Source organism: Amborella trichopoda, chromosome 7, assembly GCF_054954075.1.
Source record: "Amborella trichopoda isolate Santa Cruz 75 chromosome 7, AtrichopodaSantaCruz75HAP2 v2.0, whole genome shotgun sequence".
Taxonomy (NCBI): Eukaryota; Viridiplantae; Streptophyta; class Magnoliopsida; order Amborellales; family Amborellaceae; genus Amborella; species Amborella trichopoda.
This window is the reverse complement of record NC_142342.1, coordinates 2,556,442-2,628,530: the sequence shown is the minus strand read 5'-3', so window position 1 is coordinate 2,628,530 and position 72,089 is coordinate 2,556,442. Positions and strand designations below refer to the sequence as shown.

The following is a 72,089-nucleotide window of genomic DNA, read 5'->3' as shown; positions in this document are numbered from 1 at the left end:
GACTGTTGTTTTCAGACTGCAGTGTCCAATGATTTGGGTTTCTAGAGCCAGGAAAAAGCTTTAGAGAAAAACCCAAATCTCTATCTTTTTGGTGATTGATTTCAGATAAACCTGAATATCTACCAGTTTGAGTAGCATGATTATCTGAGCCCTCTTCTCCAAAAATTTCAATGCTATAACACTTACTTGATACCCTTGAAACTTCAACAATCTCTCCTTCTCCAGATCCATGCATGTAATCAACACTCGAGACAGCACTTGAGATTGATTCATTCCGGCTATGGTCGGTAGATTGTTCTGGAGAATGAGAATCCTTAGAAGCCACCTTATCCAATGTCACCTGATGGCAGGTGCCTTGAAGGACAGTTTTATCTTCAAACTTGACATCGATCTCCCCAAAGCTTCTTAGTAAAGCATCAACTGCCTGTTTCCTGGACCCAGTGTCAACTTCATGAGAGTGCTTTGAAGCCAAATCTCTAAGAGAAAAACCATCAAAGCCTCCAACAAGAGAAATTTTCTCAAGACCCACAAATTCATTTGATTCAGGCATGTGCCCATTTATTTTGTTATTGGTGTAACCTGGGAATCGACAATCTTTGACCTTGGAGCTTGGCGATACTGAATAAGCTAAGGCCTTGTCAGAAATAATGGGTTTTATGGGATCTTGCAGCCTTTTATTGTTTACCTCACACCAGTTGGAAATCAGGGCTTTGACTGTATAATTTGGAATAAGATTGGTATGGTTAAGAGTTTGGCGAGTTTTGGGACAGATGTCCATTCCCTCATCAAGCCACTTTTGGATGAAGGCTCTCTCAAATGTTTGACCAGATGCCACAATTACGGGGTCCGACATAAGCTCAAGAGACAAAGGGCAGCAAAAATATGAAGGGGGCATACCATCTTCGTTCTCTGATTGTTTGATATTGAATAGGCACTCTCTCATATGAGCAAGCAAAATGATAATTTGATTGATAAAATCCTCAGCGCCTTTCTTTTTCCCAGACTCAATCTTCATTCTTTCCCTTTCCAAGGCTACACTCTCAATCAGGAGCTCCTGATTTGATGTTAAATTTAATGACTCCATGATATTTACAAGACATTCTGAATGAGGTATGAGATTCTCCTTTTGATCTCTAAGAGCTGCTTCAATGGCTTCGGTTCTTCTCTCATATTCCAGGCACTTGAGCTCCTGCCTACAGTGCTGAAACAATGGATGTCAAAATTAGCTTACATACCCCCAAGACCAGGATAAATGAGAAACCAAAACATCCAATGGCTGCTAGTGAGAAGTGAGAAACCAAATCAAACAATGGCAAGAAATGAAGCACTCATGAATAAATATTATTAAATTTTGGTTCAACATTTGAGGATTTAGAGCGGTTCCTAAAGAGGTATCAGATTGAAACTCGGACTGAATATCACAACATAAAAATCATAGTAATTACTTGGAAAACAGGATAATACTCAACTTTTGCCAAGTATGGACCAAATTCCAACAGAAAAATGACATATTTATCATTTTAGGGGAAAAAAACACATGTTTCTGATATCATCCGGTTTCTAGTCAAGTTGGTGGAATAGATGCAATATGGCTGTCCATTCTTACACCTATTTCAGAGTCCAATATAAGCCAAACTGTATCCAGAAAGAAATATATAAAAAATTCTACAAAAGCTTCAGATGGTGGCTTTTAGTAAAACAAAAACCAAAAAGGGGAAGGTTCTGGGCACATTTTCATCACCTGAATGTGTGTCATATGCGAAGGAATGAGACATGATTGGAGATATGTTTCCTGCATGTTACATATTTCCAGTGAAGACTTCTGTATTTTCACTAGCATCAGCTCACTTTGTATAACCTAAGGACAGAAATGATTGCATTAGTCATCAGAAGTTGCCATAAGTTGGGGATTTTAAACACCTCAGCTTTGACATATGCTGTGGATTTGTGTCATTTTTCACATTTTCTACTTGAAAAGCACGAAGACAGATGAGAAGGCAATGACTGTTAAAAGAGAAGAAAAAGGCACAGCTCAGAAGAAGATAAACACAAATAAGCATAAACACGTACGATAATTTTGTGGTCAGAAAGTAAGCACCCAAAAAGGAACATAAATGGAAAGTCCCATGATCGGAACAATGATATCATAGAAATCTATCATAAACACAGAAAAGAAATATCTTAATGCATGGGGTTCTATTGATTGATTAACTTACTCTTTCCAGAAATTCTAATGAATTATATTGATCACACCTGATTATGCATGCAAAATATAGAACTGTGGCTCAAAAAATGGTTTATGCCACAATATTACAATGACATGTGCAAATATTTCAATAGCAAAAATATAATGTGCAAATACTTTCTGTTAATTATATGCATCATCATTTCATTTATTTTTTCACAAGTATCGCCATTTTATATTTATTTACACAAAGAAAAAGAAACCATGTGAGATCTCTTCCTTATCTTTTCAATTCAACAATAAAAGAAAGCACAGCTAGGTCATGCCGAAAAAATAAGTTATATACCAATAGACCATGGGGAACCATAGCGCATGGAGGCCATCACCCCATTGCAGTATGGCTTTGAATGGTCCATTTGATAATAATATAAGTTATGTCAGCCAAAAACAGACTAATATCCCAAACTAACTAGATGAAGAAGAAAACTCATAAGAATTTGAACATAAACAGGATTCATATACAAGCAACCAATGCATAAGAAACATACTGTACATAGCTTGCTCTTCTTTGGGTGCCAGCTCTCTAAAAATTCCCTAGCCTCATTAACAAGCACATCCAAGTCCTCCAGTACTCTAAGAAGTGCTTCCTCTGAATGTTTGTCAAAATCAAGAGCTTCATCAAGCACAGTCTTCAAAAGCTTCAATAAATTGGCAATATTTCTGAAGTCCTTCTGAATGGGTTCATATTTCATCGTTTGGCATGCAACTAAGTGAATGAAGCGGGCTATACTATTCAGCAAGGCTCCTAACGTTGTTTCGCAACCCATCATATCTGTTCCACAAGAAACATCATGTGTGTGTATGTGTGTGTGAGAGAGAAAGAGAGAGAGAGAGAGAGAAACGTCCAGATCTAAAAAAAGATGGGGAAAAACAGCATTAGCACTTATGCCTATTTTTAGAAGAGACAAGCACCATAGGCCATTCAAATAGATAAAAATTTTCATTTTCGTTTCCCATAATGACCAAGAGATAATCCATAAATCAGGACGTATATGGAGCCCAAATCGGAATCACAAGTCAATGGTTCTGTATTCCATTATTAAACAACTATCAAAATCACCATCATCAGTTAAGAAATTTTGGAAGATACAAACTTGAATTGGCAATAACCACCAAAGAGAGAACTAAAAGCTCATAAACCAAGTGAAGGGCTAGCAACCCAACATCATTAGATGATTCTCAAATTTACAGATAAAATTCAAATGATACGGTCCACCGACTTGACCAAAAACATAGAACACTTTTGAACACCCAAATCGGATTCTGCAAACTCTTTCCTGAAATGTGTAATTTTAGTGAAATACAAGCCCAAACCTTCTGCTCCACACAAAGACACCAAATTTATTAAAAACATATGAATACACAAGACCCCAGTTTTAAGCAACATAAGTCATTCACAAATATTAATATCAATATAACAGTACTAATTCCTTCTTCTTTTTTTTGTGTGTGAGTTCTTGGGTTTAATCTATCCAAACAAACACATAACAAATAAGTACTCTTCCAAGATCTAGTACATGAAAACCAGAAAACATTATTTTTATCTTCTGATCAATCAACATAAAAAGAAATCCAAAAAGCATGATTAAATGACACCGATTAAGCAACCAAAATCTAATCTTCTTCACTTGCTTAATCAAGAAGAAAAAAATCCTACCTTGCGCTTCTTAACATCCACACAAACACAATAAAAACCACAATAACCCACAGAACCCAACTCCCAACACAACAATTAAGTGACAAGAATCAAAGAAAGGATAAAAAAGGCAAGCCCCAAGGGCCCCAACTTTCATTTCCTTCTTTGTTATCCACACAAACACATAGTAAATGAATAGCAAAAAAAAAAAAAAACCAAGTTTCATGACAGAACAAGATGATCAGAGTTCAGAAGTCTTCATACCTTTTGGTGTATGAAGACTATGAATTTGAGCACCAACAGATAGAGATAAGACCAGTTTACCAGTGCTTTTACAGTGCCAATCATTTGAATTGGCCGCTCAGCACAAGTCAGAGCTTCTTTAAAAACCCCTGAAAACCCTAATTTTGGGTTCTCCTGGTTTTCTCATTCATGGTTCCAAGAGAGAGAAACACACCTATAATAGTAGAGAGAGAGAGAGAGATGGGTAACATATGCATGGAATTAAGAAATAAAGAAATCAGTGACATTCTTGGTTTCTGTATTGCTTTTGGATGGGTCAAAAGGATTAGGAAAAAAAGTGGTTGATCAAACAAACTCAGGCTTTTACATTTATGAAATGAAATGCTGGTTGGTTACAAAAAAAATTATAATTGTATCTCAAATTTCCAGATTACCCCCATAAGAGGATACCATGTAAAGTGCCCCACTAAATAAAGATGCATTTAAGATACCAAAATCTCCTATAATAGACTAAAGAGATATATTTGTCCTTAACTATGTAATTTGAGATTGAAAAACAAGCATTTAATCAACAAATCTATAAATATTTAAAAATCTTGAAGATGGATAATTCAGACAATGTGTTATAGATGCACTATTTTTAGATTTAAAATCGTTTTTTCCCTCATATATTTATGTATTTTGAAGTCGAGATGATCGGTTGGAAGAACAACTATCTTTTTGGAGGTTTTTAAGGTGCACCTCAATTTTGTAGTATAAAAGTAGTATATGCTAAATGGATACGTATTGTATGAACTTTTTTCTCAAATCATTAGTATTGTGCTAACACCCTATTGACCATGGAGAAGTACAGTATGTTGGATTAGCACTGTACAATTGAGAAACTGATGATGATGGAGAGAGATTGGGCCGATCAGGACATCATATGTCCCCATGTCGGTGGGGCATGTTATCTCTCCATCAGTGTGCATTCATTGTTCCTATGGTACTGAACCAAATTACAAAGTTTATGGGGTTAAGATATAATTTTTATATTTACTTGACATGATTTTAAATATAATTTTTATATTTACTTGACATGATTTTAAATGATAAAACTTGGTTATGAGCTTGTTAAGTGTGGATTAAGGAGACTTTAAAAAAATGGAGGAGAATAATAATTTGTCTATATTATCAAAATTAGACAAGAATCGAACTTCACCAAAAATGTGCTCAAAATTATTTCATTCAATCCAATTTTTTGTAATTGTCTTTTCCGATAATGGCTCCATAATTCCCCATATTATGAATAGAAGCAATATAGATGTCAATCCAGAGTTTAAAAACTCGGACTTAGGCTCTGACCTGCCGGCCGCAAGCCCGAGCCATCATTGATTCTGACATTTTAAGAGGATAGTTGTTTTATGTTTGATTTGGCCAATTCTTGACAGGGATCAGGAGACTTGCTAAATTTTTGTGCATCTACCTCTGAAAAAAATTAGGGTTCTAATCCAAACTGACTCTGGTGATTTCCAAATTCAGTTTTTATTTCAGTTTGGTTCTGATCCATATCGACTCTGGTGATTACCAAATTCAATTTTATTCCAATTTAACTATAGTGATTCTCGAATCGAATCGACAAGTTTTTAATCATTGCTTCAATCCACTATGCTTTCATTCTTCAATAAATAAATAAATAAGGCATTGCATTTCAAAGTTCAAACCCAAGCTCCTTTTGCAAAGTGGCCATATCGAGCTACAAGGGCATTTTAGTCATGTCACCAATAAACCATATTTTTTTTTTGGAGGAATCTCTTTAGGAAAAACCAGATCTCCCATGCTTTGAATAGTGATAGTAATAACACAAGGCACCCTTTTGAGAAATATTCGAGAGGCCTTGGTGGAAAGCCCTCTCCCTTCATCTAATGCTTAAAACGACCGACAAATGTGACCATCTTTTGACCCCACGCCCACACACATTACCCATGCTTCCAAATTTCATCAGGATTCTCTCTCTAGAATGCATGTTCCAAAATTTTCAAGATTCTCTCTCTAAAATACATCTCACGTAACGGAAAAAGAAGACCATGCTCTTTTTAAACTAGTGGACGAGATCCTCATGCCGACTCCCCCCTCCCTCTCTAGTGGTGGCAACGGATCTTGGCGGGTCCCGGTCAGACCCGGATTCGGACCCGAAAAGATAATATGGGACTTGGATCTGACTGGACCCGAATTCTCAAACCAAAATTAGGACCCATCAAGTCTAATTTTTGGACCCATATTCAGGTCTGGATTTGAGTCTACCCCTCGGGTCCCAAGTCGGGTCCAGGTCCATTGCCACCCTACGCTCTCGCCCTCTTTCTAAATATGTAAGTGGACTTCACCCAAAATCTCTCTCTTGATTACTTCATTCTCATCAGGTATATGCTGGTTGTCAGTCGGGTCCGATCAACCGGACCTAATAGGTCCACTTAGCATATGTTTGGGTTTGAATTCACTTTTTAGACCTTGTAGGTTGAGTCCAGGTCTATAGGTATAGCCCTTAGAGTTGCGTCGGGTAAGGTTATAACCTTATACTGTATAAATAAGATGGACCTAAAAATTCAGCAAAAAAGAGTGTGCTTGAGTTGGAAAATGTTCAAATTGATTATTTCGACCTCAAGATATATCGTTCTGAAGAAAAGAATTTCAAATTCTTAAAATAGTACATCATGTAACAAGTTATTTGGATCGTTTATTTTCAAGTGTTTATAGATTTGCTCAATCAGCATCATTAAAATTTTATATTTAGGATTAAATATGGATTTTCAAGTTATTATAAAGTTTTTAACATCGAAACTACATTTTTCAATAAAATTTAAAAATATGCCTTACTACTTACAAGGTGGGCACTTTGTACAAAACCTCACCTTCATATATTTTAAATTATTCTATATTATGACCCAGTTGGGTTAGGGTCTAGTCCAACCTAAATAATCCGAGTCGGGACCTTTAGAGTTGTCGGGTCAAGTCTGGATCAAGCCTGTCCTGCTCCTAAACCTCATGCAGGCTCCTAAAAGCTCTCACTCTCATAGTAGCTTTTAAGATCTCCCTCCGGCTTACTCCTAAACACACACATATATACACACACTCTCTCTATCTCTCTCTCTCTCCATAAAGTCAAATTGAGAGAATGTTAGAAGTTATGTCCTGTCCATATATTAAATAGATTGTCGAATTGATGTTCTAAGTTAGCAGTTATGACCCGGAAATGGATAGCAATTGTATAATGCCTGATAAGGCAACATTTTCGTAATTCGTGCCCCCGCCCTCTCTCTTTGAAAAAATTTAGACTCTCTGGATTTGTGTGGCCATATTAATTCTCTTTTGTATCGTTCTAATTTTATCAAGAAAAAACGTTTATATAGAGTCGAGGCTCTAAACAATCAAATTAGAGCCCATATCAAAAATTTCACTAGAAGAGGTTGTTTTGATGCCCAAATATCCTCAAATTGATCATCTCGATATTAAGATGCGTTGACATGAAAAAAAAAAAGGTTTCAAGGTTTGGAAATAGTGCACCTTGTAACGCATTTTTGGACCCTCAATTTTTAAGATTTTCTAAATTTCATAGATTTGTTCAATCTATACTATTTTTGAAACTTTAAATTTTATAATTAAAGTTGAAAATATATTTTAAAGTTATCACAACAATTTCCGATATTGAACCACATTTCTCAGCACTATTTGAAAGTGCGCTTCACTTTGATTGCTTAGAGTCTCGGCTCCATACATTCTGTAAAAATATCGCAAATATATCGGACTAGGCTAAAAAAATCGGAGTGAAAAAAACATGCATGTTTAAAATAAAATTAAGTAGAAATTAAAATAAAATGAAGTAGAAATAAAAAAATAAAATGGTAAGTTGCTGATAAATATACCCTATGAATTTTCTCATTAAATGCTTTAACAAACATCACACATACTTAGTACATAATACAAAAAAAAAAAAAAAAACAATGTGAGATAAGTAGAATTTAGTTGGATATATTCATTTTTCTCTCTGTATGGTGACCGTCCCTTTATAACCATAGTTAAGCAATAGGCAGATGTACACCTTTTTTAGTTAGACGAGCAACAAATGCAGTAGACTAAGAAGAAACACAGAACAAGAAAACGAGCATTACGTAGAGTGCTATAGAAGCAAATACAAAATCTTCCATAAAGAGACACAGAGTGAAAGAGAGAGCACGGTTGACACAAACCCTAATCCAAGATTTCCAGTCATGAATTAAGTTTGGGGATTGAGCTCTAATCTAGGTTGTTTTTTTTTTTTTTAAGCTTTTGTTTGAGGGATTTAAGATGTATAAATTGTGATAACCTGGGTCTTTAAGCCTTATTTTGGATGGATTTTTTGGTGAAATTTTGCCAAGTCAAATTTTGGAGATTTTTTATTCAATGGTTTTTATGGTAATTTATTCTAATTTGATTAAATGGATTTGAACATAAACGCTAAGATAATAATAAACCTTAACAATATACTTGCGGATAAAAAAAAAAAAAAAATTAGGGATTTTTTTTTTTTTTTTTGAAATAATGTACTTTTAGAAATCATGGAAATAACTATTACATAAAACAGGAAAAAAGTTTTCATCTTTTAGAAAAAAAATAATTATAGGCGAAAAAGTCAGTTTTTTTGGACCGATTTTTTCATACATATCAATAAGGCGCATTTTAAACGTTTATGTGAAAAAAAAACGTATTTTTATATATATTTTCAAAAAGTCGTAGTTTTAAATGTTTTTGAAAAAAAACTTTGTATTTTTTAAAAAGTCGTGTTTTAAACGCCTACTTGTTAACTATGAACTTCATAGTAAAAAATTCCGGTGATGGTTTGCAAATTTTTGCAATTGGCTATAAAATCTCAGTTAAAAAAATTGTGTAGATCTGGTGGATCTATGAATAACTTAGTTATACAGTCTAATAAATATAACATAAGACAGTTCATTCTTATTGAATAACATAACATTTTTATATTCACTTCCTCTGTAATTTCCAAACTTTTTGCAAGGTTATATCTTGGTACAAGTCTCTTTCTCTCTCTCTCTAAACGACACCAATCATCTCTATTCTCTCTCTAAACTTTTCTCCAGCTATGTTTAGTCTGTCTGTTTCTGAACTTTTCACCAGCCATATTTAGGTTTTGACACAATCATTTGTGTCTCCAAAAGCAAGAATAAGTGGAGTCAAATGGGTCCACAAATGAAGCCTTTTATCCCTTTCCCCTAAAGCCTCTCTCTCAAGCTACATACCATGTGCTTTATTGTATCAAATGTCTTTTTCAAGATTAGAAGCTCATTTTTCCAAGGATTAAAGCCGTTGAATTTGACCCCAATTTTAGTGGTATATGCAATGCCATTGTAGCGTTTTGTTCTTGATGTATTTGGGTGGGCCTTCCACAATGATCTGTCCTCAACCACTCTCTCTCTCTCTCTCTCTCTCTCTCTCTATTTTTGATAATAAGTTCATAGAAGGGTATACAGTATTTGGTGGTGTTTGCAGGCCAACTAAGCCTTAATCATGGCATAAGCACTGAGAAGATTATTAATGGACTCTCTCTCTCTCTCTCTCTCTCTCTCTCTGGCATAACAAAGGTCCCCCATCTGATGGAATCATTACCATTCTCTCTCTCTCTAAATATATCTTATGGTTTTGCCCTCTCTCTCTCTCTCCTTTGTTACAATACTACGTATAATACGATGTAAAAAATTCTCTTCTCCCCCTATGTTATAAAATACGTACAATATGTTTTGTGTGGCTCTGCATGCGACATGCTTCTCTCTCCTTTGATTTGTATGCTTTATTTATTTTTTTTTTGTCGAATTTTTTATCACATCCCTCCTAGGGGTGGCAATGAACTCAGATCCAACCAAAGGCGTGAGGGGTAGACCCAATCCGAGTCTAGGCATGGGTCTAAAAATTGGATCCGATGGGTCGGATCGGAGTCTAAATCTTGGACATAAATACTATTCGGTTTTGGATCTATCAGGTAATATTTTTAGAGTCCCAATTTATTAAATATATTTAAATATAGTTAAATAATATAACAAAAATATCTCCCATATCGTTTTTCAAGTCCAAGTATCGTTCCGGTTGGACCTGGACCCAACCCGGCCCATTGCCACCCTTAATCCCTCCCATTCACTGTATGTATGCTCTCTCTCTCTCTCTCTCTATCTCTGTGATATGGTTCTGCATTCCATATGTTGTATGTGCATTCCATATGTTTTATGTGATTTGTTTGCTATACGTGTGTTTTGTTTGTGCGCGCATTGTGCTTATGTTTACATAGTAAATATGATACATCTCTTTTTCTTTTTTTTTTCCTTTTTTTTTTTCCGTTTGAAAAAAGCTTATATAAGGTGACAATCTTATTTGTAAAAGTAAAATTGTGACGTTCTATACTATTCACTTGAATTGGATAACGTAGATTTAGCGGTCTTTCAAATATGCTGCCTTATGAAAATTGCACCCATTATGCACTCGGAAAATACCATAAATTTACATATAAAAAATAAGGTGGCTTTCATGATCTTCAAAGTGTTGATATGAACTCTCTAAAAATAGAAGACAAGGATTAGGTCCCAAATCCTTTTTTACCCAAGAAATTTATCAAATTACTCATGGGAGATTAACAATTTAATATTATTTTTATATCTTTTGATTTAAATTCAAAATACCTATAAAATAACACAGTCTTAAGTTGAAATAGTTCCAAAAGGGTAAGTGGTTAAATGGTTCATTTGTTGTAGGTATTTTAATAAATTTTAAATTTTTAATATTCGTGATTGTTGAGGTCACGATGATAGACTTACAGGCTTTTAGATCTTAGTCCATCATCAAGATAAATTTGGGAGGTGAACTAGGGGTGGGATTGGGTCCGGTCGGCCCAACCTTGTCTGGGTCTTGACCCCTACAATGGGCCCAATAGGTCGGGTCTGGGTCAACTTAACCTTAACCCAACCCTGGTCCAGCTTGGATTCTTACATCAGATTGGGTTTGGGCGAGGCCAACCCAACCCAACCCAAATATAATAGCATGAATTACATATAAATAATATTAATTATATAGTATAAAGAATAGAAAAGAATTATATGGATATTATTTTATAGACCCGGACCCAAACCCGACCCAACCCATTCCCACCCCCAGGGAGAACACAATAAATAGGGCGGAGGCCATACCTAAACCCTACCCTATTGTAGGTGGTACTTCTCTCTCTAAAGCTCAGGTGGTACTCTCTCTATCTCTCTAAAGCTCTGCACAATGATCTGTCTTCAACTATGGGGATTTCCTTTCCCTAAGAAATCATGACAGTAAGGAGGTCACTCTTTGGTGGGGGTCATAAAGGGAACAAGACAGCAAAAGCCCAAACCAAGGACCCCAAATTACAGAGTGGATGGAATAATAGCCATGAACATTAATCCAGACCTTACCTGCTTTAGTAGTCAATAACTCTGCAATGTGGTCTCCACTTTCCCTCTCTAGGTGGGGTTCCTGGGATTGTAGTACTACCAATATCTGGACAAAACAAAAATGGAGACTGTATCTTATGCTCCTGTGGGAGCATATACTGTCTACTTACTATCTTTGGGAAAAAAAACTTGTTTGAAGAATTTTTGGATCAGAACCATATAATTATCTTCAAAAAGAAAAAATATATTTAACATTTTTTAAAAATTGGATATGGCCTTCTAAAAAGTTGGATGGTCTATGTCATATTTTCTATGTTTTATTTTTCAAATTTTTTAATTGGCAGATTCTCTCAGCCTAATTGCCAATCTGAATAGGTGATTTACCGATCCAAATTGGTTTCCAGGATGGCTAGTTTACCCCATAGATCTGGGATTTTAAACACCGGTTTACCCTTTTAAAACTATTTTAAAGGCCGTGTATATTTTGACGACTATTTTTAAATTAATTCAAAAGAGATGGGTAAGAAGTTGAATGGTTGATTACTTATATTTATTTTGATAAATTTCCTTCTTTTTTTTTTGATTGATCATTGGGTTGAAGAGAATACACACCAAAAATTGAGGTTCAAAAAACATTTTCGTATCGAGATTTATCCAGGGGAATAAATGGGCAGTATGCTCCTACAATAGAATAAAATCTCGACTCAAAGGTATATGATAGAATGTAAACCTTATTAAAATATATAAGATTGAAACCTTAAATTGAAGAATTAAGGTGCACTTTAAAACTCTATCAGAAAAGGTTATTTTGATAATGGAAAACTATCTAATTGATCATCTCTGTCAATTTTCAAGATTTTCATACGCTCGTAGATCTGCTTGATTTGAACTATTATTCAAATTTAAAATTTTATAATTAAAAATGAAAATAGATTATAGAGCCATCAGGAAAATTTTGGACACCAAAACGGCATCTTATGACCAAGTTAAGTGCATTTTAGGACAAAGTTTAAAGGTATGTTGTACTCTGATAGTTGAAACTGCAAGTTGCAGCCATCTGCAAACCTCTCCATTATGAAACTAGTATTCTGTCTCTTCATATGCCAAACGCACTTCTAGAGAGAGAGAGAGAGAGAGAGAGAGAGGGAGCACCGTCATTTTGCAACTTTCCTTATTTTGATATGTTCCAAAATCCTTGAGAGTCGAACCTTTTGGTGAAAGTGGCTTTTTCATTATACAACGTCCTAACCAGTTAGGTTCACTTTTAGCGTGTCGGTCTACTTCGTATTTGTAGCATACGTGAAAAGCACGAGAAGTGAGTGAAGCAGGCAAGCCTCATATGTCCTTTTTTTAGTGTTAAATTGGTGTCCTTGCTGCCTATGGTGAAATCCTCTGAGCCCTTCATTCAATACAAAATAAATATATCTCCAAAGAGAACTTTTGGGCATCTCACAATACAGCCTCCGCCGCAATGTATCGGGTCGGGTCCGGCAGTCTTGGTTTAAACCCGGTCTTAGTCCTGATTGGGCTGGGCTATAAGGGTTTTGGCCATTGCTCTATCAAGACCGGGACGGACTTTGCCTAGACCCAGCACAGCCCTACCCTTGATCCGTTGTTGCCCGGCCCCGGCCACACTTTATTACCCAAGCCCTAGTTTTTTAGGGCCAAGCCGTACACCGACTCATTGTCACCCCTACCTGAGCCTTTATTACTGAATGGCAAATAAGAGAGAGAGGGAGATTCCCTTTGGCTTTTATTGGGTGGACAACAAACAGGTGTCCCACAAAAACAAGGGCAAAAGACTTTTAGGTATCTCTCTCTCTCTCCCACATTTACAAACACAAGGGGAGTGGAGTGGAGTGGAGTGGAGTGGAGAGAGAATAAAGGGAATGAGAGTGGCAATAACAAGTAGGGAATCCTCTCTTGTAAGAATTGAATAAGAAAAAAAATGATATAAGAGCTTTCGGACATGTCTTACTCTCTCTCCCAAATTCACCATCACGCGTAATATTGTTAGATTCGCTTCGAAATCTTTTTTAGATTTGGTGAAAAAAAAGAAAGAAAGTAAAACAGTTCAATCATTCAGCCGATTTGGAGAAAGTTTTGAAATTTTTCTAAAAAAAGTTAATACAAATAAATTAAATATTTATATATAAAAATATAATAAAAATAATAAAAAAATTTCAAAAAATTTAAAAAATACAAAATACTTTTATATAGATATTTTTTTTGTTTAAAAAAAAAAAAAACTGAAACTTCGACCGAATAAGCCCCAAAACATAACAAAATCTAACCGAAGCCATCGGAATATGACTACTTCACTAAGCTTCAATTTGTTCGGCCGAAGCAAAACAAATTTGACAACATTGATCACACACACAAGGGGAGGGGGAGAGAGAGTAGCAATTACACGACGCGAGGGAATACTCCAACCCGTGTTATTAGAATCGGACCAGCCACTAATTGGTGAGAGGTTTATCGTCGAATTCCATCTACTGTCGGTTAAACCGGTTTGGAACACATTATAATCTAAACGCATAATATATATTACAAAAAATTTGCCCAATTGTTTAGCTGGTTTAACTGGCAAAAACCAGTCAGTCCAACCAAACAAAATCGCTCCAATATTAACTTCGACCAATTTTTGCTTTGGACGAGACTCACGAATGCAACGGTCAATGGTTCAATGGCCAGTCCAATCCACAATGTAAAACCATGCTCCAACCCGAAAAAATAATGAAAAGAAGGTAACGTTCCATCAACATAACAAATAACAATTACACAAATCATCAAATAACAAGTATACGAATTAGCAAATCGAGTGGTAACCATTTTCCTTTCGAATGATGGCCAGAAAACAGTTTTGCTCAAAACCAGAAAAATATGAAAAGAATACACTGCTCACAACTATCTCAGCCCACTTAGCAGTAGTTTTTCCCCATGTCTCCCAAGTAATGAAACGAAACCAGTTGACCAGAACCCATGTACATTCGCCACCAAGAACTGATCTGGACCGTGGGTAAAAGAATCCAAAGGCTGTTGAATGATACACATCCCTCTAAAGTTATCAAATCCCACATGAAACTTGATTATATGAGAAAACCCTGATATCCAATAGTAAACAATTAAAACTGATAATAATGAACAGTTCTCCATTTGTTTTATCCATCACCACCTCCAATGCCAACACTATACAGACTCTCTCTCTCACCCTCAAACTATACATATGATGATATGAAACATTCTCTCCTCCGCTCTCTCCTATTCCCATTCGCAAACTTAGACAGCGTAGACCTTCATGACTTGCTCGATCTTAGTTCGACAAACCGGGCAACCCCATCCCTTAGCTTTGATCTCTTTCAAACAATCCATACAACCAGCCATGTGCCCGCAAGGAATGCATGCACCCTCTATTGGAGCATCCCAACAAATAACACACGAACCTGAACCTTCTCCCTCAGAATTTTTATCACCTTTCACTACTCCACTTTGAATCTCCGTAACTGCTGTATCAACTTCTATAGGGCTTGAGTCAATTGACGGGTAGTGTATTGGGCCTTCTAAATTCTCCTCTAGAATTGGCGGAGCTGAAGGGACTGAAGGCTCCAAACAAGAGCTACCCACAATAAGTGAGTTATTGGCCATGATGGGTGGTGCACCACTAGGTTCAGGAGGTGGGCTTGGAGGACACTTAATTGGGGCACTACTTGGACCTGGTTCAGGCCCAGTCCAACCACCATATGAGCCTGAAAAGGGCTTATTGAGCCAGTCACCATGACTGGTATCTGACGGTTGATGAGGGTTGGGAAGTGGAGGTGGCCTTTCTTCCATGGCTGATTGAATAGATGCATTTATGGCCATAGCTATCTGAAGATCCTCTGGTCCAGTAGATGTGGGAGCGGATGGTGGAGGCAAATTTGGCTCGATAGAAGTGGGCTTCACAAAAAAAGAAACAAAAAAAAAAAGGGTCAGAACAAATCAACTATATATATAGTTCATGCAGGTATCATACATGAAAAACTGACCAGCATGTGGATGCAGAAACATGCATGGATCATATGTACAAGCATGAATCACATCCATGTGCACATAAGCTTCATTCTAGTGCATTCAAATTGAGCAATATATTTTTACCTTCTTTAATTGGTCAAAGGAGAGTGCATTCATATGTCAATTTCAAAAGAATGAGATAGGGAATCTACAAAAAAGGATAACAGAATGCTAGATATGAATCATCCGAGGATGCAATATTTGTCCATGAAAACTACTTCGGAAATTATGCCAAATATTCACAAAGCCAATAAATATTGGTGCTTGATCTACGAAACGGATGGTCCCCAACTACATCATCAACTTCAAAAGTGGATGAATAGTGAGGTAAGTGGATAGCTTTCACAAGTAATGGATTGTCCAAAACTACTGATAGGCATGTGTTAATTTAACTAGGTGATTAATTGATACCAAAATTTGTGCAAGAAAACCAGAACAGCCCTCACAATCTACATTCCACTGCTGGTGTTGCAACGCATGAAAATATCCAATACAAATTGTGCTAAGAAACAAACACAGAATATCAATTGAGCTCTTTTATATTATAAATGCACATGCAATGAGGAAGTTCACAAAAATCAAACAACAAGTGACATAAATTTAACTCAGGGAAGGATAAAATAAAAAGCCCGCTAGTCTTTCTAATACCTGGGGAACCCCTAAGCATGCTTCATGGAAGCTCTTTATTTGCTGCTTGTCTCCATCGTTTCCAGATAAGAACTTATACTTGCTTTCTATAAAAAGCAGAAAATCATTACACAGGTGCAATTGCTCTCTTTCTCTCTCTAAATTTTTTGCGACATTTTATTCTGGGGTCTAGGCTTTTTAGGAAACTTACTTGTTGGCCGATCAAATATAACCAGCATTGGATCTGGTAGGTTAAAATTGGGTTCCTCACATTCCGCCTTCCATAGTGAGATAACCGTGCGGGGTCCAAAAGCCTACATGCAAAACATGAAAATTCCACTCAGTAAAAGATAAAGAATTGAAATATTATACAATTTGAGTCCCCAAAATGCAATTTAATCTCGTAACACATTATCCAGATTGTGACAAAAAGGTTTTAATAGAACTCCCGGCAGTCAAGGAAAATTGCAAACAATACATCTTGTAACACATTATCCAGACTGTCTATTTTCAAAATGTCAAAGTGTTAATAGAACTGCTCAATCTACAACATTTTTGGAGCTTTAAATTTGATAATAGGGGTGCAAATAGATTTTTAGGCCAATGTAAGGGTTTCTGGCACCAAAATTGTATCCTTTAGCAAGATTTAGAGGTATAACTTACTTTGAATGTTTAAGGTTGACACTTTATATAAACCGCACCCATAAATAAAAAACAAAGATCAAAAAAGTAATACAAAGATGAGATTAATGACATATTCATTATAGAAATCAACCAGTTTTCTCAATGAAAAGTCAAGATATTTGATTTTTCTTATAATAAAAAAGTTTAAATAGTCAAATCTAATCAATAATGCAATACCTGGAGTCCCGGATAAATGCGAAGCTCAAATTTGCGTGGCCTAGTAGGGTTGCGATAGTCAGAAGGTATTACCACTGCCCATCTGAAGAAAGAGCAGCTCAAGTTAGTCCAGGAAATTACTCTTTTACAAGAAATACCCATTTCAAATATAAATGCATATTATATATATACACCCAACAAAGATGTACAGAGTGACAACCATTATTTTGGTCTTTAAGCCATGATAGAAAGACACAGACACATGTGAGCATCCAACATAGATAAGAGTATAAGATATGCAAACTCCAAAATTAGCCTTTTAGAGATGACACATCCATATATCATTCATAAACAGGGGGTGGAGTGGGATTTTAAGTGAAAGTATTTCAACAAGAAAGGTTAAGACAAATTGTCAAAGTTTCTAAAATGTCATAAACAGTCCTAAGTTTGTTTTCATGTGCCAAAATCCATGAACATACATGTCCAAGTCACGCAATTCAATAAAGATAAAAGATAGCATAAGTGGTTCACTGATACCCAATAGTCCAAGTCACACAGTTCAATAAAGATAAAAGATAGCATAAGTGGTTCATTGATACCCAATACATATACGCACACTTTTTTCGACGCCCATTGGGGTACTAATGCTCCCAAGAACCCAGGTCCAGAAAGCTCCCGAAGCCAACCAGAAAAAAGGCAGATATGAGCCTGAGGAAGTTCAAAGATACCAAGGTAAGCCTAGTTGCACACTTCCAGAGTATATTAGCAGAGTTTCGGCTTCCAAATTATTTCACAGGCTCTACCTCGAAGTTATATAAACAACACAAGGCCCTATAGGTTGCATTAGAGGGACTTAAAAGATGCCAACTCACCTCAATGACACGAACAACGTGAAAGAAACCCTTTTCTCTAGCAATATCAAGAGGGCTCTGGCAATCATCATTCATAACTATAGCATTTGCTGCACAAAAAGAAAAGATAAATTTCATGAAAACAAGTTTATTTTAGCCCAACAAAAGTGTCTTACCATTGACGACCAGTATTTTTAGATTCAACGAGCTGACTTGGGACTCCCATGCACCTGCCTAGGGCTCGGGACCCAAGCGAAACTCGACCCGTGCCCAAGTTTTAAACACTAATGAGGACTCCGCGAAAAAAGGAAATATGCCCAATTTTTTCTGTACTCATTTTTTGGTAGATGTTTATCTTTTAGCAGAATTTTTTAGAAAGGACTGGAAAAAACATTTGTTTGTTTCAAAATTCTGGAACAGGTGACAAACCTCCCCGAGAAAGCAACAACCTAGCAATGCTATGAAGGCCTCTCTTAGCAGCATGATGCAATGGAGTTCCCCCGTGTGACCCTGCAGCATTTGAAGAAACAGAAGTCCAAACATAAGGCTTTGAGATTGACAGCTGCATCTTAAAAAGTTTTAGACAAATTTTTATTCATGAATTGAGTTAAATCCAAATCATCCCATCAGTGTGCCGGAACTCGGCAAGTTACTTCACAGAGTTTGAGGAACTCGGCCGAGTACCATGCACACATAGAAAAGTTAGGGTTGAAACCCAAACCCCCTTGTGTCTAGGAGAGAGAGGTAGGGTTGGGCATGTGGGCAGAGAAGAGAGAGCCTGGGGCAAAATTTTGGCTCTCTTCCCCTTGGGCTGGGCTTTGACACGGCTAGTAGAGGCAACTCTCCCCACGGTTCTTGAAGCACCTGGCTGAAGGCAATAGGAGGCATCAACTCTTCCCCAGGATTTTGAAGGGGCCAGCTGAAGGTGAAAGGAGGTATTGATGCAGAAAATACGATGGAAGGATCGATGCTCTGGGATCCAAAATATGATGAGATAGAGGAATTTCGGGCTGTGCCTTGTTTAGAGAGAGAAGGTATCCCAATATCTGATGAGCGAGGGGAGTAACAAGGCTTTGCTCTCTTTTTTTTTCTTTTTCTTTTTTTTGAGAGAGAGAGAGGGTATCTGATAGGGTACAATGGAAGATTAAAGTACTCGAGAAGACAAAATTTGGCGAGAGATCTGAAGCAAGGGCGTACATGCAAGTAGGGCAAAGATCTTGGGAGAAGGCAAGCTAGTGGTTGAGGATTTAGCCCTGATTTTAGGGAGAGAAGGTGGTGCCCTTTCTCCAACGGTCAGATTCAGAGAAAGAAAGAGAGAAGGGGCCTGATATAGAGAGAGAATAGAGAAAAAGAGAGATTTCTCAGTGTGATATAGGGAGAGAAAGAGAGGAGGGGTCTCATATAGAGAGAGATTACTGTACATGTCCCTGTAAAACAGGGTGGCGTACAAAAAAAATTGGCACATACTCGGGCGAGTCCCTGAACACTGCATGCCATTGATTATTTGAAGAAGGAAATAAACTTGCAAATGACATCATTTCCCTCCTAAGATGCAGAGATACAGGAACAAAGGGCACAACTGGCATTTATTATAATCTAGGAAACAGATAGCATTTATTATAACCTAGGAAACAGATACAGATACAAAAGTTCTATCCAACACAATGATGCATACATGTAATCCTTACACAATGTAAAAATATGTATTAGACACAAACATAAAAGTATATACCGTATCATAATGCATAACTTATATTTAGCTAGTAATATATATTTTATAATTTTATTCTTGTATATTTAATAATTTTATTCTTGTATCTCCAACATATACAACTGCTTGTATCAAGGATTCCCCCCATACAAATGGATGTATTAGGATTATCAGAATAGTATTCGAATTCATAAATAGATAAACCGCGAGCTTCACTAGACACTGTGGGTCTAGAAAGGTTCATGCCCCAATCATTTGATTCACAAATGACTGCATATCTGAGTATGAAGGCTGGCATCTTTTTGCTCCTCAAAAAAGCCATAGTCCTTCACTCATGGGAGCTTATTGTTTGCCTGGCCATATGAGCAATGAGGGATTCTCCAAAATAGGCATATTGACTGTCATTGAGTGAATTCTACTATTCTGGCATTCATCCTTTGAGTGGAAAGTGTATTACATATCAAAAATTTTAGGGAGATCAGCCATGTTGAAAGCTCATACAAGATCCTTTTAGAAGGTCACTTTTTACTCAGAATGGTGATGATCTTCTTGTTTTCTAACAACTAAAGTGCCTTCTGCTAGGCAGAATCATGCAGGATTCTTACACCACATAAGATTTGAATAACCAATACTAGCCAGTAGCAAATAATTGGTGCAAAAGTTAGACTTGTAGAAGGCTTCCTGATGGTGTCGATTGAATCAGCTTGAGCATATACCAAGGCAAATGAACTTATCAAGGAGGTGGGCAAAATTTAATTAGTTTCTATGCATCTATACTCAGTTTACTACATCTTTTGAAGCATCCTCAGACTTCCCAAGAGCTCTACGCATCTTCATACAGGTAAACCACAGCTCTGTTTCAATGAAGCATTTGGATACATTATATGAAGGTAAAAGGGGCCCACTTTTGGATCTTGGGAAAAGTGCCAAGGATTCAACTATTTATTTCGCTAGACACCTCCATTTTATGCTTTGAAGCCCCAATCTAGTCACCTGGGCAACAGTAAATTAGAAGCACAGAATAGTGGACCAAAACAGTTATCAGAGACGGTGTAAATTTTGGTGCATGAAGGGGACTTTGCATTGGAAATAGTTTGGGATACTTGTAAGTGCTCCATTTAATGCTTTACAACCTAGTGTGCAAATATGACGTGTTCATTAGAAAGTCATACCATTCAAGACCACCATGGTTCATCTCCCTTTTTCATCCACATCCATCTAGCATTTCAACATAATGGTAAAAAGCCTGAAACAACTCCAAAGTACTTCTCTACAGAATAAGCAAAATAAGGTGTAACATTATCACTGATTAAGGGGGAGAAATTGTTCAGGACCTAGGGCAAGGCAGGGCTCGGCATAAGTTAAAGGTGGCCAAACGGAGTTGACAAGGGAAATGGTTGCTGAGGTTTGCGGCAAAAGCAATGGTGGTTTATTTAGCAATGAAGAGAAAAAGCAAAAAAAAGAAAAGAAAAGCAAAGGTGATATGTTTGGGGTTTGATTCCATAGATCAATAGTAGGATGTTTCTTCGCAAACTTTCACATCCCAGGAGAAACCAAAGCATTCTGAAGACATCTGCTGGCTATTGTGCAGTATTACAAATTCAACGTAATCAATATAAACAATGTTAGTAGAGCATCTTCATCATCATCATCATCGTCAGAGCCTTTTCCCAACTAATTGGGAATGTTAGTAGAGCATGATGGTAAGTGCATGGGAAGTGACATCACATTGAGATAGACTTACTAGTCAATTAAGATCACATATATTCTAAATCTTCATAAGTATAAAAATATGGTATGTTTGCAAATTAGTTGAAGCACAACATTTCATAGAAACCATCCGTGAAAGAAAATCTAAATAAAAAAGTAAAGGAATATACTCTTGGCTAATAAAGATAGCAGAATAAAAGGCACAATTCTCTAATGGCAGTCTAATCACCAAGTAAGATAAACTAAAGTTTGAATTTCAATGTGGAAGTGTGGAACAATTACACATCCAGTCTGAATGTTATGATAATTATGCATATAAAAAAAGAGCATGGAGCACCTACCAGGACGATAAGCATTAATGTTGGCACCAAGGTCTATCAATGTTTCTGCTACATTCAAGAGATCCCCTCTTGTGCATGCAAAGATCAAAGGAGTTCTTCCATCTTTATCCATCCACTGAATCATAGAGCACATGAAAGTCAATGAAAAGCCCATGTGAAACATATGCACATGTCTCTTTGAATGTACAGCCATGCACCCACATACCATAACTTCACACAAAACCCACATCTGAATCTGTGTAAGTATGGAAGCATGCATGTATGTATCATGTATAAGTGTAAATTAATGTGTTTATAAAATATAAACCACATGAAAGACTGTATTTTTAATCATTAAACATTTCATAGAAAAACTTGCATTAAGCTTCATGTAAAAGGGAGCGGGAAGGGGGGAGGGGGGGGGGGGGGGGGGGGGGGTTACAAATGCTTTCCAGACGTTCATTGAGACAATGACGCCTAAATTATGCTCCTTGCAGCAATACCACAAGTTGGGTCTAGTTTCATTTGGAAGGGAAAAAACGTGCTATGCTCTTGAACTGATGACCATCTACCAATTCCCTTGAAGCCCAAAATTTATTTCTTCTTCTTCTTCTTTAATAACCAATTGATTAACAGTATCTGATCATTATAGTTAAAACTATAAACTCTTTATACAAAAGAGGATCACAAAATACACGAGGTTTTGCCGCTAAAATAATAATTTTAACTTATTAAATCAAATAATCAATACAATAATCTCTGGAAAATTCAATCATGCAGAAATCCTGAATCCAAACCCATCTCTTAAGCACAGGTTTTGGTTTTGAAGCAATGCCTATGTAACCAAGTTATAACCATGGAAACTACAATAACCAGATCATAACCAAATGACTTGGGTTTTCATCCTTCACATCACCTAAATATTCCCTCATAGCTATCTAACAAAACCAAAATTCTAAAAAAAAAAAGAAGGAAATATCAAATTACAATCCCCTTAGCTCTAGGGCTCGAATCCTCCCTTATCAACAACTAATTAAAAAACATAAACTCAAAGTCCATCTTTAACAGGAAATTTAGTACAGTAACCAGACCTACTCATAAGCAATCATACAACAAACCAATCATCAATATTGTATCAGATGCTAAAGTGCCAACATTTCAACAACAAAAATTAAGAAAGACATCAATGTCGGGAAATAAATGGTTTTAAAAATAATAAATGGATATATAAATTCATATAATTAAGTTAAAATAATAGGAAATTGAGCTACCTCAAGGCCAGCCCCTTCTCGACGAAGAGCTTTAATGGCTTCAGCATTTCCATAGGCAACTTGCTGGGAAAGAAGCTCATCTTTTGATTGTTGGGCACCCATAATTGAACCTCAAATTAAAAAATTGAACATGACTAACAAAGAATCTCCAGAACCAGAGCCTTTTTACAGGGAGAATCAAGGTTTGAGATGATTTTTGAATGGGGGCAAAAGCAATAAAAATTATTGGGGTGTAGCAAAAAATTATTGAGGAGGTTTGTAACTAAGAGTCAATGCTTCTCTATGAAGCAAACCCTGTAATTACTTCTCTATCATCCCCTCTCTTTCTCTCTCTATAGGCATGATATTAGGAGGCGTGTTTTTTAATTTTTATTTTCATGACAGCAATGTATCCGGGTAAAAATCTATACCCCTAAGAATACTCGTAATGGCCAACTAAGCTGGGGTGGAGAAAAAAAAATTGAAAGAAAAACGAAAAGAAAAACGGGATATGATACAATGACACCATTTACCTTACAAACAAGCTGGTCACAATTTTTTATTATTATTTGATGTGAAATTTGATAGCGTTGATGTGCCATAAAGTTTGAAATTTTTTTTTTTTTTTGAAATTTAAGTTTGGTCAATGAAATAATTGCAGCCATTTACCATCTTTTATCAAAAATAAATAGTTTCATTCGAAAATATATAAGTTGGCGACCTTATATGGTATAACTAAAATGCATCTCAAAATTAAGTAGAAAGTATATAAGTTTGCAACCTTATATAGTACAACTAAAATGCACCTCAAAATTCAGTAGAAAATAATGCCTTAAAGTTAGAAAACCCTCCAAATTGTCATTTCATCCTCAAAATGTATTTATCTCCACATAAAAAAAAAAAAAATGAAGGGTGCAGGTTCCATAAAGTTGCAATTTTAAACAATCCAATTAAGACGCACATTCAAATTTGATCATAACATATAATTTTGATGTAAAATAGTCATAGGATTGTCTTAAAATCTATTTTTATATCTAATTATAAAATTTTAAACTCCAAAAAAGTTAAAATCAAGTAGATTTATAAACATATGAAAATTTAAAAAATGGACGGTCTAGATAATATGTTGTAAGATACACTATTTTTGAGACTCAAAATCTTTTTTTCTTTCATAGTCATACTCAAAATCATACACTATTTTTGAGACTCAAGTAGAGGGTCTTTCAACATTAAAACCTTTTTCGATCGATTTTTTAGGTGCATCCGTAGTTCTACATTTTAAGCTTGCAACCTTATATAAACTTTTTTCAAAAATGAATTTTAGGTTTTAAAAGTAATGCATCTTATAACAATTATCTTTTTTTTTAAAATTTCAAGTAAGCATGGGTAAAAGAGGTAGATCGTATTAGGTATGCAACAAACGTAAAACTTTGCCAAAACTTTTATCCCAATTAGTTGGAAGAAGGCTTTGACGACGATGTAATATTTCCGACCCTAAAACGACACATGCTGGCAAAATTTAAAGGTGTGCCTACAGTCAAAGGTGAGCAACTTATACAAACCTCACCCAAAAAGTATATATACATTCTCAAAGAATGCAGTTTGTACAACGTTGCAACTTTATATCTAGAAATAAGGCTGTAAAATTCAACGCCAAAATGTTAGTTCAATGGTATAGATTTGACATGTCTCTTAATATAATATTAAACAATAACACGCCATTTAAGATGTCAAATCTACACCATCTAAATAAAATAGACGGTCTTTCTATAAGTAAGATTGCAACTTTATATAAACTTTTTCCAATGACAAATGACAAATTAAAAATTAATTGTGAGTGTATATAATGAGACCATTTACTTTTGATACAAAGATGTTACAATTACTTACAATTATCCCATATGAGATTTGATAGTTTAGGTGTGTCACAAAGTTCGAGAAATTTTTTTTTGAAGTTTGAGTTTGATCGAATAAACGCAGCCACCTAATTTCGCATCCAATAGTCAAGATTAATTCTGACCATCTTGTATCAAAGATAAACGGTCTAATTATATACTTTTCCAAATTAATTATCTCTCAACCGAAAACTGGTTTGTTCTCTCTTCTATTTCACAACTAAAATCTAATTTGATCCCTCTTTTATCAAAAAAGAAAAAAAAAACTAATTTGCTCCTTCACTCTCTCACCAACTAAATGTGACGAATTCAAACCTTATTTAATCAAATGATAAACTAAAACTAATTTGGCCTCTCTCCAAGAGTAACTAATCGTGACCCCTTCTTGAAAAGTGAAATTATTTATTTTCTTTACTTAAAAAATCTTCCTAATAACTCTCATACGTTACTACATAAAACCTCTCTCTCTCTCAACTAAATGTGTGCCTCACAATTGAAATCACTTGCTTTTCCCAGGAAATATCTCTCTAACGACTATCATTCTTTAATCCTTAATATCCTTTTCTCTCTGATTGAAATATTTCATTCGAGAATGACAAGCAGCAAAAATGTCCATATTATTTTCAATCCTCTCTCTCTCTCGCTCAAGTTCTCTTTTGTATTTCAGCCAGGCTTTGAATTAGTATGATTTCATTTGGTACTATGAGATTATTTATTAGATGGTTTGGGATGTGATACAAAGTTTAAAATAATTTTTATTGAAATTTGAGTTTAGTGTGTGACATACTCAACCAACCAATTTAAAATCTAACAATAGGAGTGGGTGTGACTTCGTATTATAAATAAGGAAAAAGTTTATATAAAGATGCTACTTTTTACGTAGCACTACGGATGCCTCTCAAAAATCCATCGGAAAAGGTAGTTTTAATGTTGAAAATCCTTTTAATTGATCACCTCGACATCGAGATGTATGACTATGAAAAATAAAAAGATTTTACGTCTCAAAAATAGTGCATTTTACAATATGTTATCTACACCATCCATTTACAAGATTTTCATATGTTTATATATCTATTTGATTTTAACTATTTTTAAAATTTAAAATTTTATAATTAGATATAAAAATAGATTTTGAGATAATCCTAAAAACATTTCACATCAAAATTATATACCACGATAAAATTTGAAGGTAGACCTTACCTCTACACCTCCCAATGCATTCGGATGCCAACTGCACCCTTAAAATAAAAGGTGGTATACTTTTTCTTTCAAGAATGGAATTATTTTCTTTGAGGTGGTGAAATAAGAAATGATTTTGGTATTACTATTATTTTTTAAGAATTAAGAATACATTAGATAATATCGCAAAAAAGAGGGCTTAAGTTGGAGGCGTGGTAAAGTAGTGGGATCAACTGATACGCGTCTTGGATGAATCAACATGACATGATCCGATGGTTGACATAGACGGCCACGATCTATTGTCTAAAGGACTCAAATGCCAAGGTTACAGGTGTAATATGAATTTATTGGTTTATTACTGGAAAATTTATAAAAAATCCCAATATATCTCCTTATTTAAAAAAAAGAAAAAGCCTATACATGCCTAAAAACTAAGGGGCTTGGAGCCAAATGAAGCCACTCAAAGGAAGAAGATGGGCTTCTTTAAATGATTAAAATACTAAGGCTTTGAGAGAGGGCTTAATATCAATGACCAAAGAAGGGCTCAAGTGGCATATCGTCCAGGAAAATTGTTTCGCTCCGACTGGATCGCATTGGCTACATATGCGGTCAAGAAAGTGTAAAGCATCCATATTAAAAAAAGACCAATTCTTAAAGATGGATGCAAGTAGGTGTTCTATCTAAAAACAATAAAAACTAACGATCTAAAAAAAAAATTATTTGAATTATTATTTTTAGTTTTAAAAATTTAATTATTTTTCATATTATCTCCATGTTAGAGATCGCATGTCCTTAAAAATTAAGTCTTAAAATCCATCTCAAAAATAATATTATTAAGAGGCCCGTATTTCTACATATGCGGGCTTGGCCGCATAGAAACCGGATCCTATAGTCTAAGGGAACTTGGGGCCTTGGGTGGCAACGGGTTGGGTTGGGTCCGGTTATGGATGCCCCGACCAGACCCGAAGTTACCGAACCAAGACCCAAACCCAAAAATATAATGTGCCAACAAACCTAATTTGGACCCAAACTTAAAAATATAATGTGGGCCCAGACCCGACTAGGTTAGAAGTCACTGGACCTGGACACATGACCAAATCCCATAACAAATAATGTGGGACCCGGACCCATCCAATGCTTGACTAGACCCAAAAATCAAGATATCTATATTTAAATATATTTCATAAATTAAGAGCAAAAATATAATATGCGACTCGGACTCAGACCCGGACCCGAATAGTGTTCTTGGACCCGACCAGGTCCGGGTCTATTGCCACCTCCAGGCTTCCCACCTTGGTTAAGGAAAAGATGGTCCTTGAGGACCATAGCAATCCAAATGGATCGTCAAAGAAATAAAATTGTGTTGGAACTACTAAAATAATTTAACAATAACATAGTAGTCCACAATTTGAGTATGCCTATATGACTAGTAGCTTTGAATTTTCATTAGGAATTGGGCTTGGGCATAAGGTTAGCAACTGGGATTTAGCAACGTTACATCTAAGCACAATTCCTACCATTGAACTATTATTCTACAGAGGTATTAATTTTTTTTTGTTGTTTTTTTTTCATATTTGATGATTATCTTTAAACCATCAAATTTGACATCTAATAAATGTGAATGATTGTGAATACAAAAGATAAATATTCTCCTTAAAAACGATCCCTTACTTTTTTTAGTTTTCATGTGCTTTTTTCTATAGCATGTTGCTTGGATCCTACACAACGATCGTCCTTTTATACACAACATTATGATTTGATTGCACCCAGTTGATTGGACCACTGCAGCAACACTATTACCCAAGCAATGAAGATGAAATAATATAGGAAGCTACAACTGAAAGTATTGCATGGTTATAAAAGCTGACAATTCGTTATAAAATTCAAACTTTTATTGGGATACTAATCCTAGGGACATTGCTAACTGCTGATATGCTAAGAAGGAGAGGGAATATAATAACAAATAGTATGTATCTTTTTGTTTTTTACTTGATGATATTGCGTAATGGCTTTATTGTAGGGTTGTAAAATAGTGTCTTGTAATTTTTATTTTTTATTAATAAAAAAATAAAAATAAAGGCTTTCTTCCCCATTGATTTACTAAAAAAAAAAAAAATCATTTTATGCAAAGAGAATGAGGAGTCATCTATTCGTAATTGTCATTCCCTCAAAAGCTATATGGATGTGGGCCTTTTAAAAAATTGCTACATGGATCCCTATATCGGGAGAATTTTCATAGATATTTTTTCTATTAAATTTGCCAATTTGCATGAAACTGAACAAATTTTATGGATATTTATATTTGCCCATTTGCCTTAAACTGGACAATTCTTATGGAAGATTTTGAGCTCTACCTTAACGTCGGAAATGTGGAAGGAGAGGAAGATTTTGAGCTTTGCCTTAATGTCGGAGATGTAGAAGGAGAGGAAGCGGTAAACATTCCATGGGAGCGCCCTAGATGCCAAAAAATTAGGGTAAAATAAGAAAAGATTGGTAAACTAGAGGACTTCAATTAGAAAGGAACTTTTGTAGGTATCACAACGACACATTTTGAGTTTCATTCCTACCACTGAACTACCTAAAAAGCGAAAAAAAAAACTTTGGGGATATTAAGAATTGATTCGATAAACAAGCTTCAAAAAGTACTCAATTTGAGTACCTTGAAAGCACACATACAAGATAGGTAAAGGCCACAATCAAAGGATACTATGAAGCTTAACTTTGATTATAGTTCTCTCGACGAACTTAGGTAGGCGGGAATCGTATGGTTGCTAAGATATTGTGAATTCACATGCTTTAGCTGTATGAGGAATACCATAGTTAATGAAGTAAAGCTCAGATTAGTTTTGCAAGGCTTAAAACTAATGGAAGGTATACAACAAGTTATCATTATTGAAGTAACAAGAAAGCTGATATGTTAGCAAGACAAGGTGCTCTGAATTCTTCTTTATCTGTAATTAAATTTTAGTTCTTTTTTACGCATTTTTCTTTAGCAACCAGAATTTGATATACAATGTTTTCACAAATTAATGAGAAGTTTAAATGTTAACATTAAAAAAAAAAACTTGATTTGGATGTTTATGAAATGGCACCATTGGCACGTTAGATATCCAACTTCTCATTAAAACCAAGTTTCCTATTAATGTCTGATGTAATGAGCATGTTATGTATTTAATTAAATTACAAATAACTCGTTAATTTTTTTAAAAATAATTGATATTACATACATAACGCCCTATATTGCTGCTGGGCGGTCATTACGTGAAATAACGTGCCCGTTGTTATTTACAACATGACAACCGGTAACAGTTGTATGGTATTTAAATCATTAAAAATGTTATCCCGCACCTCAAATCTCACTAGAAATTGCGGTTTTTTGGCTTCAAAAAACTAAACTTATTATCTTGATCTCTAGAACTACAAAACTCAATGATGTTGCGCAATTGCCCCGTCATGGGTTGTGAATTTATGAATTGTATTTTTTTTTATTAATATTTAATGAAAAATGGGTAGGTGCCATCTCCTCCACTGAGATACCAAAAAAAACTTTACAAATCTGAATTATGACAAAAAAAAAAAAGAAAAAAAAGAGAGAAGGATTTCTACCCCTATATAGTTATCTAGAACATCCATTTTCAAATGTTCATCGATCCATTATATTAGTACATCCCTATTTATTGTACGCATTGATCACATAGTAAAACTTGTTGGACCCACAAAAGGCACACAAGACCTTTCAAAAGAAAATTTGCATCCTCAAATATGATCTGTTTGGTCCATCTCAGGACCTTGAATCTATTAGATTTCCAGGTATGTTGGGAGGAAACAAAAATTTTGGGTAAAAAATATGACCTTTATGGTTATAAAATTAAATAAATTTCAAAAATTAAAATTCAAGTATATACGAAATTAGGGCTATATATGGAGGGTTCCTACTTTGATATTCACTTGATTTCTAAATTTGCCTTAGCGTAGAGTACTCTCACTTGGATCTAAAGAGTCAAAATCTATTTTACTTCACAATATATTTATATTATTAACTAAGGCATTGCCTACAAAGACCATTTATTTTTTTTGTACAAGGAGATCACAACCATTCTCACTAAAAAAAATTTCTTTTGGAACTTCGCGTCTATTTTATGACACTCTTACAACCCACTAATTTCGAAATTTTATTGCGACCTCCTAGTATAAAAGATAAAGGGTGCAGTTTGCCTACGGATGCATCCGTAGGTGTAGAGGTAAGGTGCACCTTCAAATTTTATCATGGTATATAATTTTGACGTAAAATGTTCTTAGGATTATCTCAAAATCTATTTTTATATCTAATTATAAAATTTTAAATTTCAAAAATGGTTAAAATCAAGTAGATATATAAACATATGATCGTGAAATTGGACGGTGTAGATAATATGTTGTAAAATACACTATTTCTGAGACTTAAAATTTTTTTTATTTTTCATAGTCATACATCGCGCCGAAAATGGCCTTTTTATAGACTAAAATTCGATGATTTGGGCGAATTTTTCTAATTTTATCTAACATTTGCCGTTTCTTTATATCGAAATTGTGCCTTCAAAAGGAAAATTTTGTCCAAGTCAAACTTGCAAAGTAAACAGGCTAAAATTGAGTCATTTAAACTTGGGTTGTTAGGTTGAGACTCAAAAAAGTTCCACAAAACCAAACTTCAACTTGCCCAATTATTGAAGCACCCTCCATCTTGTCCAAGTTTGTATAGAGTGTGAGTTACATAATATTCAAGTTCAAGTGGATTGAATGTTTCTAGAGTTAAAATGATGTAGTCATGTTCTTCTGTGACTGGGTATATATATATATATATATATATATATATAAAATTAATAGGGCGACTTTAGAGTTTATTTTGTATCGATTGGGTTAGTTTGAGGGATATAATTAGGACAAAGGTAAATATAGAAGAGATTTTATCTTTATCAACAATAACTTAGGAGTTTTTTGGGTAAAACATGAGAGGAAAACATGGCTATCCAGAAGCCCATGAATATGAGAGAGAAAAAATAGGGATAAGTGTAAAGATAAGTTTTTTATTAGTTATCTTATTTTAGTCTATTTAAAAGACATCTCCTTTCATTGTAAATCAGTCTATGAATTGAATAAAAATTGGTCCTTGAAAGAGACTGTTTTGGGGGTGGATTCCCTTGCAGACCTTTAAGAGATGGTATTTTTCTCTGAACCTTCATTCTTTTTATTATCAATTTTCTGGTTTTATTCTCTCCTTGCATCAATTGGTATCAGAGCGAGTTCCGATGGCTTCACAAGAGACACCCCTCGATGGATTAAAGGTATTGATTGGATTAGTTCAAGCCCTAGTAGAGAGAGTAGACCAATTCATGCATGAAGCTACGAAAGTCGATGAGCTTGCACAAAGGTTCGCTCAGCTTCAAGATGGAAGGAATCTGGAGACCGGTGTTGGAACTCAAGGCAACAGAGATGAAAGTGTATGCATATTGTTCCTAACCAACCTCGGGTCGCCCCGGCTAAAAACGAATTCTTTGGTTGTTGGAAAGAGAAAGAGAAAGAGAACCTAGAATAAAAATTGATATTCCAGGGTTCCATGGTCCATTGCATGCAGATGATTTCCTTGATTGGCTAAGTAAAGTAGAGAAAGTGTTTATGTACAAAGATATTGCAGATCACAAAAAAATAAAATTCATAGCCACAAAATTTTCTGGCCATGCATTGGTTTGGTGGGATGATTTGCAACAGGATCGTTTTTGACAAGACAAGGAAAAGATTAATTCGTGGGAAAAGATGAAGACGAGGATGCGACGAAAATTTTTATCAGTAAATTATGCCCGAACTTTGTACCAAAGGTGTCAAAACCTCAAGCAAGGTGAAAAGTCAACAAGTGACTATTTTGAAGAGTTCTATATTTTGACATCTAGGGAAAATTTACAAGAGTATGAAGATAAAAAAATAAATCGTTACTTGAATGAGCTAAATCAAGGCATTCAAAATGAATTGGCCTTCAAAGATGTCTATAAGATGTCTGATGCCTATACTGTGGCCCTCAAAGCAGATGAAATAGTCAATCTGATCCTTGGGAGAAATAAATCAGTGACAAAAGGCTCTACTTCAATACAGGGGCAACAAGTAACATTTAGAAGACCACCTATAGGGCGGAAAACCAAACCTTTCAGAAATTTCCAACTAGGCCAAACCCTAATATGGGGAGATGTGGTGTTGGGAGAGGGTTGGGAGTACTTAAAACACTTTGTGATAATACACAAATAGTGTGTTTCAAGTGTCAACAGCTTGGACATATGGCTTTTAATTGCCCCTCACGTCAACCCATTGTCAAAGTTAATTTGGCTGAAGAAAATTATGAAAAAGAAGTTGATGAAGGATATACATATGAAGGCCAAGGTGATATTGGGACGAGCCAATCTTATAAAGGGACTGGGCCTTTCAAAGGTAAAGTTGAGGATTTGCATGGAGATGAAGAGGGTGAAGTCTAAGTTGTCCAGTGAACTATGTTATCAACCTCAATACCTAACGAGGTTGAAAAGTGTCTGTGACATAATGTTTTTCGAACAATTTGCACATCAGGAGGCAAGTTATGCACAGTACTAATTGATGGTGGGAACAGTGAAAACATTGTATATAAAGAGATGGTGGCTAAACTTCAATTGAAGGAACATAAGCACCCACGCTCATATCATATCCAATGGTTCAATAAAGGAGGTGAGGTACCAGTTCTTACTCATTTAATCTCTGTTTCCATTGGTGCTAATTATAAAAATAAAGTGTGGTGTGATGTAGCACGTATGGATACATGTCAAATATTACTTGGTAGACCATGGCTTTATGATCATGATATGATACATAAAACTAGGCCAACCACTTATTCTTTTGTTAAGGATGGTATTAATATAATACTTCACCCTATGAAGCAACTTCCTACATCCAAATCCACTAAAGAGGAGGGTTCAAAGTTGCTTAATGTTCAAAAATTAAAAAGTGACAGCAAGGATATGGATGTGATTTAAGTATTGGTTGCAAAAGAAAATTCTGCACTGACTGCAATTCTTAAGTCTCTTGAACTTCTACTTGATAAGTATAAAGATTTGATGCTTGAAGAATTACCTGATGGTTTTCCTCCAATGAAAAATATTCTGTATCACATTGACTTGGTGCTCGGATCTAACATACCAAATTTGGCCAATTATCGAATGAGCCCCATGGAACATGAGGAGTTGCATAGACAAGTTGTTGCTTTGCTTAAAAAGGGATTGCTTCAAGAAAGCATGTCACCATGTGCCGTCCCTACATTACTGACTCCAAAAAAGATGGGTCATGGAGGATGTGCGTTGACAGTCGAGCAATCAACAAAATCACAATCAAGTACCGATTTCTCATACTTAGGCTCGATGATATGTTAGATAAGCTTAATGGACTTAAGGTTTTATCAAAGATTGATTTAAGGAGTGTGTACCATCAAATTCGGATTCGTCTTGAAGATGAATGAAACACCGCATTCAAAACTCGAGATGAACTATATGAGTGGCTTGTGATGTCATTTGGTCTTTCTAATGCACAAAGTACATTCATGCCCCTAATGACTGAGGTACTTCATCCTTTTATTGGTAAATTTGTTGTGGTTTATTTTGATGATATCTTGGTTTTAAACGCTAACTCACATGATCATCTTAATCACTTGGAACAAGTTTTTGATGTGTTAAAGAAGGAATCACTTATTGTGAATTTGAACAAATGCTCATTTAACAATGTTGTCTTTCTGAGGTATGTTGTTTCATCTGAGGGAATTAAGATTGACCAAGAAAAATTGAAAGCCATAGCTGAGTGGCCGGTGCCAAAGTCACTCACTGAGGTGCGTTCTTTTCATAGCCTAGCGACCTTTTATCGTCTATTTATCAGAAATTTCAGCACTCTAATGGCATTAGTGACTGATTGTATAAGGGCTGAAAACTTTTCATGGAGTCTCGCTGCTAAAAAGAGCTTCATTCTAATTAAACAAAAGATGATGCAAGCACCAGTACTTGCGTTACCATATTTTTCTAAGGTGTTTGAGATTGAAACTAATGCATGAAATGTTAGCATAGGGGCAGTTCTAAGTCAAGAGGGACGACCATTGGCCTTCTTTAGTGAGAAATTGAATTATGTACGTAAGAGGTATTAGGTTTATGACCTCGAGTTTTACGCAGTGGTGCAAGCCTTACTCTATTGGAGGCACTACCTGATTCATAGAGAGTTTGTTTTATACTCAGATCATGAAGCATTCCGGTATTTGAGTTCTCAGAAAAAGTTGAATGCGCGACATGCTAAGTGGATGACATTCCCTCAAGAATACACCTTCTTATTAAAGCACAAGGTTGGAACCCAAAATAAGGCAGTTGATGCTTTAAGTATAAGGGTAGTATTGCTTACAACTTTGTCTATAGAAGTGTTGGGGTTTGAAGTGATAAAAGATCAATATAAAGTTGATCCAACTTTCAGCAAGGTCCTTGAAATGTGTGTTGATGGGCGAGACCCTATGGGTGAGTATCTCGTGCATGATGGTTGTTTTTTTAAAGGTGTGCAGTTATGTATACATGATTGCTCCCTAAGGGAGAAGATAATCTTGAAGCTTCATGGTGGGGGCTTGGGTGGACACTTTGGGAATGACAAAACTATGGCAAAATATTTTTGGCCACATATGTGACGAGATGTTGATCGATATTTTACCCGATGGCGAATTTGCCACGTATCTAAAGGTCACACACAAAATACAGGTCTTTATACTCCTCTTCCTGTTCCTGATACCCCATGGGTTGATATTTCTGTGGATTTTGTACTTGGACTTCCACGTGCCACACGAGGTATGGACTCTATTTTTGTTGTTGTTGATCGATTTTTCAAAATGGCACATTTTATTCCTTGTAGAAGAACTATGAATGCTACACATATCGCGAATCTCTTTTTCAAAGATATTGTAAGGCTACATGGTGTTACTAAGTCTATTACATCTGATCGGGATACAAAATTTTTACGTCATTTTTGACGCACTTTATGGAAGCGCATGGGAATCAAACTTCAATTTTCTATTGCCTATCATCCTCAAACAGATAGGCAGACCAAAGTAGTGAATAGGAGCCTTAGTAACCTCTTGAGGAGTATTGTTGATGATAACATATCTTAGTGGGACCTCACTCTACCTCAAGCTGAGTTTGCTTACAACAGTTCAATAAATCGATCTACAAGAAAATCACTATTTGAGATTGTTAATGGGCGGACGCCTAATCATGCGTTGGACCTAGTGCCATTACCCATGCCAGGCAAGATAAGTGATGATGCCAATGCTTTTGCTAGGTGTAGAAGCCCATAAACATGAGAGGGAAAACGTGGCTATCTAGAAGCCCATAAATATGCGAGAGAGAAAATAAAGATAGGTGTAGAGATAAGCTTTTTATTAGTTATCTTATTTTAGTCTATTTAAAAGGACATCTCCTTTCATTATAAATGAATTGAATAAAAATTGGTCTCTTCAAAGAGATTATTTTGGGGTGAATTCCCTTGCATACCTTTGAGAAAGGTTATTTTTCTCTTAACCTTCCTTCTTTTTATTGTCAATTTTCTGGTTTTATTATCTCCCTGCATCATAAAATTAAGACTTAGTTTCAAAAACCAATTTTCAATTTGCTTTGCATATGGTTTTGACATATATATTTTAAAAAATGCAAGCTTTTTATGCTTCCCCTATAACATAAAACTTATATACTTCCCTTTATCCAACCGTCCATTCTGAATGGCGGGTAAGATTTCACAATGTCACGTCTCTACACTATTTTATTTTTAATTTTTTTTCTATAAACTATTTTGACACCAAATTTTGGACGTTCAATTTTCTATTAAACTCGCACTAGCAAAAAATATAAAAAAAATATTTCCAATAAAATAAAATAACCAAAATACGCCTGAAAGATTCAAGAGGTATTTTGGTCATTATATTTTATTGAAAAATTATTTTTAATATTTTTTATAGGTGCGCCCCAATGAGAAGATGGCACGTACCAAATTTTATATTCATACAATTTTTATAAAAACAAACTAAAAATAAAATACTTTGAGTCATCGGATCTAAGATCAAACGGTAAGTGGCTCTCTTGATCAAAATTAGACGATTGGATAATAGGGGAAGCATAGATCTTCTATGCTATAGGAGAAGTATAGAAACCTTTCTCTTTTAAGAATATATAGGATTTTAAAATGTACTTTGATTAACTATTTATAGTTAAAACGGGCTTTTAATATGTTTTACTAGGAACTCAAAATTTACTAGATGGAGAAGAGAAAGTGATTAGATACTAATATCTCAAAATTTGTGAAAGTTAGATAATACACGAACTTTGTAAATGATAGAAATAGAGAACGGATACAGGTAGAATCATTATATAATAATAACTCAAATTTTAAAATTTGTGAAGGTTAGATAATAAGCCAACTTTGCAAATTATAGAAATGGGGAACATATACAGGTAAAATCATTATATAATAATAATTCAAAATTTTTAGTAATTCAAACTTTTGTCAATCAAGATACATCTTTATCAAACCTTTATATAAGTCAAAATTTGTCAATCACAGCATATACATCTTTATCAAACCTTTCAATAATTTAGTCCCCACCAATACCTCGTACACTTCAATATAAAAACAACTAACTTCTAATTTATTCGCCTCCAATACCTCATACAGTTCATTATAAAAAAACTAAATTATAATTTATTCCTCTCCAATACCTCATAGACTGTATAATAAAAAAACAAAAATAAGCTTACCCTCCAATGTCATACACTATATTATAAAAATATTTATCTATGGTAAAAACAAAAATATTTATATATTGTAAAAACAAAAATAAGGCTCGCAAATATAGGATGAATTGTGTGCCAAAAAACAATATAACATTTCAATCAAACTTTGATATTCACAACAGTGCACTCTTCAGTGCTTTAAGAAGTGAAAAGATCATGTAATACACATGACCTTGCTTTACAACATGACATAATCCTAACTACTTAGAAGCATATTATTAAGGAAATACTTGAAGCATATTATTAAGGAAAAGTATTAATGAGACAATTTATTTTTGGTAAAAGATCGTCAAAACTAATTTTGACTATTGGATGAGAATTTCAGTTGCTCATTTATTCCATTGACCAACATCAAAGGTCAAAATTTTTTTTTTTGAACTTTGTGACATATCTAAGTCATTAGATTTCACGTTAAATCGTTATAAGTAATTGTGACCTCTTTATACCAAATCTAAATGATCTCATTGTATACATTCCTATTATCCAAACTTCTTTGATATAAAAAATAGGTGTCCCCAGCACTTATGGTCGGAACCGGGTGACACCATTTTAAACGAACAGGACCTAGTGTTTGTTAAAGCCCAAAAGTTAGGAGCTCATTCAAATAAAAATATACTTAAATAAAACTAAAAACATCATGATTCTGAAGTAGATCACCAAGTTTCAGATAAAAAATTACATTTTACTTGAGGAGCAATTGCACAATTTGCACCTGCAGGAGTACACTATAACAATAAAACGTTAATACGCGAAATGTGAACAAACTTACAATGTACCCCATCAGAGCACAATGTACTTCTTTTTTTTTGGATTTGAGGAACACTAAGCAGGGTTTCTCAGACCCTGACCTTAAAATGCACTAAGCCGGTCTGTCTGGACCTTTCACATAAAAGTAGGGTCGGGAACGAGCTAGGTCAGCCCTGGCCCGAGCCCACCCACGCCTGGCACAACTCAACCTAGTAGAGTCAAAGGAAACAAAAGGAAAAGGAAAGCAAAAAGGGCTTGGTCGGAAATGTTATGCTGCCCGGCCTGCCCTTGGGCCACATTTTAGTGGGTTTTTAGGGCAGAGCTGAATGGGCCCGGTTGGGCCAGGCTGCCTCGTGGCAATAATTGGATCAAAGTTGGTCGGGCATCTACCACTATGAAGGAACCTAGGTAAGGGTTTTATAGTCGAACGACTGAGCGAGTTACGAAGAGAAATAGAAGGGTGAGGTTTGTGTAAGGCGTCAACCTTATACTATTTAAGGTGTACCTCAAAACTATACCCAAAATGCAATTTCGGTGCTTTTTCCATATTTTTTTTCCCAAAATGGAGCTTCAAGTTCTGAACTCATGTTTTTTTTTACCGTAAATAACATATTTATTTGGAACGTAAAGCCCTGCTTTATTTTTTAAAAAAAAAAACTAAGCCATTTGGAACTTCAGACCTTGGTACATAATTAAAAAATAGACAAGTGTCTCTAATTCAAAATTTGGAGTCCCTAAATGAGTCAAACGCCAAAGGGCATATTCACTTGAAAAATAGACATGTCTCCTCTGAGGCACTTGTCTGAATAAGCACGAAGTTCCAAACTAGTTAACTTTTTCTTTTCTAAAATAAAGCTAATTCGATTCTTCAAGTTCCAGTATATTGCTAATATATATATATATAAAGGGTGCAGTTGGCATACGAATGCATCCGTAGCTGTAGAGGTAAGGTGTGCACCTTCAAATTTTATCATGATATATAATTTTGATGTAAAATGTTCTTAGGATTATCTCAAAATCTATTTTTATATCTAATTATAAAATTTTAAATTTAAAAAATGGTTAAAATCAAGTAGATCTATAAACACATGAAAATCTTGAAAATGGATGATGTAGATAATATATTGTAAAATGCACTATTTTTGAGACTTAAAATCGTTTTATTTTTCATGGTCATACATCTTGATGTCGAGATGATCAATCAAAGGGTTTTTCAGCATTAAAACTATCTTTTTCGATGGATTTTTGAAGTGCATCCGAAGCTATAGAGGTAAGGTTGCAACCTTATATATACTTTTTCCATATATAAAACACTGACCCACAACTCTATTTCGAACCAATGATATTTTGGGATGGAAAAAGTTTATATAGAGCCGAGGCTCTAAACAATCAAATTAGAGCCTCAAAAATTTCACTAGAAGAGGTTGTTTTGATGCCCAAATATCTTCAAATTGATCATCTCAACTTCAACAAGATGCATGTACATGAGAAAAAAATAGATCTTGAGTTTTAGAAATAATGCATATTGTAACGTATTTTTGGACCGTCAATTTTAAAGATTTTTAGATTTTCATAGATCTGCTCGATCTACGCTATTTTTTAAACTTCAAATTTTATAATTGAAGATGAAAATGTTTTATAAAGCTATTACAAAGATTTCCAGTATTGAACCACCTTTCTCAATACGAGTTGAAAGTGCGCTTCACTATGATGGTTTAGAGCCCACCCTTTTGGGATAAAATTAAAAGACCCAAAGAAGGGAAAGGGATGTAATTGACAAATTCCATCGTTCATGTTGCTTTGTTGATTCACACTGTTAGGACCATCTCTTTATTTGGACGACTCCACTAAATTAATCTCTACACTTCGTTTTCCTTTTATCAAAAAGAATGAAAATTAATTATTTCTATATAAAATTCATATCATGAAAGCTTTTTAAGAGACCCCACTCACCCAGGCCACCATCCCAGGCAACACGAGTTAGTCTCTAGCCGGATCAGCGATTTTTTAAACAGCAATGTTTTCAAAAATCGTGAAGAAGGCACCAACTCCGGCGCTCGCGGTCGAGACAGAAAAACAACCGTATTGCATTACAGACACACTCTCGCAGTCTCATTTAAGAAATTCTATACTTCCCCATCCCGTGTCGAATTTAGATTAAATAAATCATTGACTATTTGATGTCTTATACTATTTTATTTTTAATTTTTATTCTAGAAATTATGAGTTTGAAATTTAGTGCATGCCAACATCTCCATGGGCCACAATTAAACAAAATATAAAAAAATATTTTCAATAAAATAAAATAATCAAAATATCCTTAAGGTATTTTGATAGTTTTATTTTATTCAAAACTTTATATATAAGGTGTTGTTTTCATAAGGTTGCAACGTTAAACAATCCATTTAAGGTGCACCTCCAAATTTTTTCATACATATAATTTTGATGTAAAAATATTTTTAATATTATCTCAAAATCTATTTTTATATCTAATTATAAAATTTTAAACTCCAAAAATAATTAAAATCAAATAGATATATAAACATATAAAAATCTTTAAAATTGACGGTCTAGGTAATGTGTTGTAAGATACATCATTTCTGGTACTCAAAATGCTTTCTTTTTTCATAGTCATACATCTCGACGTCGAGATAATCAATTAGAGGCAAAACAACCTTTTCCAATAGATTTTTGAGCAACTACAGTCTTCTGATGATTCTGTAGTAGTTTCAGTATAAGAACTGTTTGATCCTATAAGATCAAGATCATTAGTGTCTATATCTTCAGTATAAGAACCACTAGAAGTAGAGGAGGAAGAATCATATGAGTTCTGAGGTCTGAGGTTCAAGGTAAGTTGCAGAGGTAGACTGTAGAGGTTTCAGGGAGAAGCTCAGCGGTTTCAGGGAAAAGCTCAGCGGGTTCAGGGAAAAGCTCGGAGGTTTTCAGGTAAGACTTAGAGGTTTCCGGTAGAGGCTCAGAGGTTTGCAGGTGAAGGCTTAGAGGCTTCAGGTAGAGGCTCAGAGATTTTCAGGTGAAGGCTTAGAGGCTTAGGATAGGAGAAGAGGAGAGAAGAGGCCCTGTCTTCAAACGAGGGAGGAGCCTTCCTTTTATAGGAGTTGAGGCCTTCGAAAGGAATCTCAATTATGGGCCAGCTGGCACGCATTAAGAGAAGAGGACAGGAGAGAGCGATGCCTTAGTTGGCAGATGTGGACAAGAAAGAGAGAGAGGTGGCAGATGTGGACAAGAAAGAGAGAGCGTCGGCACATGTGGACAAGAGAGCGTTGGCACGTCCGGACAAAGGAGAGGGGCCCAGGTGTCGGCAAATGCGACAAGAGGGAGTGTCGGTGGAATACGACAAGAGAGAGAAAGGTGCTAGTGGACAAAACATACGAGCATAGGGAGATGCTCTTTGTACAAAAAGTTAAAAATGAAAAAGTAAAGCATCTAGGCTCTTTTGGCCTTATTACAATTGAGTGCAGTATTTGCTGTCTGTGATGGGACCCTTATTTGTCTTGTATTGTTGTTATCGCTCCTGGATGGTGATGGATGATCAATTCATGGTCTCTGGCTGAATTCGTCTGGATCATCTTCTTCCGGATCCGTTTCGTCTGGATCTGTTTCTTCTGGATCCTTCTGACTGAGTTGGAGGTACCTATTGATGTGTAGTGGAGAAGACTGGACTGTTTCTTCGGAAGAGGTGGGTTTTCTTCTGGCTTCAGCAAAGATCTCTTTCATCTGTTTTTCCAGTTCTTCCTTGGAAGCATGTGGGTTGGTTTGAAGCATATTTCTCAGGTAGGTAGGAAAATCAAAAGAAGTGTTTGGAGTATTTGGGTTTTCCTGGTATATAGGGTTGTATTCCAAGCCTTGGATGTATTGTTCTTTAGAATCTAGTTGTTGTTTTAATATTCCACCAAGTCCTTTATCCGATGCATCACATTCAATGATTTTGAAAGCAGTGGGATGAGGAAGAAAAAGGCATTCAAGGGTTCTGACCTTACTCTTTATTACCTTTATTGCTTGAGTATGGATATCAGACCAAGGAGGAGGATTCTTCTTGAGTCTATCATATAAGGGTTTAGAGTCTAAAGCAAGATTAGGATAGAAATCACTAACATAATTGAGGCATCCTAAAAACCTTTGTAGTTCAGTTTTGTCAAGAATCTTATCAGGAAATTTATCAGCAAAAGCTATAGATCTATCTATTGGGATAATAGTACCATGGTATATTATATGTCCTAAAAACCTAATATTGGTTTTGAAAAGTGTAATCTTTTTGGCAGAAACAACTAAGCCTGCTTGGCTTACAGCATGGATAAATGTATTGATATGTTTTACGTGTTGATCAATAGATTCAGAAAATATTAAGACATCATCAATGTAGACTATCATAAAATGGTAATATGAGTTGAATACATCGTTCATAATTTTTTGGAATTCTGATGGTGCATTCTTTAAACCAAAAGGCATTACATTCCATTCATATTGTCCAAAGGGTACATTGAATGCAGTCTTGTATTTATCTTGTTCCTGGATCTGGATTTGCCAGTATCCTGATTTCATATCAAATTTTGAAAATATACAAGCTTGAGCAACTCTTTCCAATAAATCTTTTTTATTTGGAATTGGATATCTGATCCATTTTAAAACTTTATTTAATGGTTTATAATTTATAACTAGTCTAGGAACTCCTCTTTCTTTTTCAGCATTTTTATTTACATAAAAAGCTGCACAACTCCAAGGTGAAGAACTTGGTCGTATGAGCTTTCTCTGTAGGAGTTCTGCTATTTCTTTTCTACACATTTCCAACAAAACAGTATTCATTTGTATTGGCCTAGCTTTGGTAGGGATTTGGCTTTCAGTGAAAGTTGATTCATATGGTAGGCTGATACTATGTTTTTTCCTATCCCAAAAAGCATTAGGATGTTCGCTACATATTGATGTTTCTATTTGCTTTTGTATTGATTGAATTTTTTGTTGTATTGAAGGCGTTTGTATTTGTTCTTCAATTACTTTGTATTTAACTTCCTGTTTAAGTGTATTTGCCCGCTGGCAGGCTATTCTCTCTGCCTTTGACTTTTCAATCGAACATCTTCAATGTGGAATTTATTCTTGTTTAACTCAGGAGGAGGTTTAAATAATACTGATTTAGGAATGGGAGATATAGTAGGTGTTTCCTTGGATACTATTCTTTCTATTCTTTCAGTTTGCTTTCCAAGGGATTGTAGATATAGGTTTGTATAATTATTTTGTTCTACAATATGAGGTATGTACTCTTGTTTTTTATTGATTTCTTTAGGTATGGCTTTGTATGGGGTAGCCATTATATCATAGAAAGATGAGGAATGTACGGGTTCATTCTTTTTTGGAATGCCTGCTTTAAGTATAATACTTTTCTCCGGTGGATGTATACTAGCTGTTGTAGTACCATCAGTACTTATATATGTCTTTTCTTCTATTGTTTGAATTTGTTGAGTTTATCAAATGAAGGAATAGTAATATTTTTCTCTAAACATAGATCTTTTAGCCAGTGGAAAAATCCTATATTTAATTTTTCTTTGTGTAAGAACTTATTATATTTCTTATGTAGTAATTCCAGTAGTCTAGGTGGTTGAAACCTTTTTACATACCATTCTCGGATATTTTTATTTTCTTCTGATAAATAATCTTTTTTAATAAAAGCTTTATTTATTTTTCTGTGCTTCCTTTCTAGCTTGGCGGCTAGATATGCTGCTATATATTCTTCTGAATATTGAGTATTATCCTCTTCTTCAAGTTGTAAGGTACAAACTTGGAAGTCCTGCAATTCTTCTATACTGGGTTCAGTATTAGAAGTTGTAGGATGAGATGTTGATGTATATGTTGGAATTACAATATTATCTCTGGTTCTATGTGTTCCTTGAAATTGTATATTTGAATTCGATAAAGACATTTGATTATTGGATGAAGAAGGGTGACTAGGAGGAGGTAATATGATAACATTTGGGTTGTGGGAAATTGATTTCCTACTTGGTATATGTTGTTTACTATTTCTCTTCCTATTAATGTCAATATCATCTTGTGTATGTAAATTTGTTTTTTGAAATTGTATTTCTACATTTCCATCTGTATGTTCAATGATATGATTGGGAATATGATGTTGAGGAATTTCTTGTGGTTGATTGGCATTTTGTAATGCCCATGATTGAGGTAGAATTATATCTGACCATTTTATGGTTTTTGGAACTATCATATTAGATTTTTCTATATTTGTTTGGAACAAAATTGTTTGATCTTTTTGATCAAGTTTTAAGGTATTAGGACTTAGTGTATTCATGACTTTATAATATATTCTATAGACTATGGCTAAATTTTGTGAACCATGGACCATATTGAATCCATGTGTTTTGAGATTTATTGTTAATATATCTAGGATATTTGGGTCGATTAAAGAAACAGAAAAATTAGGAAAACAGTTAAAATAAATTGGACCACTACAAAGGCTGGATTCAACCATGCCTAGTAGCGAGTCTGTGAATATATTGTGTCTTGTATCTCTTAGGCATACAAGCACAGAAGTGTTCAACCCTGGTCGGGTCAAAGGTTTTACGGCTATTTGAATGAGGCCAATGTGCAAATATTTGTAATTATTTTCTTTATGTTTTTCTATTACTTTTTTCGAGAGTAGGTGAAAGTCTTCTTGGTTTTGCGTTACTGAGAGACTTTCCTCTACAGTTTTGATGGCATAACCCATCTTTAGTTTGAAAGTTCCTTTATTATAGACATCATGTATTGGTACCTTAGGAATATTCCAATTTTGGATATTTTCCTCAATATCATTTATAATAATTTGTTCTTTGTTCTTAACTCTAAGTTTTGAAGATGAAGGTACAGTTTTACCAGTAAGATTTCTTATGAGATTTGCCATCTGTAGGTTGCGGATAATGACAATCTGGACATTCAGTGGCCTTAGCTTTTTTCCCTAAGCGGCTCTCCTGGCCTTGGCGGTACTTTTCGCATCGGCGTTCACTTGTCTCTTGTCTTAACTCTCGGACCAACTTTCTTGGTGGTCAATCTCACTTAATTTCTTATGGTAGAATGTATCTTTATCTTAACTTATGAAGTAAAAAGAACAGTTTTACAAATTCTACAGTTGTAACTGTTTGATGAACATCAGGTTCACATGGATCCAAGCAAACTTGCACCATTATACCTATTAAATCATCTTAATCCTATCAATGGGGTTAAGACCAGAGAGTATTATGAAGCCATTCTGATGGAAACAGGGTCCATCTCTGTTGTCCATTATTTTCAACAGAATACCCGAATCATAACCTATTCAAAAGTACAGATAAAGAAATTACTTCCTTACACTGAGTGGGGTTCCAATCCCGCACAGGGCAAAAAATTACAAAATCCTGAATTTTCTTATAAGTATTTCAAATATGCTGAGTACATAGAAGCTTGGCAATATATATATATATATATATATATATATATATATATATATATATATATATATATATATATATATATATATGAAGATACTACAAAACCCCTATAGATGAAAATAAACAGTGATTTCACCTACCCTCACCATCATCCAAACTTCATCGCACGATCACAATTGTTTGATAATGTTTCAATTTTCATGTTTGTTTTACCAGTCGGAATGATATGAAATTTGAACCATGTGTACATCTTAATAAGATGCAGTTAATAAAAATATAAAAACATAATTCGTAAAAAAATTTTTGATAAAATAACCTCCGTAAATTTTCTGAAAGTATTTTAATCAATTTATATTTTGTAAATTATTTTTTTCATATTTTTATTAAATACGCCTCACTAGGATATACACACGCTCCATATTTCAAATAATTTACATTTTAATCATTTTATTTTATTAAAACTTTTTTATATATATTTTTAGGCACGAGTTCAAGTATATGATGTATAGAAAAGCTTGCCCAAAAGAAATATGTTACATCTCTCTCTTATACGTAAGAAATATGTTGCATTGATCTCTCATGTGAATATGTAGCACGAATGGTCACCCTCTCTTTCTCATGTGTGTGATAAATATGTTGTTCTATCTGTGATTCTCCACCAATAATACACTCTCTGTGAAAGAAATATGTTGCTCTATTGTGATGAAAGCAGTTCCAAAAGGAGGCGACCAGCCTATACACATACCAAGCAAAATTAACATGATCATCCACCTCAAAACTGATTATAGAGCCCCTATATCCGCCACTGAGTTCCTCTTTACCTTCTAAGCTAAAACTCGACCTCCACTGAGCTCCTCTTTACGTTCTAAGCTAAAACTCGAGACTGTGCTTTCCCATGTAACACAAAAATCCCAAGACTTAAAAAAGCAAAAGAAAGCGAAAACAAGAACTTAAAAGTTTAACAATAGGCACCGAAAAATCAGTAACTCTCTACATCTTCACTCAACAACCCAAGAAGCTCACCTTTCTTCAGCTTCGAGTAGCCCTTCACTCCACGAGACTTTGCAAGAGCCCTTAACTCCGATAACTTCATGGAGTTCAAATCTCTCTGTAAGTTTGTGGAATTCAATTCTCTTTCCAACTTTATGGGGTTCATTTCTCTCTCTTCAGAGAGTGCCTGGTCCATAAGCTCATTTTTTGCTTCCTCTGGTTCCTCATCTGAGGACTCAGAAAGCTTAGTATAAACTTCATCGTCCACAGTGGAAGAAACAAGATTTGGTTGCGGTTCAGAAGCCCTCTTGTTGCTCTTCTTTTCAACCTTGAATGATAAATCTGAAGAACTGGTATTCTCTGTAGAATAAACAGGCTGGTATTTCACTCGAGGAACTGGTGATCTTCTCCTGAAATTTGAAGCTGGCCTGGCAAAAGAGACAGTCTCCGATTCTTCGACCTCCTCTCTTCCAACTATTTCATTTTTATCAATATCCTCTTCCTCTCTCTTAACTTCATTATTAGAATCGAACAAGTTCAAGCTTTTCTCGTGGTCAAGTTGGCTGGTTGTCTCTGAAAGCTCTCGATCAAAATCCCCAACTTGAGGTTTCTTCTTACCATGTTGTGCAGAATGTTTCCTCAGTAGTTTAAGGAGAGAGTCTACTGTGCCTTTTTCACCCTGTGCTTGAGACGCCTCAACTTTCTTCTCCTCTTTGATTGCAGCCCTTTCCCTAAGTTGGGCTTGGACCTTCCTGAAAAGCTCTACAATCTCACTCTCTCTAGCCCCTGGTGCGGAGGTTGCTTGGAATTTGGAGCTCCTAGAGAAAGATAGTAATGGACCGTTTTTTGAGGAGATATATTCTGAATCTTCAAGGTTCTCTAAGCTCTCTCTCTCTTGGTTTGGCCTGTTTCGCCCTCGATATCCTTGTCTGTTTTGCCTCGAGAAATCTGGGTTTCTACGGAAGCCGGAGTCCCCGGCACACACATAAAGAGAACAGTATCTAGAGCCAGGAACAAAGGATTTTCTCATGGAAAGCTTAGGCCTTGCATAATATTTGAAATCATTGGAATATGGATAAGATGAAACAACTGTTCTTCTTGAAACTCCAAAGGGGAATTGACTTCCTTCTGATAGCCCATAACCTGCACATAGCCCATAAAACAGGAAATGGTATTGTAAAATTTATTCATTGAGAAAGCCGTCAAGCAAAGAAGGTATACTATTGTCCATGGCCTATGAAGCCTATGAAACTGTAATACATTGGGTCTTGAGAGTAAAATAAAATGGTGGATAGTGATGGAGTGTTACACCTACCGTAACAGGACATGAGCCCAGTCTGTTTACTGTTTTTTCTCCATCATTGTTCTTCATTTCATACGGCGGTCATGAATCTGATGGACAATGATTTTCCATAGACCATCGACCCATGCCAATTCTTTTCTTGCTGGCCAATATCCAGCTCATGCTCCATATATTAGACTCATGGAAGGTTTATACCAAAACAATGGCCCTCTAATTCCCTTCGTTATTAACACAGATCGAATTTGTTCATAGTTCCAACAATAAAATTTTATTAGAGCTTTTCCTAATTTTGTATACATGAACTTTTGTCCACATAAGACTTGTACCTCAATTTTGTAAAAAAGGCGAGGGATGTGACATGGCATTGTCAGCATTCTTTCACAAGTGGGTTTTCAAGGTTGTGAAAAATTGAGTCAACAAAGGAGCTCTTTAGCTCATGGAGTTCGAATGGTACAGGGATGGTGAGAGAAACAAATGAAGTAGCATTAAAGCTCAGTAAGAAATCATTGCATCTTGATGGAACAATATCAATTAGGCTCCATTACTGTAATGTCAATTATAACTGCTAGTAGTGGACGAAAGAACAATTTGGGATCTTGATGTGGAAGTCGGCAGTACCACACAAAACTGCTGTTGGGAGGTTTAAATCTTTCAAAGAAAGAACTATGCTATTGTTATATATACGGCACTCAATTTACATGAAATAATAGTCCATCCAATTGTCTAAAAAAGTCATGTCTGTAGCAACTAGGAACCTTCTCTTATGAGAGGCCCAGCCTCCTGTGAATAATAGTATTTTAGATTTACAATTTTAGATGTATACTTGTTTGCCTCATATTTTTTAACATGCTATCAGAGTTTCATCCTTTAGAGCATGCCAATGTGTTCCCTAGGAAAATAATATTTTTCAAGATCGCTCCATGGGGACACAAACCCACAACCAGATGGAAATAAAAGAAGAAAAGGAGGAGGGGGGGGGGGGGGGGGGGGGGGGGGGGGGGGGGGGTGACGTTTGTGTGGCAGGACTTCAAAATTTCCAAATTTTCAATCAGCCATCAACACATGATGATGAAATTTCTCCACCAATCATATATAAACTGGAGAATAACTAATCAATTCTATAGAATAGATATAAGCAAATCAGGGAGTAGACCTTTTCCAATTTATGACGATCCTATGGTTGCCACCTTCCATTTTACACTCACCTGGATACTACTGCTCAAGGTCCCCTTGTCAAACCAGTATCTAAACTACCACTTTGGTTGCTAAACCACTTGGTAGCAAAAATCATCTATCCATGGCCAACTTGTACCCACTAACGACCAAGAAACTCAAGAATCCATTAATGGGAAAAAAAAAAAAAAACTCTAGGCATCCATGACACTTACCAAGCTCTGGACAAAGTAGTTGCTTTTAGCAACAGAGAAACTATAAATAATTTTACTACATAAATTAAACGAACAAAGCAGGAATTTCACTCAGTATTCCAAATTCCATAACCATTCGGCAACACCAGCACTATATAACGAGCATTACCATGAAGTAAATTATTCAGGGCTATTATATTCTAACAATATTTAATGACCATGGTAGTCAATGGGAGCATAATTCTGCACAGATGGGTCTTATTTCATGAGATTAGTTAATAAAAAGGGCAAGGCCAAACAATAAAGTGCAGTGTCCTAATGAATGCCATAAAAACCTAAGTAGGTAGAAGATTTAATTCGAATTAAATCTAATATAATTAGGGTGAAGTTTGTGTAAGGTGCCCCCCTTATACTTTACAAGTAAGGCACATTGTTGTACGTCATTTTTGACGTACTTGTTTCCGCGGTATGAATAAGAAGAGGGCCAGTTGCGACTTGGTCCCGCCGGTACCCAAAATACCGCGAGACACTGCAAAATAAGCCCAAAACTGGACAACCTTGGAAAGAGTACTAAAACGGCTTCAGAATGCATGGGAAGGATCGTTTGGGATGCCCGGAGGAATGACGCACTTGTTTCCACGGTACAAATAAGAAGAGGTCCAGTTGTGACTTGGTCCCGCTGGTACCCAAAATACCGCCAGATTAGGAAAACACTGTAAAATAAGCCTAAAACTGGAAAACCTTCGAAAGAGCACTAAAACGGCTTCAGAATGCATGGGAAGGATGGTTTGGGATGCCCGAAGCTCGTAAAGTTTCGTGACATTTCGACAAGTTTTGATATGATCAGAACGAAATTCTATTCACAAATCCAGTTCCTATCATGCTGAAAAGGAACCTTATAACTACAGCCCTATTTTCGGGGCCTCAAAACAATACCAGACAACCGTCATTGGATCCGGAATGTCAAAAAACCCCTAGAGACCAAATTTGGGCTCAATCGGACATTCCAAAACCATTATAGGTCCAAATTACCATAAAGGGTGAACCAGTTTCCATAAAGGGTGAACCAGTTTCCAAAATCATTATGGGCCCAAATTACCATAAAGGGTGAACCAGTTTACACTATTACTGTGCAACCTCGGTGAACCAGTTTCCATAAATGGAAACTGTGTTTTTATCCCTCACGATGATTTTCAAATGCTCATAACTCGCTCGTTTTGAGTTGAAACGAGCTCAAATTCGAATACAAGCTAGTCTTGAAGACCCCGTCGTTTTGACATATGGCACACGTCATGACGTGGCCCGAGACAAGAGAATTTCTAGAGAGAAGATGAGCACAAAAACATGAAAATCAGAATTTTAAAAGAAGACATCCAGTACTTCTTGAAGTCATAACTTGAGATCCGTATGTCGGATCATCGCAAAATTAGGTTCGTTGCGATCGTATCACGAAGGACTACAAGTTTGGTATAATTTTTACGCTCAGTGCGAATTTCAAGGTTGAGATGTCAAGATTTTTCGGTCGTCGGAGTTACACTTTCGGGGGACTTCCCAAATTGGGATATGCTCAAACAGAAACCAAATCAAACGAAATTTGGTGCAAAACGATCGTAACAATGTCCTCTTCAATCTGTGATCAAAATGATGACTCGAAACATCACGGATCGCACCGGATTTATGGTCGAAGATTATGGACTTGGCTGGATTTTTGCCTCTTCATGAAAAATCCATTTCAAGGCGATCAAAAGGCATCAAAATGTTCGTGACGGATCAAGCATCAATTCTAAGACGATCGATCATCCGAATCACCGCTACAAGTATCTGAAAAAGCTCCCGAAGTCTAGCAATGGCAAGAGGCCGCTCAGGGAGGGATGGTTTTGTCAATAGCTCAAAAGATCTAAGCGGTATTTTACTCATTATGTCCAAAAACGGGATTTTATTTTAATTCCATTTAATTGTATTTTTCCACAATTTAGCTTAGGTTTGAGCATCCACCCATGCTTTGTGGTAGCTATATATAGGCAAACTTAGGTCAATTGTACAAGGGATGAATCATTTGTTAATGAAATTGAGACGTGAAGCTTGCTTTGCCTCTAAACCTTGAATCCAGTGGTGAGGAGAGAGAAAATTTCCGTAGAGAGAGAAACTATCCCTAGCCTACACCATGGTCCATGCACACTAGACTACCCTACGGTCCACGCTCTCCAACCTACACCCTAGCCTACCCTGTGGTCCATGCACACTAGCCTACACCCTAGCCTACCCTTCAGTTCACACTCTTTAACCTATACCCTAGCCCACACCATGGTCCATACACATCAGCCTTGACCCACGTCTAGCCCCTCTCTCTCTCATGTGTAAGCAAGGAGTCTAAAGGTGGTGCACCTAGGCTAGGTTACACCCCACACCCACTCTCTCTCCTCTCTCTCTACCTCGTTCCTTCCGCACAGCAACTCAGAGCCGTAGCAAAACCTGCAGCTCCATCCTTGCAGCTCCGCCTCTCTCTCTACACTCCTTCGTTGTGCACGAAACCGCAGCAAAATTTGTGGCTCCGTTACCTGTGGCTCCGTCTCTCTCTGCACTCCTTCGCAGTGCACGAAACCGCAACAAGACCTGCGGCTCCGTCACCTGCGGATCCATCACTTACGGCTCCGTCTCTCTCTCTTTGCACTCCTTAGCTGTGCACGAAGCCGCAACAAAACCTATGGCTTTGTCACCTGCGGCTCCACCACCTACGGCTCTATCACCTCCAGCTCCGTCACTTGTGGCTTCGTCACCTACAGCTCCGTCAACTACGGCCATGTTACCGTGTGGCCCCATCCTCATCTTTTTGCCTCTTTCGTACTCACATGCATGCCCGCCTCTTTGCGGGGACACGAACCTTCCCCGTCATTTTTCCTCACTCTATCTGTATATTGATAGTATCTCTAATCCATTGTGCATTTGATTTAGTGCTTTTAGTGCTTTCTAATTACCGCTCTAACTTCCACTCCGTACAGTTAAGTCGAGTTGTGAGAGATATAGATGCTCTCACCCTCACTCACTCGAGTGGAGTCATCTTGAGTTGGTAGTCAAGAGAATTCTGACTCTTTGGTTGCTTTGATTGCCGAGTCTTGTAACGCTCAAACGGGTAAGAGAACTCAGGTCCCCCTTCCTTTTCATTTCTTCTTTGCCAGCCAACCCCCTTTTGAATTCATATTGCAAGTTTCGAGATAAAAATAAGAGATGATTTGCTGAAGTATGAGGAGAGCTCATGTCCAAACCGCACTGGCAGACAGCCGGAGAGCAGCATAATTGTTCTAAGAGGGCGACTGCCCAGGCGATGAGGTTGGAGCCTAAACGTATCCTTGTCGTTAAAATCTCTCTCGTCGTTCGTTCCGATCTGCATAAAAAAGAGCACACACACACGCCTAAACGCTCAAGCGCATGTTCCATTCGCGGTTGTAGTTCCAATGTCAAAAATCTCTAAATTTTGCCCGAAGATATAGTTCCGGTGTCGAAAATCTTAGGATGGCTTGAAAATTCATGTTCAATCCTAATTATGAAATTTAAAATTCAAAAAATGGTGTTTGTGGATCGAGCAGATCTATAAACACTTGAAAATATTGAAAATGGACGGTACATATAATAACTTGTTACAAGAAGCACTATGTTTAGGACTTTAAATTCCTTTTTTTCTTTATATCCATACATCTCAAAGTTGAAATGATCAATTGGAAGGTTTTCCAACATCGGAACACTCTTTTCTACAAGATCTTTGAGGTGCAACTTACTTCCATAGTATAAGGTTGCAACCTTATGTAAACTTTTCCTTCTATCAATTAAATTTTAACAACATTACACAAACATTATAGTGTAAAACTCTATGCCTACAAGGAACTTAACTATACAACAAAAACCAAGTCATCACCGTGCCACACAAAATAGCAAATTGAGCAATAATATGTTCAATTGACATATTTTAGAAAAACTGGAAATCAAGCAGTTTGATAAATTTTCTACAAGATTTTTGAGGGGCAACTTACTTCCATAGTAACAGGTTGCAACCTTATCTAAAGTTTTTCTGTATATCAATTAAATTTTAACAACATTACACAAACATTATAGTGTAAAACTCTATGCCTACAAGGAACTTAACTATACAATAAAAATCAAGTCATCACCGTGCCGCACAAAATAGCAAATTGAGCAATAATATGTCCAATCGACATATTTTAGAAAAACTGGAAATCAAGCAGTTTGATAAATACAAGAGGTAAACAGGGAATGGAGACCTCAACTGGAAGGGGGAAGAAAAAGTCAGCAAATTAATTAGTACATACTTGAAGAGCAACTCAACAACCCTGGCTCATGCCAAAGGATTAAATGTCATACGAAACCAATAAAAACCAGTGAAAAATCAATGACCCAATTTCAGAAAACAGAATCTCAATCTCAAGTGAAACACATAAGTCATCAAAAAGTAAAACCCACAAAAACCAATGAAACATAGATGACCCAATTGTAGCAAAAGAAAAATGCAAGCAAGAAGCAGATTAAAATAAAACAGTATTATGGTATTTGGAAAAACAAATATAAAGTAAGGCCTGCAAAAACAGGTTAAATGTTCATCACTCAATTTCAGAAAAGCAAAGCAAAGAAAAAGGCAAACAAAATAAGCACTACATCATAAACAACAATTAAATTGATATTACTATTTCAGAAGTAAAAAGCAAGCTATAAATAAGCATATAACCAGTATCAAGCCCATTACACCAAGAAAAAAATCCCCAAAAAGTGAGGGAAAGAAAAAGAGATTTCATTTAAAAATGACCTACCTGGTAAATTGCTTGAGGAGAGCTTAACCGCTCCAGACATTGTCTAAAACCAATGGTTTTCTTTAATGGCGCAAGCGCATCTTTTAGCTATTTTGTAGAGTGAGAAGATGCCTAGTGACCTGCATATAAATGAATAATATTAGGCTAGAGAGAAAGAAAACCTGTAAAAACTAAAACCCATATTGATAAGACTTACTTGAAATGGAAACCTAAAACTCGTAGGAATTTTAACAGGGTTGAATTGAGTGCAAAGAGAAGTAACAAAGTGGTCTGAGCTTTGAAACCCTAAACCCTAGAGAACGAAGGGCCTCTAATCTCATTCGAAAAACCGATGGCATAGAGGGAAACATGACACACGAATCTGATATTTAGGCAGTTGATGAGGGTAATTTTGTCAAAGTTTTTGTGCCGTTTTTTCGCCCTTTCTTTTTGGCCTTTTGTGGGACCCGGTTTCTATGCGGCCAAGCCCGCATATATACAAATGCGGACCTCTTAATCAATATATTTTTTAGATGGATTTTAAGACATAATTTTTAAGGACATATAATCTCTAACATCGAGATCATGCAAAATAAATAAATTTTAAAAATTAAAAATAATAATTCTAATAAAAAAATATTTTGACAGTTAGTTTTTATTGTTTTTAGATGAAACACCAAGTTGCATACATCTTTAAGATAGATGAGCATGAAACAATTTTCCCTGATAAATTGTTCCTAAAACTCAATGCTTTTACAAGTACCATTGATTGAGTAAGATAATACGCTATAATTTTGTATTTTAATTCATATACACCATGAATATTTATGATTTTAAAAATATATACAATGAGACTGTTTATTTTTTATACAAGGAAGTTACAATTATTATTAACTGCTGGATGTAAAATCGGGTGGTTGAGGATGTGTCATTAATTGGACACAAAGTTCGAAATAAAATTTCTCAAATATTGTGACACAGTTGAATCTATTGGATTTCACATCTAATGGCTAAAAACAATTGTGAACTCTTATATTAAAAGTAAATGATCCCATGATATACAACCCTTTCTAAAACTTTATGATATAAAAATGTAAATTACTATATAAATGAAGTGTAGGAACTATACTAAAACACAATGGCGATACTCGATACGACACCCAAGTCATGTAGGAATGTAGCCAAGTGCCGGCACCATAGAAGAATCAAGTGTCGGGATAACACTGCTCCATATGATTTATATCAGTAAGCCGATTGGCAACAATCTAATTATGTTCGAATGTTTGTCACCGAGTCAAAAACAATCCTATAAATTAATTACGACGTAACAAAAACAACCGGCGTTATTTGTTTTGTACCAAATCCATCTCTCTGTATACGTGTCCAGGAAATTTGAGGGCGTGAAAAAGGATGCTTCGATTGAGTGAGAGGGCAGTGAACAGCCTACTGCAAGGTTTTTCTTTTACAATTCACTGTTGTGCTAAGCACGGTAATAAATAGCACTTTATTAACTCTGCACAGCGAACTGCATTTCTGCGCGGTCTAAGATCACCTCTACAAGCACGCCAAATACAAACAACATGAATACAAGTATAGATTAGGGTTGAAAATTTACTTGGTTTGGATCCGAAATTCAAATTTCGGACTCTATTTGGATTCGGTATGGATCTAAGATTTGATTCCCATGGTTTGGATTCGGTTCCAAATAATAATTTGGATTTGTGTGCAAGTAGATCCAATCTAGATCCAACCCAGTTATTAATATATATATATATATATATATATATATATATATATATATATATATATATATATATATATATATATATATAACATTTTTTAGGTATGAAATTATACATAAATAAGTTTTTGGATTCAATCTGGTCTGGATCCAAATCCAGATCCCATGTAAACCGTTCGAATCGGAATCTGGATCCCATATATACTTTTCGGATCTGAATCTGGGTCCAGGTATATCCAAGCTATTCTCAACCCGAGTGCAGAAGATGTTTCAATGCGTATACTGTCGTCCATGTCTTCAGTGGAGGACAAAGGTTCACCCCCTATTTTGAAAAGAACTTTCCGTAAAATTCTACTTAAAAAGATATTATTTTGAAATTTTTTTCTTAACAGAAATATAACATTGTTCACTCCCTCTCTACCCTCACCTCCCTCTCAGCCTAATCCATTTTCATCAAGAAAAATATAGACATATGGCTGGAGCCCAAACAGTGTACCTTTTTGGGAGCACATTATTATATGTACTCCCTCATGTGTATACCTACTTAGGTAGGAGGACGTCAAAATTCACTTTACCTTCACAAAATGAATTACTAAAAACAAAAAAAAAACAAAAACAAAAAAAACAAAAACAAAAATTGGATTTGAGTTCCAAACATTTAAATCTAACCAGCCAAAAATTAGCTCTCTAGTCAATCCAGGGACGATATTTTGTTTTTAATCAATTTTGTATGAATTTTATGTTTTTGAGATTCACACTAGGTTACATCCCAGAATTTGAAGTGTCCTAAACATACTTGTGAGTCAAATTTTACCTGAAGAAGCATAGCAACGTATCACCCTTGGCAAATCATAATGCTGGATACCAAACTCGAAATCCTCATGATATCCGTTTGATTTAATCCGCACAAAGAGTCCTCATATCCATTTGATTCATGAGCACTAAATTGTTATTTACCAAGAGGGGGAAAAAAAAGAAAAGAAAGAAAAAGCACAGACTTGATTCACTGCCTTTTGTGCTCCGTTTGATTTGCTGAATACAGCACTTCAAAAGTTCAATTGAGATGTGAAATAGATCAAACATGATGTTTGATAGGCCCAAAGCATTTTCCAACAGGGTTTCAATTTTCAAACCACAACCACTAATTTTATTTCTCAATCCCACCGATGCATAAAAAGACCGGGTAAAGCACACTTGCATGCACATGGAGAGAGAGAGAGAGAGGGACTGGCTCCATAGTACACTAAACTGATAGATATCAAAAGAGAAGTCCATTAGAGAGAGATAAGAGAGAGAGATATGACTTTAATACCATATGAATATAAATATCATCCTCACTCATGAACAGCATTCCAATGTGCATCACATGTTCACAGCATGCATATGAGCGCGCACACAAAGAGAGAGAGAGAGAGAGAGAGAGAGAGAGAGAGAGAGAGAGAGAGGTCCTCAACGCAAGAAATATTGCACAAAATTCGTGGTCAGTGATTCAATGTTCATCAGCTATAAAAACCCGGTTTTCCATGCTTGAACTTGCTCAATAATCTCTCCTACCCTAATACAACCACCCAATTTAGTCGTTTATTATTGTGGATACATGAAAATGCCTCTCATCCAAGTATAAACTATAGTTTTGAGACAGAATATTGGCAGGGGATCTTCATGTTTTTGTGCTCTTTGCCATTTCATCCACATCCAACTCGACTGCCAAAACAGGTGAATCCTTTTGCATCCCAAAGCGGCTGGCATAAGAATAAGAAACAAATTTTTTCGCCCAAATAATCATAGAACATTCATATTCAGAAGTTGTTATCAACATCCAATCAATTCATGAAGGTCATCATGACTTGGACCCATGAGCACATCCAACGGACTATTGAAAACGGCAGTCCAAATGGTCATCACTGTACAATGAAACAGCAGATGTTACAGAGTGAGGACCCACCAGAACAAGTCATGACTCCAGTTGTTGGTCCTTCCCATCACCATCCATTTCATTAGACAGGGATAACCAGCAGACATTGTTTTGCCACAGTAAATAGGGAAAGTATAGCATACAATGGGAGTATGGTACATGGCACACCATTAGAGCATCTGCAGTCCGGTTCTGAGGTATGCAGGTGGATTTACCATAGAGGGGCCCACTCCTAGTACCATTAATGTCCAACAGCTGTCATCAGGAATTGATGGTGGATGCACCAGCGGTGTACCATATGCCCTACAGGGTTCATGCACAGTATACACTTCCCCGGAACAAGAACAGGAATAGGAAATGAAAAATGAAAAAAAGAGAGGTAAAACACTTGCCTATTTTGTACAGGCCCATGGTCTATAGAGTTGCGCAAACAATAGATGACTCTGCCAATGATATCTGTCATTGGTACCGGTCCAAATATCCTGCTATCATGTGCCTCCTTCAAAGATAAACATATAAACAAATTAACAGCACAAAGAGTTTCTAGTTTTAGCTTTTCTGATAACTAGGGAGGAAAATTTTGTGTTTATACCATATGGAAAAAACTTTAAGATGAAAAAAAAGGTTTAATCAAAAGAGAGCTAATGGAAAAGAACATAAGAGATATTGTATAGTACAAAGAAAGAAAGAAAGAAACAAGAGGTGCTAGATCAACAGAGAAGATGCAAAGACAGATCCCTGTCTCTCTCATTTAATGTTTTCACTGTGGATGGCATGGCACTCTTGAGTTCTCATTACATGCCTACTTAAGTGAGCTTGGGCAAATATCATAACATAATCAAAGAATCAAGTTAAAGCAAGTGACATAATCATGATCAGATGGTTTTAAGTTGAGTGTATCCCAGAAGTTGTTATCATCAGTATTTGAATGACACGAGGATAAAGGAAACAGCACGTATCATAAAGATGGGCATATTCAGAATCAGAATGCACAATGGAATGCTACCAAAAATGAAAAATCATGGAAATAAAAGCATATTAAAATGCATTTAGTGTGTTCATATAACCGTATTTTGGCCTGAGACTCTATCCTAAACTCTACTCATACCAGAGAGCATTTAACATTTGAAACTCTCTCACCTTTTTTTTTTTTTTGAGAATATTGATCACTTAGCACAGTTTTTGGCTACAATTCTACATCTTATCGAACATGGAAATTGCTAGAAATGAGTCCCAATCAAGAAGAGGACATAAATAAGTAATCCAGAATGCTCAGAACACAGAAGACACCGGCGCAAAATCCTTTTTGACTTGAATCTCATAGAAAAGGAATCCTTTTATTTGGAATTCACTACCTTAGCACTGAGAGATTCATTATCTGCTAAAACCCAGCATTGATCCTTTTCTAAAACAAAAGGCGTGTCTTTATCATCCTTAGAGACCATCTCATAACCTTCAACTGCAGCGAGTCTCCGAACAATATAATCATCTGGCTTCTCTGGGTCCTTCAAGATAACAACATCTCCAACAAAAACTCGCCTGTGCATAGATTAATCATTGAAAATCAAGTACAAACTACAAATTTTGTTGAGATGATATAAACTAACAAACTTGGAAAGATGTGCACAATATAATGCTGATTTTGATCAATCAAAGTATTTTGATAATGGCAAGGAATAAATATGATTATCTCTATATAGGTTATGTAGGTTAAATGGCAAGGCTAAAATATCCATACTTGACAACGTAGAATCATTAGTAACATAAATTTAAAAAACAGAGAAATCTATCATGTTATAAAACATAATTTATAAGTGAGCAACATATATCAGAGAAGCACTGAGGTTTCAAAACCTTAAAAAGTAAACCAAGAAGAAATACAGACCTTTCTTCAACAATACAAGAATCACAAATGGATGAAATGGTGGTGCAATACAATGTGAACATTCCAGGCCAAGAGGCAAACAATTCAGTGACACAGACTGTATGTACATATTCAATGCATTCTTTTTTCTTTTTTTTTTAATTTTAGATAAATAAAAAATAAAACCAAAACTTTTATCTTTTTGTCTATTGCAATTTTAATAGACTTATATAATTAGGAAGTGTTTAAAAAGACTCCACATTGAAAATAAAGTTACAAAACACCTGGAATCTCAAACTAAACTCAGATAAATTATCCCCAGCTAGGGCAACTGCCAAGTATTTCCATACCCACAGAAAGGATATCAACAAATATCCAGTAATAAAAATATCTCCTCTGTTATTGCCGTTTTCAGAAGCAATTTCCTTTCAATTCTTAATACGCCAAAGGATTAAATAGGAATAACTTCTTTTGGTTTTTTAAGTATTTTCAGGAAACAAACAAAGAACAACTTAACAACATTTAAATACCCCTGGGATTGATTTCCTTCTCCCTTGAGACCATCTGTCAAACATCACATATAGAATAATTAAGTGATAATACATGTTCATTAAATAATCTTCTCATCATAAGAGAAATAGTATATGTGCACAAATCAACAGTCATCAAGAATACCTTCCATCACTTGAAGATTTTCTATACACAGCTGGGGTTAATCAAGCGCGTGAGTAATTTTTAATTGACTAGATATTTAAATAATTTGATTGAATCGCATGACATCTTGCCTTTCAATGAACTGTTCAATAGTTAGCCCTCCTGTAAGAGCATCAACAATCATAATCCATGTACTTGAGAAATACAAAATTAACTCAGTTCTTTCGATCCTTTTTTGAGTAAATTGTCTGTCCAGTATTTTATTGGCAGATGTCCTTGTAGATTACAAGGATCTTTCCCCTTTACAGTTGAGGGCCATTTATACCTTCTTTTGACCCTTGTTTTTTGAAGATTTGGATGTTCAGTTGCAATAGGTTTATTACATTAAACAATGACTGAAGTAATGTTAACCATATCAACTTCTTGAAAGTCTTCCCAATATTATACATTTCTTGACAGTTTGACAAACTGCTAAACATTTAGCTTCCATAAAAATATAAATTCATGGTATTGTTCTTGACCAATTCAACCCACTTTCTTGCAGAAAATATCACAAAATATCCTACAGTAACCTTGGTTGGTTCACTTATATAACCTTTATAAAGCATCAACATAATCAAATCCTAAGACTTAAATAATGAAAAAAACCCCAAAAATAAGACTATTATCAAAGAATTGAGTATGCAAATCCTACAGTAACCCATGGAGAATCCTTCAATCCAGCCCACCGAGGTCGATGTTCTAAGGATCAAGCCAACAAAATTTCGCCAAACTCTTTTTAGGATGTCAAATGACAAATCAATGAATAGCCAGAGACCAAAATTTTTTCTTTTCATGTAGCACATGGGCATGAACAAAGACACCCCGAAACCCATAAAAAGCTCAGTCGAGTCTAAAACCAGTCCATGATAAATAAAGGCCCTATTATTTGTCTAAGAAGGAACTCGGCTTAAAACTAAATATTAATTTCAAATCTGAAGCCATAACTTTCACATACGCATCTTTTTCTTTTTTTTGAACGTGTTAACCTTTAATAAAAGAGTGAATAAGTACAAGAGACCTTGGCAATCCACAGTAAAGGTTGGATGCTCACGGGATGAGAGGGCCAAAAGTGGAATCAAAATCCTCTTTTAAGAGGTTACAGTGAGACACAGCAAACTAGAAAAACAGGTCTATCCACCAAATTCAGTCCAAAAAATAGAGAGCAGAAACTAAGAAGCCCAAAAAACTTCTAGTCATCTGCCATTGCTGCTGCTTCTTTGGCAAGGGAGTCAGCTGCTTGGTTTCCTTCCCTCCATGTATGCATCCACAAGACGGACACACTCCTGCAAAGGTATTCGATTTCGTCAAACAAGTGGTTCAGATGCCATGGGGAGTGGGAGGAAGGAAGACTGCGCCCAAGAGATTGTGTTCTTGGAATCTCCCTCGACGAGGAGGGAATGTAGTGGAAGGGTTGCATGAGTTTGAAGCCTTCCAAGAGTGCCATCACTTCGGCCTCCATAGAATTAGCGTGGCCAATGTGTTTGGAGCCTGTTGCCACAGTAGCACCAAGGTGGCCTCTAACGATGGCTCGGATGCCCGAGGGACCAGGATTACCAAGAGAACAGCCGTCAAAGTTGAGCTTAAGCTTCCCCACAGGTGGAGGTTTCCATCTTGATGCTCGCGGCAATCGCAAGTGATGGAATTGAAGAACACTGCTCCAATCTTAGTTAGAGGCTGAGGAGGGAACACCTTAGAAGAATTGGCGGTTGGCTGCCCAAAATATGATTGTGGACTTAAGTTTGTTGAAGACTGTTTGTTGAAGACTTTGGGCCAATTTGAGAATTCCCCTCGGAAAATTATGTTGTTCCTCTCGATCCAAAGTGCCCACAAAGCAGCAGCCACCGTCATTTTCCAACGAAGGACCCCTTCTTTATGCCAAAGGAAAGGTTGGACGGAAGATATGATGGAGGTCACCTCTGCCGGTAGCACCCATTACATTGAACAATCTGAGGATAGCTCCCCAGAGATTGAAGGTGTAGGGGCAGTGCAGTAGTAGGAGGTTGTTTGTCTCTTCTTCTGAGAGGCACATGACACACATATTTGGAATCGGGATCCCTCGTCTATGTAGCTGATCCACTGTTAGAACTCTCTGTGAAAGAGCCAGCCACATGACAATCTTGATTTTTGGTGGTGTGAAAGATTTCCAAGCCTGGGCAGCTGTAGCCGTAGAGGCGAGAGGGAAGGCTGGTGGAAGAGAAAGGCTTCAAAAGAAAGAGGAAACCGAGAAGTCCCCTGATGGTGAAGGACACCAAATGATGCAATCAGGCCCGATGGTGCTATGAAAAAGGCCGGGAGTTCTGCCGCTAGAGTGGCGAAGCTTCGGTTTTGAGATCCAGTTCAGTTTGTGGGAAGCCCATCACTTTCATGACCTCCAGAATCTGGCCCTGTCCTTTGTCAATGCCGTCGACATAATCGGAGTCCATTGAAGGAGGGGAAAGAGGGTCCCCCATAGTATCAACTGAGGTAGAAGCTCCTGGAGAGGAATCAGGGGAAGAAGCCAAAGGCGATCGTAATGCCGACAACACAAGGAACTGTAGGCCGTCTGCCCCTGTGGGTCGGAAGATACCCGAGAAGAGCCTGAAAGGATCCCCTTGAGAGTGGGTGACCAAATCAGTCAAAGAAGTGGAAGGAGATAAAGGACCTGCTTGAGAGGTAAGAGGAGAGGAACATGAATCAAAAGGCGTAGCAGGTTCAGGAGAAGAGGAAGTAGGAGAAGTAGTCACGGGAGGGGGGCCAAACCTGGTGTGGTGGGGCTAGCATTAAAGGGGTAGGTAAGGGTAGGTGAGGGTGGCAAAGTCAAGGAGGTGGTTTGGGAGCAAGGAGACAGATCAGGGGGAAGGGGGAGAGAGGGAAAGTAAGGTAAAAAGGTAGATTCTCTCTGGTGGGAGGAGGGCGGCAAAGGGGTCAGGTTGTGGAAGGGTTGGGTGTAGAAGAGGGGAGGGTGCAAGGTTGGGGATGAAAGGGGGCAGAGAGGACAATGTGACCACCGAGACCGAGATGATCACCACTGGTGGGTCAGCCAGAACACCCACGAGAACGAGAGAGATCACCAGGGTTCGAGGGTCCATGCCTACTAGGTTCTTCTCTGGATCAGGAGGAGAAGAGAGGCCTTGAAGGTTCGGGTCATCTCCCCAGTCTGAAAGGACGGGTCATCTCACCAGTCTGAAAGGAGGTTGATGAGAGCAGTAGAGCAGGTGGTGATTGAAACATAGTGAATAGGTTGTGAAGAAAGGGCCATAGGTGAATGGTCAAGCGAGGTAAGCTGGTGGGTCTAAAATGTACCGGGCGATGGGACATCCGAGGGTGATGATGGTGTTTGGGCCAGGGGGCAGTGTGTAGCAGCGACGGAAGTGACAGTGGAGTGGGTGAATCGCTAGGCGGTCATCCTGAGGAGAGGCAGATGGAGTGATTCCGGCAAGCTGCCGAATAAAATTTTGGCAGGAGAGGGTGAGTAAGGGTGCACGGTTCCTAGGGAGCCAGCGAACTCGGGAAGGGACAACGGGGGGGTGGTAGGTGGAAGGCGGGGATGGTAGCAGTGGACAGGTGTCTTGCATCAAGGGCGGCAGCGATGGGCATGCAAGGGCATGCGTGGACTCATCCAAACGTACCCTAGAATGTACGAAAGAAGGTGAAGCAACGGGTAAAGGCGTCGGCATCAGTACGGTTGCAGGTGAAAAGTCCTGATGAGGTGGGGTCAAAGATGGTTCAGCCCGACCCGAAAATTGCAGATGATGCCATGTGGCATGGTGGTTGGAAGTTGCAGGCTCCTTGCCCGATGTGCCAGGATACGAGGCTGAAGAGACTACAGAGTGCCTTGTGGTCGGTTGGTCAACTGTAGGCGGCTCCTCAGCTAGCGCACCGGGAAAAAAACGTAGGGGTGGTCAATTCCGAGGTGGAAAGATGCAGAGAGTGGGGGGGGGGGGGGGGTTGGCAGGGGCGGAGGATGTGGTGGTGGTGGTGGTGGTGGTGGTGGTGGTGGTGGAGGTGGTGGCATAGGGGGAAGGGATGCAGTGGAGGTCATGAAATTTGAGGTGGGGGGAGAGGGGGCACGACCACTAGTCTCTCAGGTGGCGGATGATAGGAGGTAGACGGTGGTGGTGGAGAAGTTTGAGGCGGTGGGCGAGTCGTTCTACCAGGTGGCAGGTGGTGGTAACAGTGAGTATGACGGGGGAACTGGTGTGGGGGAGTCCTACGAGGCGGTTGTTTTCAAGAGACTCTCGCCCAACTGTTCTGCTTCTCTACAGGCGTAGTAGAGTGGTGATTGTGAAGAGGATCAACTGGCAGGGGTCGGTCGAGGACACAAAACGGGGCGAGGGGGGAGAAGCCGTCGACCAAGAGATAAACACCGGAAAATAATTTCCGGCCACCTCGAGTCAGAGAAAGGGCGGTATAGAATGCGGATCGAGGACATCTACAATCAACAGTAGCGTCTCAAGCGCAGGCTCTCCAAAGACTGCCAGTGAACGGCCACAAAAGAGCCGCAGGCATTGCCAATGGAAGTGAAGGTGTCGAGACACCAAGAATGGAGAGGAATGTCGGAAGCCCTAATCCAAATCTTTTGACGACAGAAAGCTCCCAGGTCTGCAGACCATAAAGATAGGTGGAGGAAAGCTCTCTTGAAAGAGGTCGAGGGGCAGTTCTTTAGGGAGGACAGAGCTTTGTCAAAGGTGGGGAAAGAGAAAATGAAAGACCCGTTGGAGAGAAGGCAGCAGGAGAGGGCTGGTTCCTTCAAGATTTCTTTGGCCCATCTTTCAATTCCTTTGCAATTGTTGCGCTGAGGATTGAAGACTCCTTACCAGCGATGATTTGTAGAGGTTAGCAAGATTTGTGGCAGAGGAGGTTGGGATAGAGATGGGACGGGGAGGCGCTGCGGAAGGGGTGCTTAAACTGCCCATTAGTCTTCTCCCTTGTTGGAGCTTCTTCACAGTTTAAACTTCTTACTTTATGTAGTCGATGTAATTCATCAAAAAAGTTTTATCTTCAATGCCCTTGCTAAAAGGCCAAGCAATTGGGAAACTTGGATCTAGGCTATAGAGCAAGATGGTGGAGGAAAACCTGTGGTCTAAACATTAGAATTAAAGCATTGATCACATTGAATGTAAAGGTACTGATAAAGTGCATGAGGTTTGGTAGAGAAATAGTTATTGCTCATCCAAGGATTCACATATGCATCTTTTCCTTTATACTATTCCTTCTTATTATGGAAATAAGCATCGAACACATTGTTGGCTCAAAAAAAAAAGCATCGAATACATCAATAACTCTACATTCTTTTCTGGAGCTGTGACAGACAATACAGTAGCGTGTTGGATACTAGGACCAATATCTAGATCCTCGAAACATGAGTATTGAATGGGAACTTCATTAATAGATACTTTTCCAATGGAGTAGGGTAGTAAGGTAGAGAGTGGCTCTTCCCCATTGATATCTTGGTTTGCGTTCATGCATGGGTAAGCCCAAAGGCATCTAGGTCCTATTGGTGGAGAAGCTCGAGAGAATACTTTGCCTCGAATCTGTGTAACTCGCAAACACGCGTTCTTGAAGGGTGCCGAAATGATAAGTAGCCACATGTTTATCCAACATTTTAGCCTCTTTAACCTTTTTATTAAGAAAATATCACCATTAAAATACTTAAATGTCATGTAAACTGCCAACTCCCAAACTCCACACCACCATCCCCTCCCCCCACCCACCCAAACCCCTGGGGCCCCAAAATGATATACGTTACTAAATGGTCAATTTTGGGGTGGGTGTTTTTTCATGCATGTAGGCGCATAGGATGTTGACACATGTTATCCATGTCTTTATAGCATAGCATGGCTTCACACACACACACACAATGCAGCTCAAAATATAAGCAATCCGTTCAACATTATCAAGAGGTTGTTAAGCAATCTTCTAATGAAATTCTTGACGTAGGAAAAGTTTCCAACAATTGGTCAACAATACATCTAGTGCTTAAGAACATGGAACTGAGCTGGAACTGAGCAGGGGCAGGGGTAGGGGCAGGCTCTGAGTTGGCTGGCCAAGTCTTGAGCCTGACCAATCAAGAATCGTACCATAATAATTGGGGTTCTTTTAAAGACCCAGACAGACTCAGTCAAGACTTTGGGTTACCCGAGTTGGGGTTATCCATTGCAAGCGCCTCAGGCAAGTCCGAGTCAAACTCATTTTTAATAGAGACCATCTCAACTACTTCACTTAGTACAATTGTGGTGAGATAAATACTTAATGAAAACCAACCAAACTATAATAGATACTCCCAAATGATATTGTTTAGTAGAAATTATGACAAAATATGACATTGATTTATGATAATATACTTAATGGATGATGACCAACAAAGGTAAAAAACAACCATTTACACTTCATATTTTGAGTCTCATGGATGCATCAATTGTTAATAGATGATGAAATAACTAAAAATTTCCGAAAATTTCTCCTCTAACCTCCACTAGAAATGGTGAACGACAAACATAATGAAATAAGAAAATATAACTAACACATATGTAACTGTAATCATGTTATAAAGGGAGACAGACATACGTTGGTTCTGGATATGGTAATTTTCGTACAAGAAGAGTTCCTTCTTTCCCCGTTATTGTCGGAGCCATCTCCTCCCCATGTTTCCAATGCAAGTAGGTTGTCAACTTGACCTGGAGCAGATTTTTTATCATACTGTCACTTACTTGATCATTTCTTATTTGTCCTACTTTATATTTCTGCACAAAAATAAATGATTTGTCAAAATACCTTCATGGTATGTGGAAATCATTTCACTAACCTCCACTGAAAGCATTGTGTAATGCAATAAATCATACAATACAACCAATAGGCAATCAATGATATACAAAAAAATAATAGAACTAAATCATAACAGTTAAAAACAAAATAAAAGTGGCCTGGTAATGAAGCACCAGAAATGGGTCACATTGTTGATCGAATGTCAAAGAATTTCAACGGATGCTATATTGCGCACAAATCATCAATTTATAATGTTAGTAGGAGAAATTACCACGAAATTGCTCATTACATCATCCAAGTAGTATGGCAGTAATGTGAGATTGAAGAGAAGGGAAATAATGAGAAAAGAAACACTGCAGGGACTCAAAGATGGACACAAGTCTCCCCTATATGAATTTCATAAAAATAGAGACGAAAATGAGTTAACTTAGAAGCATTACTCTATATTACGAAGTGTAAGAGAATAGCAATGCTCATCCTAGTATGTAACAAACCAAATCTGCAGTACACATATACGTGTGTGTGTGTGTGTGTGCATAAGTGTAGGACCATAGATTCAGGCAATCAAATATGTTATATCATGGGGGCTAAGCTAAAGTTTAATGTTATGCCTCATAGTTGGCACATAAGACATAAAAATGTTATGGTAATACTATAACTCTGAGCATGTTTATATGTCCTTAATCCTTACTTCCACAATTTTTACACATCCAAACAAATGCATACTAACCCAAGAAATTTCGACCACTTTTCTTAACACAAAACAGAGTTTTAGCATTTTAATTGATGGTTAATGAATGCCAGAATCAATTCAATTAGACTAAAACATAGTTTATCTATCTCTCTTATTTGCCCTTCTCTAGAGCACTGTTTTGATGTTGATAGGTGGCCTTAGCCATAGTCTTCATTCCCAAGAATCACAACTCCTCCATTAAACATCGAAGCCTTTGGAGTTAGTTTAATCCTCTGATTTCTATGACGAAAAACAAAATCCACAAGAGACTTTGAGATACTAGCATGGAATTTGTATTTTAATCAAATCATCACATAGTAACAAGCATCACACAGCAAGGCAACTGTATCTAAAGAAAATACAAGAAAACAAAACGTATTTCTAGTTTAAAAAAAAATGGTACACTCATTAGGGATTTACATTAATATTCCAATAAGAGCAAGTGAGCAACACAATGCCAAAAAAAAAAGAAATACACACATAAATAGGGAACAGAAATTTGATACAGTTTCTGATTCAACAGCTTATTTCAATATAAAGCATAAAAAGATCATGGTGATTACCTTTGTAGGCAATGGCCTAGTAATGATATTTCTGATCATGATCATAGAAAAAAAAAAAAAAAGAAACACACCTATTTACTAAACTATGTTTTTGTTCACAGAAAAGGAAATGAATTTCTGGGCATTCCTTAAAACCCAAGAAAAGGCCAAATAAGAGGGGGAAAGAGGAGAGAGAGAAAGCTAGAGATAGAGAGACTAACTTTCCAGCTGAGAGCAACAGAGTACTCCAATCTGTGAGCAAGATATCTGCAAAGGGTGGAAATCGAAACCATGGCCGCAAGCCTGCAACGATGGTCCTATGCATTACTGTGTATCTGGTTCCCGTCTTTCGAATGCCATTAGACCTCTCAAAAACCAGTCCCTTATTTAGCACCCAAGGTCCCGACCAAAATAATCAATGTTTATACCAAAGCACCAAATCTACTCCCGCGGGAGTACTAAACTTTTTGGGTGTATGGAAAAACCCGTCAGATTATTCACCACGCCATGTCCCAACTCGTAAAATTCGTTTTCTTACATGTCACCTGCGCGCGGATAAAGTGCCAACATGGAGTCCCGAGCATTCGTTTTAAAGCCTGACAATCCGGATCGGAAATCTGATTCAGATCACGAATTGCTTGTGACGGTTTTGGGAAGGTATGGGTATTGGCATAGTTTTCCTATAAAAGTCCTTGTTCTTTTTCTTTTTCATTTTTTTCCACTTTTTAAGCTCATTTAATGTTTTTTTAGATCCCCATCCCATAAAATTCTTATTTTATTTTATTTTTACTTTTAAATTTATTTTTTTGGATTACTGATTCAAACTAATTTGGATCATAGATCTAGTAATCCAACACAGGTATGTAGGGTAGGCGATATGCCTTACTGATAGGGGTTTTAAATTACCAGTCTCAAGTATTACATTTAAATTTTTGTAAAATATCTCATACATTGTTCCTGTAATTATAATAGCAAATAATCCCTCAAGTAACCATCCCAAGCCCCTACAATTTAAAAGAAAATGACTTTTAAATCTTTCATCACCTTTATAAAATATCGAAATTTTGACAATGAAAGAACTACAGGGAGGGTTAAATGTCTATAGACTTCCCATAGACCCAATGGTTCATTTGGGATTACAATTATGGGGAGGGGATATACATCTTTTTCCCTAAATTTTTTGTACCATTTACTACTTGCGTTATTATTTTTTTATGCACACCCAAAATGCGGCATGTAACTAGAATTTCTAGTCGAGCGTTTGGATGGAAAGGGCACAAATTTGAATGTAATAGCAAAGTAGTGTTTACTACATAACTACTTGCTTTTTGAGTTCATGATGTAATATCTAACATTTGGAAATGTATCACAAAGTTCAAAATATATTTTTTAAAACTTTGAGCTTGATCAATGATACCGTAAGTAGCCCCATTTCAAATTTTATGCTCAAGTATAATTGTGACCTTCTTATACCAAATGCAAAAATTGTTCATCCCAACATAAAATAATAATAAATAAGTAAGTAAAAAATAAAATCGACAAACAACTTACTCGAATCTGTCCTCAAATAACACGAGAGACATAAAGTTCTATACCAAATCCTATAGACTAAGCTATCCGGTGACGGACAACTTTGAGAGTCTTCTTTGATGCATCTCATTCACCTCTTTTCTATTGTTCTATCTATTTCTGCTTGAGGTGTTAACCTCTTTTTATAAAAAACCATATTTTGTAACTCTCACATTCATGGTATATAGGAGTTAAAATACAAGTCTAACTCATGCTTTAATTTCTTTAAGTGCAACCAATTAGGATTAACAAATTGTCATCAAACTGTTAATCCTATACAATAAGCTAAACCTGTCATTAGTGCACTAATGACTCTTATCATGAGATGTCATCAAAGAATTCATACAACTTGATAAAAGATATTTAAAAACTAAAAAACTTTGTACATCTGTAACATAAAAAAAAAAAAAAATTATTACAAAGAATCCAAACACATCACTTGGTTTTCCTTCTAATACAACATCTTATAAAAACTCCAAAATAGATCCTAATATATGACATTGTCTCATGTCAACCACATGAAATTTCACATATACTATACAATATGACTTTTGTATCATTATTGAAAAATAAATTCCCGTGATAAAAAAAACCTGATAGGCCATATTTCCAACAAAAACTTTTATTAAGTTGTATTTTATCTTAGGATCACTAAGGTGACTACTATTAACCTCACGGTAGCCCTATATTTAGTAAAGCCAAAGATATGCTGTTTAGGTCCCTTTATTGCCTCGGATGAATTTCAAGCTAACAATATTGTAGGACTCCAAATTTTGGGGATTTAGCATCTTGAGCATAGCGATCAATCTAAAAAATTCTATTACTTGAAAAGATTAAGTTCCAAGGTTGAACAAGGAACCTCCAATGTTTGGAGGCCTAGATCTAGGTGTTGAAGAAAAAATCTTTTTTTTTTTTTTTTTTAAATAGTCAGCAAACGTTATGCTTAGTTGGATCCCAAAAATTCAAAAGAAAAAAAAACTCCAAAATATTTCTTTTACCTAAGGGAATTAATGTACAGTATGCTCCTCCTAGAGCCTACCATACATGCTCTCAGTAAATGAATGACTTCGAACCATCCAAATTAGTTCAATGATTCTGCATGGTCCTCAATGGGGAATCACCCTTAGTTGTCCAGAACCAAACATTGTAATAAGCAACATATTCATAGCAGGGAGTCGAGTGATTTTGGAATACCAGGCATTTTTCCCTTATTTTCATATTTTATATTTCTCTTTTTCAAAATTTAGGGCTATCTTACTCATAATTGGCAAGTCAGTTTGGGAATATCCCAGCTAACCCGATACCATTTTATTATATATCATCAGTTTGACCTGGACATGGGTCCAACACGCAGGCTCTAGACGTGGGACCCAAACACAGACCAGGTCAGTCAACTGACGTTAAAAGCAACCCTACGAGAAAGAAGGGTCAATTGCTCAATGCAATAAATTTCTCACAAATTCACGAGCAGGCCAGTGTTCATTGACTGCAAAGACCCAGTTCACTGGAGAGCCGACTGAATAACTTCTGCCTCACATCAAAACCCATTTTACTCAAGAGTCCTCTTTGATCATGGTCTCAGAAAAGCACGTCAAAGAACTGAAATGTTTCTCTAAAACCTATTCATATTTTCGTGACCTTCGCCATTTCATCGACATCCAACTCAACAGCCAAAACAGGGGAGTCGTCTCGCATTCCAAAGCGGCTGCAGTGCGCGTAGCATGAGAATAAGAAACTGGTCATCTCAAATAAGTGAAATCATATGATGATTGGTAAGTTCATATAATCATAGAGAAGCTATGTCACTGGTCACAAAGAGGTTATCGCCGTCCAATAATACATGAGTGGTGATGGAGAGTGCGGGACCTCTACGAGATACACATAACCCAAATGCTCGGTCCCACTCTCTCTAACTCACCGTCCATAAATTGATGGGACAGCTTTCTATATTTCCCCTACAAGATAATATGCTTTCCTCCTATCCAGCCATCCAATTTAGATAAGTGAACCATTGACCGTTTGATCTAGATCCGACACCTCGGAGTATTTTATTTTTAACTTTTTTCCACAAATCATATGAATATGAAATTTGTACATGCCATCATCTCAATAGGGCGCACCTAAAGAAAAAATTTAAAAGTAATTCCGATAAAATAAAATGACAAACATACCCCCAAAAGTTTCAGAGATATTTTGATCATTTTATTTTATCAAGATATTTTTTTTATATGTTTTTAAGGTGCGAGTTTAAGAGAGGAATAGACGCCCAAAATTTTCTTTCAAAATGTATTGTAGAAAAACAATAAACCAGTCTAGAGACATGTGATTGGGTCCATTTCAACCGTCCATTTAGATTGGACGGCTGGATATGGGGAAATATTTAACTTCTATAAGTATAGAAACATTTCCCTAAATTGATTAGATGGTGATAACCACTTGTGACAATAGATTTTATATGATCACATGGATCACTTTACATTTTTCCCAAAAATAACTACAACTACATTATAATCTATTAGACCATGGAAATATTATAATCCGCACCATTCAATGAAATGGTGGACATTGATGGACAGTGCGACTCACCAGAATAGGGCATGAACCCTATGGTGGGTCTTACTTTCTCTCCATTACCGTCCACTTAATTGGATGGTGATGGCCGATTGGTAATGGTCAAGTCCAGTCCATTGGATCACAATATGATTCCCCTAGTTACAAAGGGAACATGTCCCATACACCAACAGTGTATGAGTTGCACCGCAAGGGCATCCACTGTCCTTTCTTCAAGAAATTAAACATAAAGTGGTTCCCC

At 36.5% G+C, this 72,089-nt stretch overlaps 5 protein-coding genes across 18 annotated transcripts in view; all 5 read right to left on the bottom strand.

Annotated features, from left to right (window-relative positions):
- LOC18447133 (U-box domain-containing protein 4) overlaps window positions 1-4,424 on the bottom strand; it is a 7,227-nt gene extending 2,803 nt beyond the window's left edge. For 2 of the 4 annotated variants that reach the window (XM_088872244.1, XM_006857235.4), the window contains exons 1-4: window positions 4,146-4,424; window positions 2,734-3,017; window positions 1,742-1,858; window positions 1-1,201 (exon numbers count right to left, since the gene is read on the bottom strand). The exon at window positions 1-1,201 is cut by the window's left edge and continues 935 nt beyond it. In XM_088872244.1, coding sequence (XP_088728370.1) covers window positions 1-1,201; window positions 1,742-1,858; window positions 2,734-3,015 — 1,600 coding nt within the window. In that variant the 5' untranslated portion in view covers window positions 3,016-3,017; window positions 4,146-4,424. The remainder of the gene's footprint in view (window positions 1,202-1,741; window positions 1,859-2,733; window positions 3,018-4,145) is intronic. The other 2 variants (XM_088872245.1, XM_020675382.2) reach the window with 2 other exon arrangements.
- A 9,942-nt stretch (window positions 4,425-14,366) lies between these two features.
- Window positions 14,367-23,244, bottom strand: LOC18447132 (putative E3 ubiquitin-protein ligase XBOS34). 2 transcript variants are annotated; one of them, XM_006857234.4, is made up of 9 exons: window positions 22,938-23,244; window positions 21,688-21,802; window positions 18,355-18,435; window positions 17,947-18,035; window positions 17,691-17,782; window positions 17,096-17,177; window positions 16,446-16,548; window positions 16,256-16,341; window positions 14,367-15,493 (listed from the first exon to the last, which is right to left on the bottom strand). In XM_006857234.4, exons 1-9 carry the CDS (start codon window positions 23,037-23,039, stop codon window positions 14,837-14,839), a joined length of 1,407 nt encoding a protein of 468 aa, XP_006857296.1. In that variant the 5' UTR covers window positions 23,040-23,244; the 3' UTR covers window positions 14,367-14,836. The 2 variants fall into 2 exon arrangements, with proteins under 2 accessions (XP_006857296.1, XP_088728369.1); XM_088872243.1 differs by lacking the exons at window positions 17,691-17,782; window positions 17,947-18,035; window positions 18,355-18,435.
- Window positions 23,245-45,693: 22,449 nt separating this feature from the next.
- Window positions 45,694-53,806, bottom strand: RHON1 (Rho termination factor). Its single transcript, XM_006857233.4, has 3 exons — window positions 53,691-53,806; window positions 53,495-53,613; window positions 45,694-47,150 (listed from the first exon to the last, which is right to left on the bottom strand). Exons 2-3 carry the CDS (start codon window positions 53,532-53,534, stop codon window positions 45,997-45,999), a joined length of 1,194 nt encoding a protein of 397 aa, XP_006857295.3. The 5' UTR covers window positions 53,535-53,613; window positions 53,691-53,806; the 3' UTR covers window positions 45,694-45,996.
- Window positions 53,807-56,658: 2,852 nt separating this feature from the next.
- Window positions 56,659-68,100, bottom strand: LOC18447128 (mitochondrial ATP-independent inner membrane protease subunit 2). 7 transcript variants are annotated; one of them, XM_020675322.2, is made up of 6 exons: window positions 67,930-68,100; window positions 66,236-66,411; window positions 58,485-58,668; window positions 57,522-57,628; window positions 57,298-57,432; window positions 56,659-56,956 (listed from the first exon to the last, which is right to left on the bottom strand). In XM_020675322.2, the coding sequence occupies exons 1-5, from the start codon at window positions 67,999-68,001 to the stop codon at window positions 57,300-57,302; spliced, it is 672 nt and encodes a 223-aa protein (XP_020530981.1). In that variant the 5' UTR covers window positions 68,002-68,100; the 3' UTR covers window positions 56,659-56,956; window positions 57,298-57,299. The 7 variants fall into 7 exon arrangements, with proteins under 7 accessions (XP_020530981.1, XP_020530982.1, XP_088728364.1 ...); XM_020675323.2 differs by having other exon boundaries at window positions 57,298-57,361; XM_088872238.1 differs by having other exon boundaries at window positions 66,236-66,345.
- A 2,360-nt stretch (window positions 68,101-70,460) lies between these two features.
- Window positions 70,461-72,089, bottom strand: part of LOC18447127 (mitochondrial ATP-independent inner membrane protease subunit 2) — an 8,783-nt gene continuing 7,154 nt past the window's right edge. For all 4 annotated transcript variants that reach the window (XM_011629790.3, XM_011629789.3, XM_088872241.1 and 1 more), the window contains one exon: window positions 70,461-70,982. In XM_011629790.3, coding sequence (XP_011628092.2) covers window positions 70,901-70,982 — 82 coding nt within the window. In that variant the 3' untranslated portion in view covers window positions 70,461-70,900. The remainder of the gene's footprint in view (window positions 70,983-72,089) is intronic.

Bases quoted from the DNA above. Each gene is read 5' to 3' on its own strand.
- LOC18447132 (XM_006857234.4), bottom strand. From the start codon at position 23,039: ATGGGTGCCCAACAATCAAAAGATGAGCTTCTTTCCCAGCAAGTTGCC. The intron at 17,783-17,946 runs GTGAGTTGGCAT...GAACTTCCTCAG, and splicing joins ACGTTGTTCGTGTCATTGAG to GCTCATATCTGCCTTTTTTC. The intron at 16,342-16,445 runs GTAAGTTTCCTA...TGCTTTTTATAG, and splicing joins TATATTTGATCGGCCAACAA to AAAGCAAGTATAAGTTCTTA.
- RHON1 (XM_006857233.4), bottom strand. From the start codon at position 53,534: ATGTCTGGAGCGGTTAAGCTCTCCTCAAGCAATTTACCAG. The intron at 47,151-53,494 runs GTAGGTCATTTT...GGCTATGTGCAG, and splicing joins CTCCTCAAGCAATTTACCAG to GTTATGGGCTATCAGAAGGA.
- LOC18447128 (XM_020675322.2), bottom strand. From the start codon at position 68,001: ATGGTTTCGATTTCCACCCTTTGCAGATATCTTGCTCACAGATTGGAG. The intron at 58,669-66,235 runs GTATGTCTGTCT...ATCTATGCACAG, and splicing joins TTACCATATCCAGAACCAAC to GCGAGTTTTTGTTGGAGATG. The intron at 57,629-58,484 runs GTAGTGAATTCC...TTATCTTTGAAG, and splicing joins ATGAATCTCTCAGTGCTAAG to GAGGCACATGATAGCAGGAT.